At 35.6% G+C, this 52,188-nt stretch overlaps 2 protein-coding genes across 5 annotated transcripts; both read right to left on the minus strand.

Moving 5' to 3' along the window:
- Positions 1 to 2,773: 2,773 nt before the first annotated feature.
- On the minus strand, positions 2,774 to 28,224 carry tapt1b (transmembrane anterior posterior transformation 1b). 2 transcript variants are annotated; one of them, XM_051862881.1, is made up of 15 exons: positions 28,005 to 28,224; positions 21,747 to 21,877; positions 20,658 to 20,776; positions 20,418 to 20,450; positions 16,574 to 16,736; positions 16,350 to 16,485; positions 15,869 to 15,966; positions 15,634 to 15,703; positions 15,459 to 15,539; positions 15,265 to 15,374; positions 9,510 to 9,569; positions 7,574 to 7,642; positions 7,199 to 7,275; positions 5,422 to 5,588; positions 2,774 to 5,322 (listed from the first exon to the last, which is right to left on the minus strand). In XM_051862881.1, exons 1-15 carry the CDS (start codon positions 28,192 to 28,194, stop codon positions 5,090 to 5,092), a joined length of 1,737 nt encoding a protein of 578 aa, XP_051718841.1. In that variant the 5' UTR covers positions 28,195 to 28,224; the 3' UTR covers positions 2,774 to 5,089. The 2 variants fall into 2 exon arrangements, with proteins under 2 accessions (XP_051718841.1, XP_051718940.1); XM_051862980.1 differs by lacking the exon at positions 20,418 to 20,450.
- An 865-nt stretch (positions 28,225 to 29,089) lies between these two features.
- ldb2b (LIM domain binding 2b) lies at positions 29,090 to 42,250 on the minus strand. Of its 3 annotated transcripts, none has more exons than XM_051863401.1 (10): positions 41,949 to 42,249; positions 40,142 to 40,244; positions 38,250 to 38,422; positions 37,018 to 37,140; positions 34,211 to 34,294; positions 33,979 to 34,102; positions 32,959 to 33,012; positions 32,038 to 32,162; positions 30,320 to 30,379; positions 29,679 to 29,844 (listed from the first exon to the last, which is right to left on the minus strand). In XM_051863401.1, exons 1-9 carry the CDS (start codon positions 42,078 to 42,080, stop codon positions 30,320 to 30,322), a joined length of 978 nt encoding a protein of 325 aa, XP_051719361.1. In that variant the 5' UTR covers positions 42,081 to 42,249; the 3' UTR covers positions 29,679 to 29,844. The 3 variants fall into 3 exon arrangements, with proteins under 3 accessions (XP_051719195.1, XP_051719361.1, XP_051719281.1); XM_051863321.1 differs by having other exon boundaries at positions 29,696 to 29,844; positions 30,324 to 30,379; positions 41,949 to 42,250; XM_051863235.1 differs by lacking the exon at positions 30,320 to 30,379 and having other exon boundaries at positions 29,090 to 29,844; positions 41,949 to 42,248.
- Positions 42,251 to 52,188: the final 9,938 nt, after the last annotated feature.

A 52,188-nucleotide genomic window follows, 5' to 3' on the forward strand; every position in this document is an offset into this window, starting at 1 on the left:
AATTCTTACTATTTTTGATGTAAAAAACATTATAAGTGCACCCCAGGAAACATAAAACAATAAAACAATGCAGTTCATGACCCCTTTAATATTTAATAGGCCTGTTTCATACCCTGATGCAAGTCTCTCAAAATTCAACTACAGACACATGAATTCTTCTTAATTGGAACTGACATAAAAATAAAGAATACATGTAAAAATGCATAACACAGTTAGGTTGAGAAAAAAAAAAAAAACAGATTTACATAACCTATGTGCAAGGGGTAATACAATGTGCTGAAGAGGTGAATATGAATAAATAAGACTGATTTTAAATACCTGAAGAAATGTAAAAATAAAAAAAAATGTTTAAAGTTTAAGATACTGTATGTCAAATATATTCAAGATTATGCACCATTTTTAGGTCAGAAAGCCAAATTAATAAGTAAATTTGTGATATTGAGCATGTATACTCATGTGATAGATGTTCCTGCATTGATTGAGTGCAAAATGCTCTTTGGTACAATCTTAAATCATGTTTGAGAACATGATTACCAGATTTTGTTCATTCAAGCAGTGCTTTTGTTATTACAGCAAATGGGGAGCAAACCAAATGCAAAGTAATATAATGAAAAAAGTGAGGACTTTTTTTAAAGACTTAGTTTGAACTCCACATCAACACAGCAATGGAGAGCCTTCTAGAGATTTTGTATAGCCTAAGTATTAGAGATTTCTAATCCAGTTTTAAATAGACTTGCCTCATAGTGGTATTCATTCATTCATTCATTCTGTGATCTAATTTTACACACATTCCAAGTCAAAATCTCAATCGGTTTAGTGTTCAGATCTCTATGGTTTTAGCACAGATCAGTTTAGCGTTACATAATCTTTAGGTGACTATTTTTGGCTCGGGGTCAGAGAGGTTGAGTTTAATCCAGTCCTTGACAACTACATCACCTCTTGCTTTTGCCGCCACTCAAGTCAGAATGTGAGAGACAGTTCTAGTGACTGTTAGGATCATGGCTGCTGCACAAATTTAAACTGAATATTCAGTGGAAAGTAATATTCAATAGAATTGAAAATGCCATTGCTTATTACAAGACATACAGTGAAAAGTGTTCAAGTGAATATTAAGTTGTACAGCTCCAGGTGTCAGTGGGGATGTCCATTTTAATAACTAAAGCTTTGATGAGAAAGCAGTCTGTTGGTATAAGTAGCTTTGCAAACAGTCACTTTATTAAAAATAGGTGCAAAAAATGAGAACTTCATGAGGTATATGTATCTATATCCTTCATATATATATATATATATATATATTTGAGTGATTTAGTTTTTGTGTAGCAAGCAAGGGATTCAATCTCCACCTGAAAAAGAAATAAAGGATATATATATACACACATATACACACACTGATCAGGCATAACATTATGACCACTGACAGGTGAAGTGAATAACACTGATTATCTCTTCATCATGGCACCTGTTAGTGGGTGGGATATATTAGGCAGCAAGTGAACATTTTGTCCTCAAAGTTGATGTGTTAGAAGCAGGAAAAATGGACAAGCATCAGGATTTGAGCAAGTCTGACAAGGGCCAAATTGTGATGGCTAGACGACTGGGTTAAAGCATCTCCAAACCTGCAGCTCTTGTGGAGTGTTCCCAGTCTGCAGTGGTCAGTATCTATCAAAAGTGGTCCAAGGAAGGAACAGTGGTGAACCGGTGACAGGGTCATGGGTGGCCAAGGTTCATTGATGCACGTGGTGAGCGAAGGCTGGTCCGTGTGGTCCAATCCAACAGACGAGCTACTGTAGCTCAAATTGCTCAAGAAGTTAATGCTGGTTCTGATAGAAAGGTGTCAGAATACACAGTGCATCGCAGTTTGTTGTGTATGGGGCTGCACAGCCGCAGACCAGTCAGGGTGTCCATGCTGACCCCTGTCCACCACCAGAAGCGCCAACAGTGGGCACGTGAGTATCAGAACTGGACCACGGAGCAATGGAAGAAGGTGGCCTGGTCTGACGAATCACGTTTTCTTTTACATCACATGGATGGCCGTGTGCGTCACTTACCTTGGGAACACATGGCACCAGGATGCACTATGGGAAGAAGGCAAGCCGACAGAGGCAGTGTGATGCATTGGGCAATGTTTTGCTGGGAAACCTTGGATCCTGCCATCCATGTGGATGTTACTTTGACACGTACCACCTACCTAAGCATTGTTGCAGACCATGTACACCCTTTCATGGAAACGGTATTCCCTGGTGGCTGTGGCCTCTTTCAGCAGGATAATGCGCCCTGCCACAAAGCAAAAATGGTTCAGGAATGGTTTGAGGAGCACAACAACGAGTTTGAGGTGTTGACTTGGCCTCCAAATTCCCCAGATCTCAATCCAATTGAGCATCTGTGGGATGTGCTGAACAAACAAGTCAGATCCATGGAGGCCCCACCTCGCAACTTGCAGGACTTAAAGAATCTGCTGCTAACAACTTGGTGCCAGATACCACAGCACACCTTCAGGGATCTAGTGGAGTCCATGCCTCGATGGGTCAGGGCTGTTTTGGCAGCAAAAGTGGGACCAACACAATATTAGGAAGGTGGTCATAATGTTATACCTGATTGGTATATACACATTACATTAATAAAACCATAAAATTATATATTATATGTAAATATTATGCAATATATGAGCATTGTAACCTTATCTGGTGTCTTATGAAACACTTAATGAAAGTGTCCACTGTAGGGCTCCACACCACACAAACATTTTTAAAAATGACTTTAACAACAACAAAGGTAGAAAACAACAAAACTTTAATTAACACAACGCCCTGATTCCTCTCCCCAATTCCGTCTCTGAAACATCCATACAAGGAGATTTGACATCGTCATTCCTCTTCAGTTTCTACAGGAAACACAAGTTTGTAAGAACCTTAAATGTTGAAGCCAATATGGGTACATAAACACACCGAAAACAACAAGCTGATATTGACCAGTGAGAGAAAACAGTAGTGAAGTCCAGCAGTTTGAAAAGTAATTCCTGTTGTCTTTTTCAGTTATTTCCAAATAAATGGATACGAGTATGTATTACAAAGGTTCAGTCAAGCAAAACCATCCTTTTGAGACCTGATCCAGTCAAACTTCAACCTTATTTCAAAAGTCAAAAGGTGATTTAACCCATGGAAATATACAGGCAATTACGTTGAAAAGCACAACAAAACCAAACATTGCTTATAGTGGTCTCTCTTTCAAAAATAAGCAAAAGTATTTCTAACATCAGTCTTTCAAATGTAAAAACAATGAAAAATGCTCTTTGATATCATTTTGGCAGTTTAAGTCAATGTTTTGAAGTGTTTGCATTAGTTTGATAACTGAGGGTAAACGATTCCTTGGCATATTTGATATTTTCAACTTAATGCAGTTCCTAGATGATAGCTAAATGAAACAGCACCTTACATAATATGACAGCCTTATATGATGACTGCCGACATGCTGACTTGAGTGTAAATTGTCAGTCTGAATTCCACCAAGATATTACAAAGCAAAGCAATTATAGCCACACATTTGTAATACAAGTAATACAAATTCCTAATTTAGTCAAAAAAAACAAACAAAAAAACAAAAAACAAAATGGAAATACAAAACATGTCATTACTGAGAAAAAAAACAAAAAAAAAAAACAACTTAAATTCTGACCTCCAATACTACAAAAAGATATGACATTAGTGGTTCACAAAAAATATAGTTTAAGACAGTGTGGTCTGTTATGCAAAGTAAATGTATAAAACATTATTCTCTATGACGAAAATGTACTCCAATAAGTTCTTTAAGCACTATACATGCATTATTACTGATTACGGGCACTCGACACTGGTTTAGAAGCTGATTATTATGAAACTTTGACTCATTGTTTTTCGCTTACATTACTGGCTTCTGATGCTCATAGCTGTAAAAACTGTTCATTGGGGGTCAGCAGAGGCCTTTCTTTTTTAAATACTCTCAAGATATAACTTTGCTTTGGTCAAGACTCTTACTTTTGGAATGTTGTTAATTGACTATTTAGCATCTGTTCCCAACATCAGCACCAATGTATGATTGTTCATTAGATCTGCTACTCTTGGTACAATAAGATGCACTAAATGGAAAATATTTAATTCCTTCATTTTAGCTGGCGAATCACATTATTCTACTGGACTTTATTCAGTTTTATGTTTCCATGCGACTATCTTGCATTAATCTATGATCCTTTCATTCAGATGCAGACTTATAAAACTCTTATTCTATGGTGTAAATCAATCGGCATATCAAAAGCATGCGTTTTAGCACAGTATCGCATACTCATGATGGCCCTTTAAAAGGTCATTACCTCAAACAATTTTTTTATTTTTTTTTTTGTTGGAAACCCTGTATTCAAACTCAAAGAAAGAACGGTCTTAAAAATATAAATAAATAAAAATCTGATAAGGTGTTTTAGCCTGCTGCCTGCTTTCACTCAAAGACACAAAGAAAATCCGCATAACACATCTGTAATTACAAGACTACACTCCGGTACTGACTGCCAACGAACATTGTGATTTGCCAAATTAAAAGTCTTTAAATTGAAAGTAAGGATTGTAGATTTGAGGGGACACTTCCAAATTCAGAAATTATTAATAAAGAAGAGAATTAAACAAGAATTTTTAAACCCAGTTTTGTCATTTGTTTTGGAGCACTGCAGACACGTGAATCTGTAAATTTAGAATATAATCCATCCCCACTTTTTCTTCAGTCGATACCCCCATGAAAGGAGAGCACAGTGACCATTGAACCAAGATCTCCCCCGCCGTCCAAAGGTAACCTCCGCTGGTGATCTTGAACCTCTTGAAAGCTTTGAAACTTCAATGGGTGGATTCCAAATGGGTAAAACTATGTGTGTGTGTTGATATGATTGTCTGTGTATGAGTGTGTTTAAGTCTTAAATAAATTAGGTGCATCGCTTATTAATAAATATCCTGCAGTTTCTCGCTGTCCCATTCCAACGAGCTCAAGTTCAAACGTCAAACGAATCAAGCTGGCAGAGAGGTCGGGCATTTCAGTGCATACCTGGCATAAAACTTAAGGGTGCGTGTTAATGTCAGTCGATACGGTTACCGCAGATAGTAAAACGGTCAATCTCCAGCAAGTCTTTTTTGGGCGCCCTGTGTTTAAGTTCAGTATCGTCCTGAATAAGGCTTTTATCTTCTGATTCATCTGGTGTAGTAAGGAACTGATCTGATTCGCTGGTGGGGAGCTGAGGGGCGGGGCATTCATCCCTTTGGGTGGGTTGAGTGGTGACTGAAGCAGACATGCCCTCCTCCGCTGGCTCACCTTCAGAGGGAGTGTGGACACAATTAGTCAGTGAGAACAAAACCTTTATAAGACTTTTAAAAACTATTTTCTCTCTGTTTTTAGGGTTTCTTGTGCTACCTGGTGGTTCTCGTGTGTGTTTGGTACGGTTTGCTCTGCTGGACACTCTGCTGGGAGCTGCAGAGGGGGGATTTTGAAACAGCTTCTCCTCCATATTTGCCTCTTTCACATACATACAGGATTTCCCCAACAGCACAATACTATTCAGCACCTTCAGGGTGATCATACTGAATAAACGCACAGAAACACAGACTCAGTGCAATATATGGATTATATACATTACTGTTCAAAGGTTTGCGATCGATCAGAACAATTTTTGGAGAAAAAAAAAAAAATCCTTACGTTCACCAAGGCTGCATTTGGTATCCCTTATCCTACTTAAATCCTACCTAAACTTACTATTAATTACTTTACTTTACTTTTAATTACTTTACCTTACTATTATACCTTACTTAACTATTAATAAGCAGTAATTAGGAGTTTATTGAGGCAAAAGACATAGTTAATAATTAGTTAATAGTGAGAATTGGATCCTAAACTAAAGTGTGACCCAGCATTTATTTGATCAAAAATACAGTAATATTGTGGTTAAACTTTATTTAAAGGGTTAGTTCACCCAAAAGTGAAATTTCTGTCATTAAGTACTCAACCTCTTGTTGTTCCAAACCCGTAAAACCTTCGTTAATTTTCGGAACACAAATTAAGATATTTTTGATGAAATCCGAGGGTATCTGATCCATACATAAGCAGCAACTGGACGTTTTGAAGTCCAGAAAGTTAGTTGAAAACATGGTTAAAATAGTCAATATGACTACAGTGGTTCAACCTTAATGTTATGAAGCAATGAGAATACTGTTTGTGCGCAAAAAAGAAACAAAAATAACGACTTTATTCAACAATTTGTCATACGTAGTGAATTCAGTGCAGGCTAACTTGTTTACGTCCAAACGTCAACTCAGCATTGGCCGAAGCTGAACACGTGAGCAGCACGACGCATGCATGTGAGGATCAGATACCCTCGGATTTCATCAAAAATATCTTAATTTATGTTCCAAAGATGAATTACGATTACGGGTTTGGGACAAAATGAAGAGGAGTAATTAATGACAAAAATTTCATTTTTGGGTGAACTAACCCTTTAAAGGTGATCTTGTTACAGTGTAATTATACATTTAAGTACTGAGTAATAATAATGTACCAGAGTTTGGTTTAGGGTTAGTTGCATGTAATTATGCATAATTTATAGTTATTACAACTGTAACTACATGTAACGTGTAACAAGGACAATGTAAAATAAAGTGTTAACAAACATTATTATAGTTTAAAAGAATTTTAAAATTCTTTTTAAAGAATTAAAATAATTGTTTTCTATTTTAATATATTATGTAATTTTATCCTGTGATGGAAAATCTGAATTTACAGTAGGCATTTCTCCAGTCTCCAGTGTCACATTATACTTCAGAAATCTTTTTAATATGCTGATTTGGTGCTCAAGAAACATTTCTTATTATTATTATTACAGTTGGAAATGGTTGTGCTACTTAATGAAGCGTGGAAATACAGTGTTTCCTTTGAGGAACAGAACGTTTGAAGAATTGTATTTATTTGAAATAGAAATCTTTTGTAACACTATAAATGTCTTTAGTGTCATTTTTAATCAATTTAATGTATCCCTGCTGAATAAAAGTATTAATTTCTTTAAAGAAAAACATATTAATCCCAAATTAAAATGAATACGTTTAGAAATTGTTAAAACAATATTACATGCATCTATTTATTAAAATGTTATTTAATAAAAAACTACTTTTGAACGGTTACAAATAGTGTGAACTCATACCCCAGGTAGAAGAGCACGACACATACAATGGACAGAGAGCCCTGGATCTTCACAGAACTGGTCACCACCCGGATCAACTGTCAATCACATACTACATGAGTATAACTGTAATAACCGTTACTACACATCACAGTACCTTCACTGTAAAAGTATTGAAAAATACAGCTTTGTAAGTAAATGCAGTGCAGTCTACAAGAGTCACTTTAAATGGGTTAAGTTTGTGTTAAAACAACACAACACGGCAAGAGCTAAGCAACAAAATACAAATTTTAAATGAATGCAAATATTGTAAGTATTTATGTTCTTGCTTTTACATTGTACTGTGTGATAGATTTGGTATTGTGATTGTGATGAAATAAGGAAGAGGCAGGTTACCAGTAGAGCAAGAGGAAGAGGAATGAAGCCCATCCTCCTGGACACACTGTCACTGTAGTCTGTGTATGCCTGGAAAACACACATATATCAGTATCTGATTAACAAAGCTGGACGAAATGCTCTTCAGTGTGATCAGAACCATGAACAGAAGGAGACAAGCCACTGAAAAAATGAAGTCATGTCTTTCAAGTAAAATAATCAATCATCTTTGATACATAATTCGACATATTGACATACAGTGCTCAGTGTAAATGAGTACACCCCCTTTGAAAAGTAACATTTTAAACAATATCTCAATGAACACAAAAACAATTTCCAAAATGTTGACAAGACTAAGTTTTATATAACATCTGTTTAACTTATAACATGAAAGAAAGGTTAATAATATAACTTTAAAATTTTCAATTTTACTCAAATTAGAGTGATGCAAAAATGAGTACACCCCACTGAAAGTCTCTGGAGCAAAGATACATTTTAGTCTACAAATGTCTAATTTAACAAGAATTCAACCACAGGTGAGTCTAATTATTCATTACACAGGTATCCAGCAGACAGTTGACTATAAAAGGGTGTTAAAACCCCTTCCCATTTCATGCTGTCAGCAATGGCACCACATGGAAGAGAAATGTCACAAGACCTGAGAAAGAAAATCATTTTTTTACACCAGAAAGGTGAAGGCTACAAGAAGATCAGCAAAGCTTTACTTATCAGTCAGAATACTGTAGCAAAAGTGGTACAAAAATTTAAAAAAGATGGAACTGCAACCATCTCACAATGACGTCCAGGTCCTCCACGGAAGTTAACACCTCGACAGGAGCATCTTCTGATGAGAAGGGTTGAAGAAAATCGGCATGCAAGTTCACTGCAGTTATCTAAAGAAGCAGAAAGCCAAACTGGGGTTTGGCTTTCCCATGACACAATGACACAATACGGCGTACACTGCAAAGGAATAGCATGCATGGGTGCCGTCCACAAAAGAAGCCTCTCCTAAAGCCCAGGCACAAAAAAGACCACCTAGAGTTTGCCAGGGCCCATGCTGACAAAGATGAAGACTACTGGGACTCTATACTCTGGAGTGATGAGACCAAGATAAATGTTTTTGGAACTGATGGTTTTAAAACTGTATGGCGTCACAAAGGTGAGGAATACAAAGAAAAATGCATGGTGCCTACAGTGAAACATTGTGGTGGCAGTGTCCTTATGTGGGGCTGCATGAGTGCTGCTGGTGTCGGGGAGCTGCATTTCATTTATGGCATCATGAATTCACAGATGTACTGCTCTATACAGAAAGAAGATGCTACTATCACTCCGTGCCCTTGGTCGTCATGCACTTTTCCAACATGACAATGATCCTAAACACACATCTAAGGCCACTTTTGGATTTCTGAAGAAGAACAGGGTGAAAGTGATTCAGTGGCTCCTGATCTGAACCCAATCGAACACCTATGGGGAATTCTGAAGAGACAAGTTGAGCATCACTCTCCATCCAGCATCCAGTCTCTAAAAGAGGTCATTCTTGAAGAATGTAAAAGATAGATGTAGCAAAATGTCGCCAACTTGTTCATTCCATTCCTAGAAGACTTGGTGCTGTCATTAAAAATCATGGAGGCTATAAAAATAAATAGATGTAGTAGTTTTTGTTGTGGGGTGTACTCATTTTTGCATCACCCTAATTTGAGTAAAACTGAAAATTTTGTTCTCTAAGTTATATTATTAACCTTACTTTCATGTTATAAGTTAAACAGATATTATATAAAACTTAGTCTTGTCAACATTTTGGAAATTGTTTTTGTGTTCATTGAGATATTGTTTAAAATGTTACTTTTCAAAGGGGGTGTACTCATTTACGCTGAGCACTGTACACTTAGCTAAACATTTGGAAGATTTCAGTCTTGCTTAAAAGTGTCTCTTATATGATAAATGCACATGCACTTACATTTTTCTGTCTGCTGCTGACCAGATCAAAGGCCAAGCTCGCTCTGTATTCACTGTAGACCTGCACAGACACAAGCGTAATTATGACAAAAGTAATTATGACTTGCGATTCAGTAACTAAGTCAAATATTAAATCAGTAAACTAAAAAGATTCAGTATAAGGTAGATTAGAATGATTCCATCAAATAACTCAGGAGTTCAAGAGACTTTTGAATAATTTTTTAAAAAGTCAGTTCACCAATGTTAGATAAACAATCAACGCAAACATCAGATATGGTAAACGGAAGCTCAAGCAAGCTTGCTTGACATTCAGGAACCAATGAGGTTCATTCTCGTGTGTTACACAGCACACCTGAGCTTCCGCAAGAACCAACGAGGTTTGTTCTCACGCGTCAAGCAAGTATGGTTTAGCTTCTGTTTATGTTTGCTGATCAATGTTTATATGTGAATAAAAGCCTAAATTCTAAATCTAAGCAATAAATCAGAATTGAGCACTAAGGCTTCTCGTGTGAATGTTTGAATGATCCACTACTGACAAGGTTAATTACTGTCAGGGGGTCGAGCAGCTTAACATAACCACATTCTAAATAGATTTACAATCCTTTCTTGTCTCATGACTTTTAATAGTCTATTATTTAATCTTTAGTAGCAAAAATGTTTGGTAAGTTTTATTCATTTTTGTGATAACACATTACAATAAGGTTCATTAGTTAACAAGATTTTACTAATACATTATTAAAATCTTGTTAACAAGATTTAATGCGCTGTGAACTAACATGAACAATGAACAACTGTATTTTCATTAACTAACGTTAATGAAGATTAGTAAATACAGTAACAAATGTATTGCTCATGGTTAGTTCATGTTAGTTAATACATTGACTAATGTTTAACTAATAAACCTTATTGTAAAGTGTTACCATTTTTGTCAATCAATTCAAATCAATTGCCCATTTCAGTGAGTCAAATTATAACCATGATTTTATTATTTGTTTGCGTCATTGCTAAAAAAATTGTTTTCATTTTTACAATGGTGCATGCAAATGAAAATGAATAAATATCATTCTTCCTTGTGTTCATTTAATGAAATATTGTCAGTGTGTGCGTGGTTTTGGTTAGGCGAGTTCAGTTTCATTCCCTGTTTAGTCTCGGTTTCCTTAGTTGCCATAGTTTCTCATTTATTAATTGATTAGTACCACCTTTTCCTTGTTTTCTCCCTCATTCAGTCTGTATCTACATATTTCCCTGTTTGGTTGTATAGTTTGATTTGCATTACTGTTAATGCTCCTGAGTGCCTTAGCCTTTGTTTTGTTTAATAAACAAAGCTTGCAAGTAAATCCCTGGCTCAACCCTCTCCTCTTTCCAACCAACCAGTGACAAATATAGTGGGGAAAACATGAAGACCGAAAGATCCGCACTCGCTTGTGTCTTCTTAATGAATTATTCGTTTTTTATTATGCAACAAAGCACATATAGATCAAGATCAAATGTTTCGGCAATCAGCCTTCTTCAATAAAATAATTTAAATGATCAAAAATACAATAAAAACAGTAATATTATAAAAAAATACAATTTAAAATAATTAGTAAATAAATGTAATAACAAATGTATTGCTCATGGTTAGTTCATGTTAGTTAATACATTACAATATGGTTTATTAGTTAAACATTAGTTAAAGTGTTACCATTTTTGTCAATCAATTCAAATCAATTGCCCATTTCAGTGGGTCAAATTATAACCATGATTCTATTATTTGTTTGCGTCATTGCTAAAAAAATTTTTGTTTTCATTTTTACAATGGTGCATGCAAATGAAAATGAATAAATATCATTCTTCCTTGTGTTCATTTAATGAAATATTGTGAAGTGAACTGTTTTCTATTTGTATAAGTTTTAAAATGTTATTAATTTCTACGACAACAAAGCTGAATTTTCATTCTAATATGCTGATCTGGTGCATTTCTCATTATCAAAAATGTTGAAAACAGTTGTGCTGCTCAGTATTTTTGTGGAAATAGTGATACATTTTCGAATAGAAAGAATAGCATTTATATAAAAAAAGAAAACTTTTGTAACATTGTAAATGAGACTCGATCAATTTAATGCACACTTGCTGAATAAAAGTATTAACTTCTCAAAAAACTTTTATTGACACTAAACTTTTGAATGGAAGTGTAATTTGTAACAATTAGAGTTTTGCTGAAATGCTTTTAAAAAAATGATTAAAAAAAAAAATCCATTTGAGCCATTTAATAAAAAAAATACATAAAATGTATATTGAATATACGGTAAAACTGTTGGAAATTATCACCTTTGGGGGGGATAGAAAAGTGTGCATGTGTGTGCTGTGACACTAATCTTCCTGCCTAAACTAAGCAGATCTGTCTCTAATCCCTGCCAGTAACTACACTCCTCTTTCTGTCATTACATATCGCTCTACCCCCTCATCCACAGTGTATTTTGCCTGCTTAACCCCTATTTTCCTCATCTGTTCAATATATTTTTCCTCTTTCAAACACTTGTTTAGGGACAGTTTAGTTATGTAGTGTCACTGATCTTTCATTTGATGAGTAACAGTAGCAGCCCACTTCTGGCTCTGTGTGTGCTGATAGATTTGGGTCAGTAGATCTGTCAGGGTTACCCAAGACACTGAGAGCGGTGCTGATTTTCAGACACACCCCCAAAGGAAATCTGTATCTCTTTGTAAAGGCTTCCTCTTGACTGAGACAGAGGTTTTTGTTTTTTAGACAAGAAAGAACAGTCTAGAATCTGTGCATGGGGGAGCCCTTTTATTGAATTAGGTCATGTCACAGTTCTCACGTTCTGTTTTTCTTTAGTTTATTCTAGATAAAAGTTAGATGTATATGTGTATTGTCATTTCAGTAGCATTAGGTCACATAAAAAAAAAACCCTTCCTTTTACTCTGAGCCCTACTTTTCAAGTTATTGTAGTTAATTTTTAGGTGATCCAATGAAGAGAAGGTGACTACTTCAACATGTTAAAAATAAATATATATTGCAAAATAATTACGAAATAATATTATTTAGTCATTACTATTCAACTGGTAGTCATGTTAGCACCTATTTAAAAAAATAAATAAATAAAAAATAAAAATCAAGATTGTATTTCGTTAATTTTGTGTGTGCGGAGCACCAGACAAATGGGTGTCTATGTAGGTCTGTAAACTTTTGAAACACATGTGACTTGAGGCTGAGCTCTAATTGGCTTGTTTCAGATTGTCCAGACCCTCCCACTTCTGATTATAGTGAATCAATATTGATGCAGTTTAACTTGAGGCAATCATTGGGGTCCAAGCACAAAGGCTTGTGTAGATGATATAGTTATACAAAGGACAGGTCTCTTTTCAAATAAAATATGAGTTTTTAAGTGTCTCAATATGGAAGTATTATTACATTTACAATATTAAAATAGACAAATAATATAGAGTCTCTTCTTCAATTGGACATACATTCAGTCATATCTGTTTATCTGTTAACTTGACAAATATGTTGTCAATATCATTAAAATTAAGATAAAAAAAGTATTTTGGAGATCACAGTGTTTGCAAACTTATTATATTGGGCTTTAATAAACTTTATGAAACCATAATGAATTTATATGCAATTTTTTTTACTACAAGTCAATTTATTGAATAATTTTCACAGTCTGAAATCTTAAAGGATTTGCAATCCTGTGCCCCTCTAGTGGACAATGTTAGTATTATGGCCTTTATCTCTGAATCATATTGATATGGCTGGTAATGTTTTTATTTTTTTGAATGATTACAAATTTTTTAATGATTTATTACTGATAATACATCCACATTAAGTCAAGGGTGGGGAACGTTGATCCTGGAGGGCCATTGTCCTGCAGAGTTTAGCTCCAACCCTGAAAAAAAACACTCACCTGCCTGTAACTTTATTAATCCTGAAGACCTTGATTAGCTTCAGGTGTGTTTAATTAGGATTGGAGCTAAACTCTGCAGGACAATGGCCCTCCAGGATCAACGTTCCCCACCCCTGATTTAAAGGAACACTCCACTTTTTTTGAAAATAGGCTCATTTTCCAACTCCCCTAGAGTTAAACAGTTGAGTTTTACCTTTTTCGAGTCCATTCAGCTGATCTCCGGGTCTGGCGGAACCACTTTTAGCATAGCTTAGCATAGTTCATTGAATCTGATTAGACCATTAGCATCTCGCTCAAAAATGACCAAAGAGTTTGATATTTTTCCTATTTAAAACTTAACTCTTCTGTAGTTACATCATGTACTAAGACATTTTTAAAATGAAAAGTTGCGATTTTCTAGGCCGATATGGCTAGGAACTATATTCTCATTCTGGTGTAATAATCAAGGAACTTTGCTGCCGTACCATGGGTGCAGCAGGCGCAATGATATTACGCAGCGGCTGTGACCCCCTGCTTGCACAGGGAGCGTGCCTTGCAACCATGGAGACATTTGTGAGAGACGCTGCGTAATATCATTGCGCCTGCTGCACCCATGGTACGGCAGCAAAGTTCCTTGATTATTACGCCGGAATGAGAATACAGTTCCTAGCCATATCGGCCTAGAAAATCGCAACTTTTCATTTTCCGTCAGTCTTAGTACACGATGTAACTACAGAAGAGTTAAGTTTTAAATAGGAAAAATATCGAAACTCTTTGGTCATTTTTGAGCGAGATGCTAACGGTCTAATCAGATTCAATGAACTATGCTAAGCTATGCTAAAAGTGGTACCGCCAGACCCGGAGATCGGCTGAATGGATTCGAAAAAGGTAAAACTCAACTGTTTAACTCTAGGGGAGTTGGAAAATGAGCCTATTTTCAAAAAAAGTGGAGTGTTCCTTTAAGTGATTATGTATCATTACTGCTTAGCTAAAAATGGAAGTTGAAAATTCAACTGTTAAAGCATGAAATAAGGTACCACGAATCAGTGAATTTGAGTTTAAATGGTTATTTAACAATTATATTCAGTCCTGCATTAACAGTGATTCAGTTTATTTGCATCCCCCAATTTTTTTTAGCACCAGCCACCACTGATTACTATTTACATATTATTTATTTGTATTTAATACAACACAATTACATCATCATTATTATTATATTTTGGTAAAAATATTAAAAATATACATTATATTAATGCCAAATTAACCTTTTATCTTTTGCAAAGATAACAAGCACATCATCATATTTTAATAATATATGTTTTTATATTTATATTTGTAATATATCTAACATTAATTAACAATTACCATCCCACTTGAATCGCTCTTACAGAGACGTGAGTTGCTTTGGATTTTTATCCTTCAGACTTTATCACATATGGGCATGAATGATGAAGCATTATTTAATGTGATGCTATAGTTTTTTTGTTTTATATATATATATATATTATATATATATATATATATAAAATGTACAATTGTTGATGTAACTTTTGTATATGATGATGTGGAGTTGATGTATTCAGTCATTGAGTGTGACTGGTAATTGATGGATCTTCGCAGTGATTGGTTATGATATCATTTTAAATGTGATTGAGCTTGAACAGTATGTTTGTATATGCCTGATGAAGGTCATGAGACCGAAACGTTGCTAATATATACTTTTGATACTTTTTGCAAGTATTGATAGTGTGCAGGATTTTCTTTTTGTTTTTATATTTTATGTTATATATTTTATGATTACCGTTTAAAGAATGCTTTGGCGCTGCCAGTATTTTGAGGCTGGTATACAGTGCAACAATAATTTGAACTCACATCTGCTGTGATGTCGTTAAACTTGGTGATGAATGCATGTTTGACAACGTCCACTGCAATCTCCGAGGCGATTACCATACAAACATCAGGAAACAACACCCATAGGTGATCTATGAGCAATGATCAATGATTAATACAGACATCAATGTTGCGTATGCACAAACTCTGAGATGAGTCAGTTGTTAACTGGATACCTGGATTCCAGGAGAACTGCTCCATATTTCTGAGACAGACGATTAGTAAGAGTGTGTAGTTTGTAAATCTTTCTTTAATGTCTGAAAAGAGAAAGACAGAAAGGAACACTGAGACAATTCATCAATGACAGTTTGAGAAGACATCTTTTCATTTAGTAAATTTACATGGACTTACCACTATTGGACATCTGGAAAAGGTTGTTTTTCTCAAACTTCTTGAATACACTTCCTTTGATCTCAACAAACTACACAAAGGAAAACACATACATTAATATAAACACTACAAAAGAAGGTGTGAAAGTATGTGCTGCTGTATAATGTAAAATACAGAGTTATCTGTAGTGTATTTAATAAAACAAAACAAAAAAAACATGCATTGTAACTGGCATGCTAGCTGTGCATGTACTCACATTATTAGACATCATGATGGTGAGCAGTGACTTGTTGTGCGAATTGAAAGCCACGTTCAGTGTGGTGGCCTGAACCATAATCAGAATGGCATGTAGAACTGCATTATTAATTAAGGAAAGTTACAACTTATGACGGATTGCAATATGCCAACTATGACACAAAACTTGATTTAAATTAAATGATAAAAAATTAATAAATACAACTGAGCAGTTTCAGTTTAGTTAAATATATTTCGAAAAGAACTTGAAACTGTAGTTGTATTTAGTTCCGTATCTTTGTATGAATTTTTACTATTCATTTTTATGATTACACTATATATTAAATAGTAGAAAAAATAAAAATAAGTTATTATTAAAATCAGTATTAATCATTTAAATTCTTAGTTTGAATATTTAATTATTTAAATCTATATTAAATTATCCTTACTTATATCCAAATATGACTATGCAGCATTTGAAACAAAGCTGGTGTGAAGGATACAGACGTAGAGAACTGCCATGAAGAAATGTGGGATGACTCCTATATGAGCTCTCTTTCTCTCTTTTGGTTCAGTGGCAGTCCAGTACAAAGCATCCAAAATATCCTGACCGAAAGATGAAAACAAGCGATCTGCCACCTAGAGGAGAAACACAGAGTGTGTCCATTCACCTACCGTTAATATAATAGACATATAATAAACAAATGTGAGTGTTGTGATACTGTACCTCCAGCATGTTGTAGATGATGTAGAGTTTTATGACAGACTGACCCCGGATCAGGTGGTACATCATGGAATAATCCACATAATGCATCATGAAATAACACAGAACCATGATAAAACCCTTCAGAACATCACACACCTGAGCGGGCTGCAAGATACGAGATCCACTGCACACACACACACACACACACACACACACACACACACGCATACACAAAACAAAACATTTTCTGGTTAAATTGGTTCCATAGACATCTGGAATTACGAAATGGAAAAGTAGCTGATTAGTTCTTCTGTTGGTAAGATCTTCCACACACAGCCACTGGGTTAGTGATCATGAGTCACACTCTCAGTGGTTCATGCATCATGCTAAAGATTTCACAACACATGACTTGTGGAAGATCAGCAGTGTAAATGTACCCAAACAAATCAAATAAAGCTGTTATAAAACATTTATTAAAGAGCCCCTATTATGGATTTTTTATTGTCTCTCAAAAGCAAGAGTCGACTCTGAATCAATTAAACGAGTCGTTTGTAAAACGAATCCCAAGCCGTTTCGTTGTGACTTCACAACGAAACATTAACATATTGCCCGCCCACTTCTTGTGCGTGCAGACGCCAGGGAAAATTAATTTTTTCAACAATACCACAGCAGTACAATCTTTTGTTGTGTTCCCGTCATTTTACTGACGACTGCTTCTCGGAGTTTATCGCAGGATTCACAAAATGCTTGGTTTTAAAATATGGATCAATGACCAGTTTATTTGGACCAGCTTGCTCCTCTGAATCTTAACCTGTAAGTATGATTAATAATTGATGTTTATATTTTCTAGCGATCGTTAAAAATTCGTAGTTTTGTATGTCATGTTGTGTAACGTACACCCTAGTCTGTATGTCTCCTGCTAACCAGCTAACTCACGTTTCTGTAGTTCTGTTATTCAGATGTGGGTCCAATATTGTCTAAAAATGTTTTGATTAATGCAGCTTGTCTGTCTTATTACTTGGAGTAATGATCAAGGATTGTTTACAAAGTGTAATGCATTATCAGCTATTCACGTTTGTGCTCGGCTAACTCGGGAGTTTACAAAATAACTGTGGGCCCGGTTCCCTTACATAACTGTAAAACAAACTGCTTTTATCCTCTGCATTTTTATTATTACAGCAGTGTGGAGCTCTATCTGTATTGTAATAGGATGTTAAGATGCTAGTCCACGCTAACTAGTTGAAGTATTCTCTCTCTAAACATTGTAATGTCAAACAATGATATAGCCATTTTTCTTTGTTAATAGTTATGACGAAAAAGTCTGTACACATCTGGCCTAAATGTTTATCTTATGTTAGAGGTTTTCAGCTTCGCTTGGCATTCTGATACAGTTCCCACTGGTGCACCTACATAAAGTATAACAGTGACGCTGCTTATAAATAACAAACTAATGTAACACTTACCATATAGAAACGTCCTACTCCAGTTGTGATTGTGAATCAGTTTCTGGTTGATCAACTACTTCAGACGTTTCATCGTCGGACTCGGGCTCGAATTGATACGGTAAAATCGATGCTATCTTTTCTGTCCATACATTGTAAACAATGTCTTGCGAATTGATAGCTGTCATTCAGTTATAGCAATGGGCGCGCGGTGCGCACAGTAGACCAATCACAAAGGATTGGGCCATCTGACCAATCAGAGCAGTGCAGGCTCACGGAAAGAAGGGGTTTAGAGATACTGATACATTGAACTACTTCTAACGAATCGTTTACAAAACATTCAGAACTGAGGTGAAAATAAATGTATATTATGAGAAAACGAAAGTGTTTTTTGACCTTGCATGCATGTAAACCTGTTGTAGGAGACTCAAAACAATATTAGGAACCTTAAAAAAAGGCATAATAGGGGCATTATTCTAAAACATAGCATTAAAAAATTTAGTATTTTTTTCATTAAATAAGTTAATTTATTAATTTTCACTTTAAACTGCTAATGTAACTATAATTTAAATACTTACAAAGACTAAATGTAAATATTTGCTCTAACAACAATTCTATTATGAGTTTTACTAAATGATCTGATGCATCATTAAAGGGATAGTTCACCCAAATATGAAAATTCTGTCATTATTTACCCACCGTCAAGTTGTTCCAAACCTGTATGAATTTCTTTCTTCACAAAAGAAGATATTTTGAAGAATGTTGGTAACCAAACAGTTTGGACTTCCATAGTATTTTTTTTCCCATGCTATGGAAGTCAATGTGGCCCATCAACTGTTTGGTTACCCATATTCTTCAAAATATCTTCTTTTGTGTTCGGCTGAAAAAAAAAAAAAAAAAAAAAATCATACAGGTTTGGAACAACTTGAGGGTGAGTAAATGATGAAAGAATTTTCATTTTTGGGTGAACTATCCCTTTAAATATGAAACTAGTCACAATTTATGATTGATTGTTCAGTATGACTCATAATTATTTATAGAAATATGCTTAAATCATAAATGTAATTAGAGAGACTAATGGTAGGAAACGGGAATCCACTGTAGTGGATTACTGACAAGAACAATATAGCAAGTTTTACATTCACAGGCTCAATAATTGTATTTTAAGTGACTATTTGCTACAGATGTAAATGGCACCTGCACTGGCACATAGAGCAGCTATTTGTTATTTGTCAATAACTAGCAAAAATACAAATTTGATTATGTCAAAGTACCTGGCAGGTACAGCATGTGCTTTGGTATTTTTTTGTGTAAATGACCTGAGCTCTTAAAAAATGCAAATACTATGTTACTATTACACCATTATAATAGTATATAGATGATCGTTCAAAAGTTTGGGATCAGTAAGAATTTTTTTTTTTTTTTTTTTTTTTTCAAGAAATCAATACTTTTATTCAGCCAGGACACTTTAAACTGATGACAGTAAAGGAATTAAAACTGTTACAAAAGATTTCTGGTTTAAATGCTGTTCTTTTGAACTTTCTATTGTCACGGTTTCCACAAAAATATTAATCAACACAACACTGATAATAATAAGAAAATTTCTTGAGCACCAAATCAGCAAGATTTCTGAAGGAACATGTGACACTGAAGACTGAAGTAATGGCTGCTGAAAATACAGCTTTGCCATCACAGGAATAAATTACATTTTAAAATACATTAAAAAAAGAAAACTGTTATTTGAAATTGTAATAATATTTCACAGTACTTACTATATTTATGATCAAATAAATGCATCGCTGGTGAGCATAAGAGTCATTAAAAAAAAAATCCCAAAAACCTCAAACCTTTTAACAACAATACATATTGATATACCATTATAAAAGTTTGTTACAGGACATAATGCACATTATTAGTATTTACAACTATTTACATGTACTGTAAATAGAATCTGCATTCCTTTACACATAATTGGTTTCTGCCAAATATATTTTAAAATTAATTATTAATAATTTTAAAATTAGAAATTAATTGTATTGTAATGCATGCACTGAATGCAACTTACTGAATTTCCATTATCAGATGCATTTTACAATCCTAATAATGACATATAACATTAATCATTTGTTTCTCCTTTATCAGAGCTTTACTTGTTTACTGTGACCACACTGCCATCTTGTGACTGATCATGCAAGTACACCCTAAACACTGAAAGAGGAAAATAATTCTGGGAATGATCCCAGATGATTTTAGTAGTCTAGGGTGAAATCAAAGCACAACAGTGCAAAATTAGACAGCTATGGCAACGAAAGCCTGTGTGAGAAAGAAAGTGTGTGTATGAATGTGTATTCGAACACAGCCGCTGCAATCATACCAGCATGGGTGTGTGTGCTTAAAGCAGCTGCAGTCATTTTTCTGCATACCTGCTCTTTTTGCAGTAGGGGCATATACTAGTTCTGCAGGCAGAAGAATATACAGTGAACAGCAGCTACACCCATATACACAATAATTTTGGGTTTAAGTGTGTTTGTGTGTGTAATAACACTGTGAAAGAAGAGCACAGCTCAGATGTTTCAACCTGTTGGTTTATCAGAATCGTATTAAAGTCCTACTTTTGGGAACATTCCTCTGTGCATATCCTGAGTACAGTGTGTGTGTATTACCTGAGGCCGCAGCAGGGCAGTGTCAGCAGTCTGATCAGGGCCAGCAGCACTCTGAGGGGCAGCAGAGTGAACACGTACAGAAACACATCCAGACACAGGAAAAACCCGAAGATCATCAGCTACAAAGAGAGAGAGAGAGAGAGAGAGAGAGAGAGAGAGAGAGAGAGAGAGAGAGAGAAATCAGTGATAGTCCAAGTTGTGATATAACTTACTTTAAAGGCTAAGTCTGTCAAACACCTAAATGACAAAAAAAGCACCAAAATGTTTCATAAAATACTAGATAAAACTTGTGCACTATATTCCAAGTTTTCTTGTAGCTATTTGAGTAGCTCTGTGTAAAGAACAGATTGAAATTTATATCATTATTTACAGAAAATCTTGTCCTCATCCTATCAAACATATTGCATTTAGATGCAGCATGTCAGGTTTGACAAAAATGTGACATGACAAGTGTGTCACATGACTAATCCGTTCCTTCAATATTAAAAATAATGTCTTGAATAGTGTTAAAATATTTATTTTTATAATTTATACATTAAAAATGTTAAAATGTAGCATCTGTTATTGATACATTTTAACAATATTAATGTACAAATTATAAAACATTATTATCTTTATAATACAATTTATTTATAAAATGAATAAAAAGAATACATTATTATGTTTTAATAAATATAATACTAAATTATGTTTATAAATAAACTTTATAAATAAGATGACATTTTACATTTTAATTGTTTACATTTTTATTTTTTAAGTTAAGCCATATATTGATTTTCACTCATAAAAAAACGTAAATGTAAACACTATGAAACTATCAAAATATTATTCTGTTCATTAGTAACCCTGACACAACAACAATGGAATGAGTTTGGGATACATCTGTTTTTCCAGTGAGGGGAGTGTCCGGAAAATATTCTAACATTAATAATATTATATCATTATAATATATCATTATTGTTGTAATTCTGTTTGGTGGCAGATAAATAAAACAATGTACTATACTGTACTGAAGAGATGAGTGCATTAATTATTTAATAAAATAATTTGTGTATGGATTGTGTAATTTTGTGCAGGTGTGTTTGGTACCTTCTCCAGTTCTTTTGGAATCCGCAGGCAGGTGTAGACCCGCTCTCTCCGCTCGGTGTATTTGGCCTCATTGTGTTCTAGAAAATATCCTCTAGTCAACTCAGCACTAATAAACCTCACCAGAGAGAGATCTGCACACAGACACAGACATACAAATAAACACACACATGAATGTGTAGTCACAGCATCCAGCACAATGAAACCATTTTACTCATTATTTAGCACTATACTGCAGAGTACACACAGAAAAGTGCAAAGGATGGAAGCTCAAAACGTTCCTGTGTGTGAAAGGAGGATGAATAAACAAGTGCACCAGCATAAACCTCTCTCCATCTCTCTCAAATATGTACCATTACAAAAAAGTCCACTTGTGAAAATGCTGTCATGAAAAATTATTGTAGATTTTAGAATTTAGTTTTCCAATATAAGATTTTAGATAGTTAGATAATTTACTAATTAAAATGAATTATTAAATTATCATTTAGTCATCATTTATTTTATATTTTGCTCTATTTTAAAACGTTGTCTGTTGAAAAAATTGTAGGCCTATTTATTTAGTACTGATGTTGTTTGTATTATAACAGCAAAATAATTCAGTGTTTTAATGACAATTGTCTTTAACCATCTGTAACGATGCTGAAAGGTCAAAACAAAAAAAAAACAAGAAGTTGGATGGAAAAAAAAGAAAACTCAGCCCTTCGAGTATTATGCAGTGCATATGTTTTTGCGCATGATTCTTTATTTTACATTTTTTAAAACTCTTAAACTTTGTTAAAGTTTAAAATTAGAATTTAGATCGTAGACTTTCCATATGTGGACACTACAGCTCCACGATTAAATTGTTAAAAGATTGCGATCTCGATTCAAATACCCAAGTGATCTTATACCGAAATGACTACAATTCATCTATGTCTATTAAACCTTTGATAAGTTCAATTACAGCGAACATTCAGATCTGACTGACCCAGAGAGAGCAGTTGTCATGAGTAGGTATGAAACAGCTTCACAAACAGTCTTTTCAACCACACAGTATCATTATTTCTGTTACAATAATTCAAATGATCACAGAAGTACTAGGATAAAAAGTTTATAGTATGGATATAAACACTGATGTCTACGGTAGAGATTTAAAAAAGGCAGCGGCTATTTGCACTAAGTGCAAATAGCAATAGATGCTATTTACACTGAGCATAAATAGCAATTAGATGCTATTTACACTAAGTGAAAATAGCATATTTTCTTAGCGATATGCTATTTACACTAGGTGAAAATAGCGATAGATTCTATTTACACTATGTAAAAAGTATAATTTCTTTGCAATAAGAGTAAATAGTAATTAGATGCTACCTATACTTCATATTGGTAGATACTATTTGCACCTCAGTATTTTTGTTCATTAACAGGATGCACATTATCAGAGTGTAAATGATTATATTTATTAAAATTATTAAATGGATGCTGCCTTATTGGGAGAATAAAAACCCTCCCTACACCTTACACTAACCCTACCCTATAAACACTTAATATTATTAAACACTCGTTTTCAGTTTATTTCAACTTTTAGAACATTATTTTCATTTCAAACCCGTGTCTGGTAAAAGCCAGGTCTGCGAGCCTTAATCGCTACTGTTGCGCCACTGAAGACGTTGAATTCCAAGAGTAAATCAAACCCACGGACCGCTGGCTAAACGTCTGATGCATATGGCACACTTAACTGGAGACACTTCAGGATTTTCGAAGTCGTCATCTGGTTGGTTGAATTCTACAGGATGTCCTGGAGATGTGTGTCGTGTTCTTTAACAGTCCGCCTGGAAACTAATAGTGACGCCAAACTCCCTCGTGGAAGAAGAACGCTGTCGTGTTAAAAACTGTGAGAATGAGCGCTTACCAGGATCAACAAAACGATGGATTTTCAAAAGTATGTGAAGTTTGCGGCTCCACAACGTTCTTGAATGAATAATTTATTAGATGCACATCGGTCTGTTATTGTAGGGACATCGACTTTACATTTTCATGCCCCTAAATATGGCGTGGAACTAAACGAACTGTGATTGGTTGCATTACATGTCAGTCAAACGTCCTCTTGGGCGGTCCTTGGCCAATGAAAGCTGCAATAGAGTCCAGACCTTCTGCCGTTAGTCTGAAGATCTAGCTACGCAAGACTAAAAGTAACTTGACTTTTCAAATAAAGATTACATCAATGACATTGTTACACCAGTAGGTGGCAACAAGTGAGTGTTAAAAATTTATTTGTCATTCAATAATTCATTCAAGAGATCTGTTCAAAAACGCTGATTCATCCATTAATGAAACAAGTGAAGTCTTTATGAGTGAGTCACTGAATCATTCATTCAAACCTTTTTTTTTTTTTAAATAATGAATTCAGAATGTTTAGTAAATGACACATTATTTTGTTTATCTGTCTATTCAGAATAATGGGAGAATCATGATCTCTATTTTCAACAACAACAAAAAAAAAAGTGACTGAATTTATTCAGAATCATGCAGCTCTAGTGGACACTGTGGTCATTGCACAGACTTAAATAGTAAATTTAAGCAATCTTCTAACAAAGCTACAATAAGCAACTTTTCTTTGCATTATGTTATCATATCACAGCAGGTTTTGTGATTTGATTAGGAACATTGTTGACACAGTTGTGGTGTGATGATGGTTCTCTGTTAACACACACTTGATCTACAGCAGAGCAGATCAGTGACATAAAAGTTCTATTTAAGTGGAACAGAAAGTCCTGGACTGTTTTTAGTGCATGTTTATGTTGACCTAAGGCCAAACGTGTTGTGATAAGGGCAAGACACTGTCCTGAGTTGAAAAACACACATTGCAAATGCATTCTGTGGCCAACACACACAGTACTTTCTATTTTTAACAGTAATAGAGAAGGATAAACTTGAGGATGAACACAGTGAATGAAAAAACAAACAGAGTGGAGAGAAAGAGCGAGAGAGAGCCAGAGAGATAACAGCTTCTCCTCTGTGTGTAAGTGTCTTATAACTAAGTTACATGATAAATTTATCATCCAATAAACACCTGTCATCCATTTTGCTATCTGAGCTCATGACACAACCTCTAAAAGCTTTTGACAAGAAGACCACAGCAAAAGAAAAACACAGAAAAGAAGCCCTCAGTTTCATATATTCCATCCATTTAAAAGGTTGGTGAGTTTGTTTGGATGAACTTTGGCTTTCTGCGTTCTGTACTAAATCAGGGATTCACAAACTTTTGCAGCAAAATATTTACTTGAAGTTAAATTAAATTAACTTCAGTTTCTGTCTGATGTTGGTTACATGACATGCAGATAAACAAATTAAATATTTTTAGTAAGTGTTTTATTTTGATAATGTTTTTTTATTATTATTATTATTATTTTAAATCACATTTTTATGATTTATATTTAATAATTAATTATTAGCATTTCATCAACTCGCAACAGTGTGTTCACACTTGTAGTTCTGTTCTCTTGGTTCTTTTGGTCTGGACCAAAACAAGAAAATAATACATTTAGTCCTGGTTCGCTTAGCATTCACATTCGCTTAGCTCAGCATTTAGTCATTTTTAAGACTGAACATAAAGATACAATAAATAAACAAATTAAAAAAAAAAAAAAAAAAAAAAACCTTATTTTGTGACAGAACTTACAGAAAATCCAAAACAACGATGTGTGCCGAGCTAAATGCGCTTGCTGTATGTGCATATGTATGATGGCATTTTGACCAGCTGAAAACTGCTGAAGAGTTTATAAAATGTGTAAAGGAGTCAAAACAGTGGCAGGAATTCCAACGTTGCACACAAACAAAGATCTGCTGCAAGGAGATGACGTTTCTGACGCCTGCACCGAACTGTGATGGGCAACATCGTGACTATGACGAGAAAAAACAGGTATGCTTGACCATTCTGTCCTTTTTAGGGTTGCATCTTGTGACATCACGTCCTGCTTTTGGTTCGTTTAGATGTCTTTGGTCCGTCTTGTGTTTATATTTCTCTCAAATCACACCAGAGTTCGTTCAGAAGCGGACCGCTTGTTTGGTGCGCACGAGGGTTCGGATGGCAGCGTTCACACTTAATCAAATAATAGTTCGTTTTAATCAAACCAAACCTGCCAAGTGTGAACACACCCTAAATGTCTTGTCTGAAGAAAAGCCTCTGCAATTCTAGTAGTATTATCCTTGATCAAGTAACCTCACATAATCAAACACCCACAACTAAAATCCCAGCATTATTGATAACTATATAAAGACTGTTTTTATGAACATGAAGCAATTCATTTCCTTAATAATTTCCATGAATTTTCCAGGCAGGGAAATCACAGTTTGGACCTATTTTATATTATGTCTATATACTAATAGGTAGTAACATTTAAATTAATCAGTTGATACAAAGCACTTATTGTGATACATACATTATGTTTTTACATTGCATTTATTTTTTTTAAAAACACCTGCATGTAATTACATCAGTAATTAATTTCTGTACACTTTTGACCCTTTCCTTACACCCTAAAGGGTCAGTTCACCCAAAAATGAAATTTCTGTCATTAATTACTCAGCCTCATTTCATTCCAAACCCGCAAGACCTTTGTTCATCTTCGGAACACAAATTAAGATATTTTTGATGAAATCCGAGAGCTTTCTGATCCCCCACAGACAGCAACACAATTACCACCTTCAAGGTCCAGAAAGGTAGGAAAGACTACACCACTGTAGTCACATGGACTATTTTAATGATGTCTTTACTACCTTTCTGGGACTTGAAAGTGGTAATTGCGTTGCGTTCTATGGGGGATCAGAAAGCTCTCGGATTTCATCAAAAATATCTTAATTTGTGTTCCGAAGATGAACAAAGGTCTTACGGATTGGAACAACATGAAGGTGAGCAATTAATGACAGAATTTTAATTTTTGGGTGAAAAATTACCCAGCTTTAAACCTACCCATACCGCCAAACCTGTCCCTAACCTTACCAGTATCCACCTCAATAGCAACATAAGTGTTCTGCAATACAACATGAACACTGTACCCAACCTTTTCACATAAGTACTTACAGATGCAATGTGTAAATTTTAGCGACATCTAACTGCAAACAACGGAGCTCACTTCTCACTACGGTGGCCGTCTGGCCGACACAACACAAAGATGTTGTCATCGTCTGAGACAGCAGAGAATACATTAGCCAGTGAAGTAATGAGGTTTCTACTAACTACTACTACTACTACTACTTCGTGCATATTCAATGTAGTGGCGATGCAAGCTGCCTCTAAAGAAGAACAACATAGTGACTAAACGCGCTCTGTAGAGCAGTTTGTCCATTTAGGGCTGCTGTAGAAACATGCCGGCTCAAAATGACGACTTGACATGGAAGGGGGACCCGCGGTGTATGTAGATAGAAATGGCTCATTCTAAGGTAATAACAACATAATGGTTCATTATGTAAGGTCTTTACACACCACTGAAAACATAGTTATGTATATTATATTGCATTTCTGTCAACAGATCCTCCTGAATTTTACACATTGCACCTTTAAAGGCACCTAATAAAAAGTGGGACTTTTAAATTCCCTGCAGAAACCCTGCTTTATAATAACTTCAATGAATAATCTATTAACATATCAGTGATCCTTGTACATGCATATTCATGTAATATGAATCTAAATTGTAAATCAAAGTTATATGGTATTTCTGATAGTGCATGTTACCACTAATTATTGTATTACATGGGCCTAATGTTAATAATAAGAGTTACTGTTCCTAAGCAACCTCGTGTAAACAGATCTATAACAACACACCAGCTTTATTCTCAACACCAACATCGGGTCTTTATTTACATCTTCAGACCTGATCAGCTGTCTTGATCCTCGTGCTTCTAAAGTTAGTCTCATTATGCAAGCGGCTGAAGGTGTCACATGAGCCACACTGGTATGTAAGGCATCTTAAATAAATTGATAGATGCCGAACTATCTGTTTTGTTAAAGGTAAATAAACTCTGGTAACCGATGATGCTTCAGACAGTATTGATGCAATGCATTGTGGCTGTGTGTGTGGCTCTTTCAAAAACTGCCTAACGTTACCAGTGAGCTTCTTACCTAGACAGTATTTTGGCGCGTTGTAACGTTTAAATCTAACATCACTTACCTAGACGTTCGTGACGTGCTTATGATGCCGATACATGCTGTCTATGTAGACAGCTCACTAGGTTAAAAACAATGTGTGTTTAGCGCACAGAGCCGCTGTCTGTCACTCTTACCTGACACATTGCTCTTTCTCTCTTTGCATTTCGCCTTCCTCTCGTAAAACCCCAGAGTTTCTGTAACGTCTGACGCAGCGGCTTGTTTCTCCGTCTTTTTAACGCCGCTGAAGAGTCGTTTCTCCTTCTCTTTATCCTCATTTTCAGTCTCGTTTTCGTCCCCAAGCCCCGCCGCTACTGAGTCCGCCATCTTCACCGCAGACACAACATTCAGGCGTCACGGCATACGTCACCTCACATGACTACAATTCCCATAATGCAGCTGAAAAATTTCATACACGTACAAGCAAACCCTCTAAACCAGCGGTTCTCAACTTTTTTGACCCCAGAGCCCCCATTGTCCACAACTATATTCGAAGGCCACCCTCCCACTCACAAAAACTCACAATTTCTTCCTAATAAAATATTTTAGAGCTTGGCATACCTGTAAAATGATTATTCCTTGTCTTATATCTTGATTTTTAGTTGTTTTAACTTATTGTAATGCTTATTTTGTCTTATTTAAAATCATTTTAAGTCATCTTGAGGCCTGTTTGGAAGTCTGCTGAGGCCCTCTTGTGGGCCTCCGCCCCCCCTGTAGAGAACCACTCCTTCTAAACCAGTGTTTTAATGATTTTATTCTTCTTATATCAGTTATGACAGTTCTTAGGCTCTGTCTACAGTTGGATTAGTATGTGTTCAGAGGTCCAATTCCATATGACTGGGATTATGTAAAAAACAAACAAACAAAAAATGAACAGAATGTTTGTGCACGTTCTTCCCTTTCTCTTGAGCTCAGCTGAACAAAATAGCAAGAGCAGAAAAGAAACTGCTCAATACAATATAATATAATATAATATAATATAATATAATATAATATAATATAATATAATATAGTAACACAAATGTTAAGTGCAGTGCATGTAACTACATTTCTTTAACCACTAGAGGGGGTAATAGATTTAGAGATTACTTCACATTAACATCATAGAATTACTACTCCCAATATTTAAGATTAGTTTCTTTGTAACTTTTTTGGATTATAACAATGAAAATCTCTCTTTTTTTTTTACATTGATATCAATAACCAAACACACAGAATCTGATATCATAACCAAACACATTTTATTAATGCAAATTATTGAAAACCATACATAAAATACACAACTACAGCACAAATCTGCATGTGTTTTACAATATGCATTAAACTTTAGAGCAATAAAGATATCTGCGTTTATGCTCAAAACGCTATAGCGTTCACAATGGGACTTTTTTTCATCAGGTTGTTGTAGCGAAACCAAACAGTACGGTACAGAATGAAGCCGAGACATCCACTGAGCTTTAAAAAAAGGGCTGAAAAGTTCTGATATGAAATGAATTAATATCTGTACAAGGCTTGAAGTGTTTTGTTTTTTGTTTTGTTTTGATTACATAAACTAAATGGTTGAAGCTGTAAGTCTCAAGTATGGAATACCGTGTCACACCAACATAAACGCAAGCATGCACACACACATACACGCACGCGCACACACACACCTTCTCTCCAGCAATGCCTCCTCTACAGTTGAAAATACCCCCATCCCTTGACAGCACCGTTGCCATAGCTACCCACTGTCAGATCACATTACTCCAACTGCTGCGTTGCCATGGTATCAGGCTTACTGTCCTGGTTGCTAGGGTGCTGGCCATTCCAGGAGCTGCCGTTTCCAAGTGTCGGTGAGTTGGCGAAGTCATGGAGACCGTCATCATGGAGACCGTTGACAGGGTCGTATTGTTCATTCTCTAGGCGTGTGATCAAACGCTCGTCCACGTCACCCAACTCCCCTCCCATTAGAGAGGGCTCCCCTACCACCATCACATCCTACAGCGAGAGAGAGAGAGAGAGAGAGAGAGAGAGAGAGAGAGAGAGAGAGAGAGTTGACGTAAACAGAGACGCAGGGGGTCGAGTGAGAGAGAGGGGAGAGAGAATGGCGGGGGTGTAGAAAGAAAGAGAAGCAGAATCATTTATGGCTGTTATTCTTGCAATAGGACTAATGCAAGCATACAGTAAAAAATGTGCACAACTACAAAAAAAAAATGTGTATGATAATGAATATTGATACATACATAGAAGAATGTGGCGTACACACACGCTTTGTTAAATACGCAGTCATACACATACACACACATACACAAACTTGTCTCCAGACACTAGCTCTTTGGTCTTTAATTAGAATTTTTTTCAGATAGAGAACACCTAAATAACAACATATGTGCTAATTAAGCAAATTTGCATTGCTAAGTAGCTCGTTAAGACAGCACATGCTGCGTGATAACTGTCTGCATGTGTCACTCACCTACCTAAGCTCCGCCTCCAGCCACCCGCCACCCCTCGTTTCCCCGGCGACACGTTTAGGCTGGGGACCAGAGACGGACAATACTAATTATCATCAAAATCAATTACAGCTAATTAGTCTCAATTACAAACAAATTAATCAGAATAGACAAATGATTATATATATTCAAAAAAATTACTCTAACATTACAAATTACAACCACACTGGAAACTGATTGTTACTTATTATAAACAATACAAACAATGTAATTCAGGTATTGATTTGTAATATAAATATTTGAATAAATAATACATTGCACAAAATATTACAATATAGAAAAAAATATGATGGGTTAATTTACTAAGCTGCTCTCTCTGTCCTTTCCTTTCTATACTGTTTATTCTTTGTTATTTCTTTACACACACACTCACACACACATATATGTACAGACGTTCTCCATATATTCATTTTAGTATATCTCTCCTATATGATCCATTCAGTGTGGACCGCTGCTTCTCTGCAAGTGTGCATGTGACTGTGGCTATGTTCAGAATGGAATACTTGCTTAATACGTACTGAATATTGTGCAGTATATACTTAATTTAAAAAAATGTTAAGTGAAGCAATAGGCATAATAAATGTTTCAACCAGTAGTACTATGATGCACTACAATTGTCATGTAACCCCTTAAAGTTTAATTCAATTAAAGTTGCTCCAAGTATTGCAGCATATATATATTAAACCGCATCTAACATACAAGTTTGGAAATATATAATATATATGTGTGTGTGTGTGTGTGTGTGTGTGTATATATATATATATATACACACACACACACACACACACACACACACACATACATATATATTTACAAACTTTTATGTTAGATGCGACTACTAGATTTGTCAGCACTAAAAATGCTGGGTTAAAAACAACCCAAGTTGGGTTGAAAATGGACAAACACAGCAATTGGGTTGTTTTAACCCAGCGGTTGGGTTAAATGTTTGTCCAACCTGCTGGGTAGTTTTATTTGACTCAACTTTTGTGTAAAAATTACTGTATTGCTTGTTTAAAATGAACCCAACGTATCTTGGAAATTAAGCTTTATTAATATGTTTAATAAATAATAACTAAACAATTAACATTTCTTAAATAGCTTATTAATACATGTTCATTTTTTTTATTGTTGCCTCTAGTAATTATGTGTCGGATTTTTAATTTCCAACCTATTTTGGGCTCATTTTAAGCCATCCATATAGTCATTTTTAAACAATAGCTGGGTTAAATAAAACTACCCAGCAGTTTGGGCAAACATTTAACCCAATCACTGGGTTTGTCCATTTTCAACCATTTTCATTTTTTTTTTCAGATGCGACTAATTAACTTGACAGCACTAATATATATATATATGTATGGGTATATATATATATATATATATATATATATATGTATATATATATATATATGCGCTGTTTGGATCATCATTGTGGGTTTTTTTAACATTTATAATGCCTGTTTGTTACTTGAAGAGGATTAATAAAGGTTTAAAAAAATCATTCTGTTGTATAGCCCACTGCACATTTTAATATATGTAGTTGGGCCGAGTATTCTGTCGATACAGAAAATTAGCATACTGTCCACAGTATATATACTATATACTGCAATAATCGTAAGGGTAGTATGGTTGTGTGCTATATATACATTCTGAACATAGGCTTAGAGCAAGCTGTGTGATGTACCTGTGAGGGTAGGCTGAAGTTATTGGCTGGGCTGCGCTTCTTGCTGTTTCCTGTGCTGCTATTGGACGCGCTACCAGCTGAGTTCCTCCTCCTCCTTCTCTTTGTTGCTGGTTTGGCTGGCTCTGCTGTCAATCAAAACATAAAAGCGGCATAATGCAAATCGAATCAACATTGCATTTAATAAGTGTTGTAAAAAGTTATGAAAACTGAGTGAACCTGTTTAAAAATGGGTGGTTGGATTAATAGCCAGGTGCAAATACACAGCATACTGTATCTCTGCTTTAAAACACTAATCAGTACTGCAAATGAAATCAACAAAAGAGTGGTGGTGGAGGAATAAACAAAACTCAAGATGATATTCTAATGATATGCTTTACGTTTTATGGAGGAGAACAGAAAAAAAAAACTATATTTGCATTTCCCAAGGGAAATGCCAGTGCTTGCACTGCAACAAAAGAATAGTGTTCATTTTATATTTTAGGCTTCAGTTTTGAGTAAATGAAGCTTGTGACACTGAGTATTTCGTCCCGTTTTTCAGTCCGCTGCACACAGGAATCAACACAAGGGCTGAATTAGGAATAGCATACTATCATAGTACTCTAATTGATACTAGTATGGTATGTCATTTCAATTCTGCCATAGTGCAGTGCATTGCGCAGTGAAAGCGTGGCTTTACTGTGAAATGTATGCAAGAACTGCAAGATCAATCACAATTCAGTATGCAACAGATATAAGAAAGAAGACCAATCTCAATACAGTAGGCAAATATATCATCGTTGCTGTTGGTTACATGTTTAATGCAGAACAAGAGAGAGAGAGAGAGAGAGAGAGAGAGGGAGACAGTTATGAGTGTAGAACAAACCCTAACTAGAATGTTTAAGGAAATGTAAAAAATGAAAGAGCACAGATGAGCATACATACATTTTTTGGAATTAGAGGGAAATATTTCTGTCTTGAAGTTTGGTGAGGGTCCAACTGAAATGAAAGAAATGAATAACAGTCAAACCACAATACTGCAATTCAGAAACAAACATTAACATATAATTTCAGTAAATAATAATGAGGATGCAAAACAGTAAAGAGGAAAAATTGAGGGAGAGTTGCCTGAAAAGAACATTAAGATTATTGTTCAGGCAAAGTGAAGGAAAAATTGTCAAAGAACAGCAGGTGGTAGTTATTTAAAAAAAAAAAAAAAAAGAGCAGTAAAATAACACATAAATAACAACACAAGGTCAAAAGCCTTCATTAATTACTGCAGATCACAAACCCCCTAACAGCCTTGTTCAGTACTTTGAAATGTTAATAAGGAATATGAAATGTGTTTACAATGTATGAAACAAACTACTGTAAATTTAATGACATTCTGTAGCTCTTGAAGAGGAGAACAACAGAAAGAAATGAACGCTGAGGGGGGAAAGAGCAGCTAAACAATGCTGGTGTTACTGTATTAATCTTTCATGACAGACTGTATTTAAGAGAGAAAGTAAGCTAAGAGGAGCCAAGAAACGAGAACTAATGAATTAAAAATGTTGAGAACTAAGAATGTTGGAGCCAGGGTTAATAACTAAAACTAAATCCTAAAAAAGATTTTTGTTACTTGAAATAATATAAATGTTAAGTGAAAAGGCAACATTTCTCATTTTCATTTTCAGCTTAGGTAGTGTATTTGTGTGTGATCTTATGGGGACATTTTTTTTGGTCCCCATGAGGAAAACAGCTTATAAATCATACTAAATGAAGTGTTTTGAAAATCTAAAAATGCAAAAAGTTTTCTGTGATGGGTAGGTTTAGGGGTAAGGGTTAGTGTAGGGGGACAGAATTTAAAGTTTGTACAGTATAAAAATCATTACGTCTATGAGAAGTCCCTATAAAACATGGAAACCTGTATGTGTGTGTGTGTGTGTGTATGTGTGTGTGTGTGTGTGTGTGTGTGTGTTTTACCTGGTGGTGTTGTCATCCTCTGCCACTGGTGAAAGAGGCAGGTCTTCAGACAGTCTCTGGGACTCAGTCCATATGTCTTATGCCTAGACATGAGCTCCTGCATCGGCTCTAGAATCACACACAACTACACACAAACAAAAGAATCTTTTCACTCAGTTGTTTAACACAATTTAATGACCATCCGTAAGAGAGTAAGTGTGTTTAAATGTGTGTATATGTGATTATAACCTACTCTGAGGTAGTTCAGTGTGAGGTTGGTAAGTCCCACTCGACTGATGTTTTTGGACAGTTGTTCCAGAGCTCCAGGGTCTTGTGCCTGACAAAGACACACACACACACACATGGACACACAAGTCCATTTATTCACTCTCTTATTTTGTGCTCCATCCAGATAGAGCTCTAATTCATTACAGGATATGTTTCCATAGCAACATCCTGACAGCTTAGCTAAAAGGTTTGGATGCTTTCACCTTGATTGATAAAAAAAGGGCTGAAATACATTTTGTTGTACCATAAACTGCTACCTGCGAACATGCCAAACAACTGCATGGTTAACATAACATGAAAGGAAATTGGATTATCTAGAATACAACTAGATAGTTTTTGATTATTCTTGAATGAAAGTGCTGTAAAACTTAAAATAGTGTTGTAAATGTTATATATGTAAAATGTTATTTACATTTAAATGTTTAGCTAAAAGCTAAAAGCTAAAAGCTAAAAACGTCATTTTGACGCAACAATATTGCACTCAAATAAGCAGTACTTGGCTCATGTAAAGAGAAACTGACTAGTGAGAATACTATTTAACATACAGTGTCAGAAATAGTAAGGACAGTGTTTTACTCTTGTTAACAATGAGTGAGAGTATGAGTCACATGAATTTCTGATGCAAAGAGAAGCGCATCTGATTAAAAAGTGTTTGTATTTTAAAAAGTAAAAGTATTTGACTTTCACATTTACATTTTGCAAAGGATCTGAAAGACACTTTTATCTAAAATTGCACTCAAGATGTAAAATGAATTATTAACATACACCCTGGGAATCAAACCCATGACCTTGTGGTTGCTAGCTGTTTGAGCTACTGCTTCTCCATTATTTCTCCACTTAATTTTCAGCAATATTATTGATTTGACTGCACTCACACTATTGGATAAGAACTCAACTTAGCTGGATGACGACATGACTGTTTTCTGCAGAGCTGCGTTATAGCTGAATTGAACTCATTTCATAATTTATGTACTTTACACACACTGAAATGAATCAACACTGAACTGAATTCATCTGAATAATAACTGTTTACTATTATCTTTTTAGAGCCGCTTTATAGCAGAACTGAATTCTGTTTGCATCACTGAATCGTTATTTTCCTGTTTATCACTGTAAAGCTGCTTTGAAGCAATCTGTATTGTATAAAGAGTTATATAAATGAAGGTGACTTGACTATTTGAGCTGCTGTCTGAGTTACTACTGTAAAAACTGTATACTGCATATTGTTTTATCGGATGTTAAACAGTGTGCAGCATGAAACAATAAACATTACAAATTGTAGCTTGTTGCCAAATGACCTCACATTTACATCACTGAAAGGAGGCCAGTTATCATCAAAAACAAAAATAATAATTAAATTTACATTTTTAATCTAGTTTGGAATAAAAATATATCCTTATGTCTGGATGTCTAATCAAATCAAAAATCACAAGCATTGAAAAAAAAAAATCAGCTTTGCCATCACAGGTATAAATTGCATTTTAAAAATATTAAAATAGAAAACAATTATTTTAAATTGTAATAATATTTTAAAATATTACTGTTTTCAATGTATTTGTTATCAAATAAATGTAGCCTTGGTAGGAATAAGCAACGTCTTCCAAAAACATTAACAGTACGCATTATGAAACGATAAATATTTTAAACATTAGTATGCTACATTGTAGTGAATGTTTAAAGGGTTAGTTCACCCAAAAATGAAAATAATGTCATTTATTACTCACCCTCATGTCGTTCTACACCCGTAAGACCTTTGTTCATCTTTGGAACACAAATTATGATATTTTTGTTGAAATCCTGCATAGCCAGCAATGACATTTCCTCTCTCAAGATCCATTAATGTACTAAAAACATATTTAAATCAGTTCATGTGAGTACAGTGGTTCAATATTAATATTATAAAGCGACGAGAATATTTTTGGTGCGCCAAAAAAAACAAAATAACGACTTCTATAGTGATGGCCAATTTCAAAACACTGCGTCAGGAAGCTTCGGAGCGTTATGAATCAGCGTGTCGAATCATGATTCGGATCGTGTGTCAAACCGCCAAACTGCTGAAATCACGTGACTTTGGCGCTCCGAACCGCTGATTCGACACGCTGATTCGTAACGCTCCGAAGCTTCATGAAGCAGTGTTTTGAAATTGGCCATCACTATATAAGTCGTTATTTTGTTTTTTTTGGCGCACCAAAAATATTCTCGTTGCTTTATAATGTTAATATTGAACCACTGTACTCACATGAACTGATTTAAATATGTTTTTAGTACATTAATGGATCTTGAGAGAGGAAATGTCATTGCTGGCTGTGGAGGCCTCATTGAGCCATCGGATTTCAACAAAAATATCTTAATTTGCGTTTCGAAGATGAACGAAGGTCTTACGGGTGTGGAACGGCATGAGGGTGAGTAATAAATGACATTATTTTCATTTTTGGGTGAACTAACCCTTTAATTCTTATAAAAAATCAGAGTGGTGTCCCGTTATCATCTCGAAAACAAATCTGGTTTTTGGATTTAAATTTTAAATGTAATTTTATTTCATTTTAATAATCAAGATAGAGCTGATAAATTTGTTGTCACTATTACTTCTGCTTCATTTGCAGTGATGGAAATCAAAGGTCAAGTCTAGCACACTGCATTATGGGATATGGTATTCAGAATAGTGTGCTCTGTTAAAAGCTGCAAATTTTGGCCAATGTAGAAGGTCATCCAGGTCATCTTGTATGAGAAATAATTAGGACGATTAATTGATTCACATGAAAATGAACTCACATTAACAGCCAAGACACTGCGGGGAATGAGCTCACTGTAGTGTGTGATAGTGAAGTGCCATGTTTTGATTCTCATGAGGTCATCAAAGGTGAACACAAGAATCAGACGACCTTCAGTACAGACCTGTGAAAAAAAAAAAAAAAAAAAAGCAGGTAGAGAATCAGGTCTGTGTTGCGCGACTGTCCCTTACACCCTTCGGTTTGCTTGACATTCAATTAACACTTTTGTTTAAAACTTTCAGGATGTAATAAGACAGACACCACACAAAAAACACAGACATAGTCTTCCAGTCATTGTTACACTTAATGTGAATTCTGAAATCATAACACCGACTTGACCGGAGAAAAACATGCGAGAGAATTACATCTAATGACTTTTTGTTTTTCATTAATTTAAAGCAAATCAAATTACACGGTTCTCTCATTAAAGCAGTATTTTCAGCACAAGCAGAATTCTGTGTGGAACTCTGAACCCCAACATTCTGTTGCCGGGGGAACGGAGGGTAGCTGCGAGGTTGGCATAGCAACGGGAGGGATGTAATCCCAGCAGACACGCTCTGATCAATGCCTCCAGTACACACACACACACACACACACACACACTCACACACACTTGGGAACTGTATCTGTATAACTTAGCTACAACATACAGTCTTCCAAATCAATATTTAATTCACAAATGTTCATTTACTAAAAAGCAAAGTTGGACAAAACTCTCTCTCTCTCTCTCTCTAATTGACAACTGAGAGATTCTGCATCCTATAGTGGCGTACCATATGAATATTGCATAGGACACTCGTGAAATCATACGTTACACTGGTCTTATTAACAAGACAGCTTTGGGAACAAAGTATTTGTCATCTGATACAAATTATAGAGGCAAGAGCATATTACGAACAGTATTGTATTATAAGAGAGGTCTCGAAATAGTGTAACTAGCAGACTTTTCTATTAAAATCATCTTAAAATTTTAAAGCATAAACCTATAGGATAGAAAAAAAAGAGAAGCAGTTTTTGTGGATAAGAGAGAGAGGCAGAATGAGGGAGGGAGGGTGAGAGAGAGAGAGAGTGAGGAAGAAGCCGAGAAAGAGCAGGAGCGGGAGGGAGAGGGAAAGAGTGGGGGTTATATTTTCCTTTTTTGTTTTGTGCAGTTCCAGCCCAGAATTCACAATGAGGAATACATTAGTGCTGAAAATGAGGAAGCAAAGACTCAGTGAGCCAGACTTGCAGTACCTTAGTGAATGTAGGTTTGCCATGTTGTGTTGTCATTGTACAGTGATGAGAGTCGACAGTAATAGTTGAGTTGTTGAACGACTCCTTTGTTTGTTTCAGCTCAAAAAACAACTCATAGACTCCTCCTTCGAACAGAGAACTGAAGTAACGAGGGATCAGGGTGCGCCCGATGGCTGGGGAAGAAGGAATGAGAGTGAGAGAAACATATGTGGAGAGGAAAATTTCATTCTGAAGACATCAGTTGCATTCGTTGATTAACAAACATAAGGAGAAGAATGGTATGGACTCCATACCCAAGCAATTATTCATTTATGGCCATATGATGAAAGAAACTCAAAGTTAGGCAGCACACTGGCCGAACACCTGAACTGGAAACCATAAATGTGTGTGCTTGTGTGTCTCTGTGTGTGGTCCCCTAAGAGTTAGAAACAAACAGGCTACTGAATGCCGCAGGCATTAAGTCCAGCAGGCTGTGCGTGCGCACAGAACAGTTAGTGCTCTGGAGCTGTCAATCACTGCAGTAGAGGTGTGTGAAGTCTGCAGGCCCATATTTATTTGAACACCCCAGACCTGTCAATCAAATCTCACCACATACACAGTGAATAAAGAATGAATGAGAATGAGTGAAATCCAGCACAACTGTGTGCCTGTCTAACTCTAAACAGGCTGAAATGAATCTAAATTCAAACTCTACCTTGGAAAGAGAACGAGAGACAGGCAGATAAGAGTGAGCGAAAGATAAAAAGAAAGTGTATACATTTATGCTCAAACACAAATATGCTCACAGATCTTATTCTCATTTATTTGATTATTAATAATTAATTATTACTATGATCAAGTGTACACCATGATTTCATTATGTTTTGATGTTTACAATATTTACTGACAAAAACGTTATTTTAGTGTCCTTGTTACACGTTACATGTAGTTACTATATTAATAACTATAAATTACGCATACTTACATTTAATTAAACCTATTCCTAACCATAACCCTACACTACAGTAAGTACTTGTAGTTAATTAATATTACTCAGTACTTAAATGTAGAATTACACTAACAAGGACACCTTAAAATAAAGTGTAACCAACATATGTGCCAAGTTGTTACTTGGCCATGAATATTCAGTATATTTTTTAGTTTTTGTAAATCTTTTATAACATTTTCAAGAAAAGTTTTACTTTAATTCATTTAAAAATGACAAGTAAAACGTAATAACACATTTAAATCATTATTTTCATACATTTTTAAATATATTTCTCAAGGTAAAAGTTTTTTTATGAATATCCAGAAATTATTAGTTTATAAATATCATAATGTTTTTTGTTTTGCATTTTACAACATGAACAAACCTTGCATGTCATAAAAATGTCAAAAAAGCTGACTTACTGACCTTGACACAAAATCATGACACTCTCTATGATATAATTTCCTGATTTATGATTTTTTTTTCTGCATGTTGTTTGCACCACAAATAATAATAAGCAGCTCAGCAGTTTTGTTAAAATATTTTTCCCAAGAAATAATATTACAATATTATGCTAAAGAATAACGTTCTTTTATTCTTGATATGTGGACAGTTGTATGACCCTGACATTTTTATTTCATGGCTATCAAAAATATCAACATTTTAAATCAGAAAATTAAAAATACATTAGTCATCGAATGTATGTACTGCATTTTTTAATGTATTTTTTAAATAAATTAATAAATACAAAAACAAAAAACAAGCATCATGGACTGACTCAACCAAATGTTAAATATTTAGGGGGGCTAAACGTAAAAGTTGAAGAATCTACCATAGAAACCTGTATTTCAAACACTTATAATATGAATTTTGTGGCAGGTGGTCGGGGTGGGGGTTCCCAGCCTATGGCTCTGCATACACTTACTGTATGTCTTGGGTCCCTCCTCCAGGCAAAATGAGAGAGTTAGTGTGGCATCTTCTTCAAAAAACTCAGTGCAGAATGCATCCCACCACAGAATATCACAGTCCTATGGGATCATACATTAACACACATTTAACACTGAGTGAGACAGAAGAGAGGCACAGAAGTACTTGGCCCCTAAATGACCCAAAATGACCATAATTAGGCCTGGCACAGTGATTATCATTTCAAAGCTTACTGTTTATTATAAACACACACCCAAGTTGATTCGCCCCATTAAGGGCAGCAATTTACACCACAAATCCAGCCAACTACCACTGGCTTGCTACTGACATTCATTTGATTGTACTGGACATGATTATACCAGCCCATAAAGCCACAATAAACTGTATTGTGACAGCTCTTGCACTTCAGTCTTTGTGTGTTATAAACGTGTAAGAGAAATATTAGACTGTGAGAAAGGGGTGTTTCTATAGGTCATTATTCCAATAGTTCAGTCTCTCTTAGTGCTATCTGTCAAATTATTATGTGCTGAATAGCATTTTATACACATTTTATTTCCCCCCATTTATTCACATTGCTTTTTCTGAGTGTAGGCAATATTCTAAAAGTACAAATTATTGTGGATTATTTTTGTATACACACCGACGGCATCAGCAGAAGCAAATATTAACAGCTTGCACTGCAGTTTAAATTGGGACCTACTGAGGAATTATGTTCTTTTTTAAATATACGTCATACACATGGTACAGCAATACTGGTCACATTGCACTGTTTGTCTGTTCTCGTCTTATAGTAAGTTCTATAATAAATCACACTGCCACATAAACATCACCTTGCTGTTTGTGTTTCTGAAAAAAAAAAAAAAAAAAAAAAACACTATAAAATCAATAGTGCATTTGGTATTTTACCAAACCAGTGCAAAGGACTAATGCGTTTTGTGTTCAAATCATATTCAGTGAAAGCCCTTGAATAAGTTCAGTTTGTAACAGAATAGTGGGGTCACACTGTGGTAATGCAAGAGGAATAAATTAATTTGTTAGGGTAATTTTTTTCCATTAGGGGACCTTTGGCTACTTGAAATATTCAAAAAAATGAAACTTATTGAAATTATTTTTCATCTATTTTAAGACGTGTAATAAAGATCTGATCATGGGTTTTGCATGGGTTGTGATGTTTGGATTTTTGTGATTTTGAAATTTTGTGATCAACAATAATGATGTTTGAAGACATTTATTTCAGTTTTAGAGATAAGTAGTAGTCAATTGATGTATTTATTTAATGTACTTTTGTGAATTTTACAAATAACCTATAAAAAAAAATAAAATAAAATTGATTTGAATTTTAATCTTCTGCTAAATGCTAGTCTGCTATCCTACCAGAGATATGCTTCACTGTTCACTTTTTATTTCCATCATATCCAAATTGTAACATATTTTTAAAACTGTTCTCCAAAACGTTATAGAAATGACAGCAGTATTTGAAACAGAATGTTATGACATTAAACACATAAATACATGAATTGATTTAAGTCCTTTTTGGAAAAGTGGAAATTAAAAAATCCGATTTTAACACTTTTTTTAATCATTTTATCATAAAGTAATTTTGTAGGAAAAATGTTCCCCTTTAAAATCATCTTAGTGGACAGAAAAGTTCTCCATATAGATTGCGTGATGAATCTATTGATCAATAATCTATTAGCTTACCTAAAATTAATGTTTAGAGGTTGTAAGATTTACTTTATACTTTATGAAGAAAAATGCTAAATGCAAAGTCCTAATCTATTGTTTTATTTTTGGTGATCACTCACCTCAGGCCGGGACTGGAGCCGTTTGTTGAGCTCGTGCATCCGGTACTCCGGCTGCACCGGGTAGGGCGCGTGTCTCCGGTAAAACGGACCGAAAGGAGAGGAGTAGAAGGGGTCTCGCGGCGCGCCGGTCATGGTTTCTGTTACCGACAGCGCGCGAGGAGCGCATCCACACGCCGCACGTGGAGCACGACGATCGTAAACATACACACACACGCGCGCTCGCGGACACACGGAGAGATGCGACTGTCAAATCACACGCGCGCTCTGCTGTGAGAGGAGAGGAGAGCAGGAGAGAAGGAGAGGGGGAGGGAGGACTTCACGAAGGGAAGGGGGAGAGACGAGGGAGGGGGTGGAGGAAAGGAGAGAGGCTTCTGTAAATTGGAAGGTCTTTCCTTACTGTACAGTCTGACAAGTTGGCCAATTAGAGCAAAATTCAATGGAATGCAATCACTGTTTGCTTTTATTATGTTTGCTCGGACAAAATCCCCGATACATGTCATCAATAACTATAGCAGAATGTGCTACTGTAGGTTACTGTAGATAATATAGTTTGCTAATGTGTAAATAAACTGCGCACAGCATAGCACATATTTAATGCAGAACTGCAACTACAGCGTGTGTATGTGTGTGCGCGCGCTTCTCTACTTGTATTTTTCCATCTCTCTTTCTTTATGACTCACACAAGAGACTTGCTCTCCCACATACATACAGACACACATTCTCTCTCTGATTTTCCCTTTCTCACTCTCTCTCATTGTTTGGAGATATATGCAGATTTTTTTTTTTTTTAACAATTTACTCTTTCTTTTCATTTTCCATTCATTTTCAGTAAAAATTCTCTTATGTAATGAGAGAAAGCGAGACAGATAAGACAGACATGTAGAGGGAGAGAGTGAGTCCATATGGATTCTATTACCCTCTTGTTTTAGGGGGGAAGCAGGGCCCCAAAAGTTCACCTCCTTTACTTCACTTTCTTTTTCCCTCTCGGTCTCTCTTTCTCATGCCCAAAATCAAGACACTCCCTCTTTTTACAAAGCAGTGTAAAGTAACACACATGCACACATATACACAGTGCTTGTTGCTTCATTTTTGATTGATAGTTCAATGCTCAAGTGGCCTCACAATGCAAACCATAAGTATACTAGTAAAGAGGATCAGAGATACACACGCACACACACGCACGCGCGCGCACACACACACACACACACACACACACACACGCACACACACACACCCCTCCCCCTTCAGGTCAGTTAATAAGAGTGGTTGCTGGGCTCTTTGTGTGCGTTGTGTCTCATGGGGAAAGGCGAGGAGGGAGAGGGGGGTCTAAAGGAATGAAATTTACCCACTCCACTGCTGTATAAATGGAGAGAGAGAGAGTGAGCAGGATAATGAGAGGACTCTCTATCCATATCTTTGTGTTTATCAATTTTCCTCCCATCTCTATGGCGACTTGATCAAAGATGACCACAAGATGTCACTCTCTGATTTCTGTTTAGTTAATATCAAACGGCAGAAGGATTGAGAATAGCAGAACTGTTGGGAAGGCCTAAGACTGTTCCTTGAACAGGAAAGCATTTTATTTTATTTCATTTTATTAATTTTTTTACAGTTAAATGTCTGAGGCCACATTAAAACTAAGTGGTTCAAAATCTAAATTTAACCTGGAAATAAACAACGTTTTAAGATTAAAATATTATGATGTAAAACACAATATTTAAGGCTCCACACAAATTCTATGTCTTGCTTTATTTCCTTCCACACAAAACACTATTTGAGAGATTCTAAAATCATGCTGACAGCATGATCATTAGGATTTGTATGAATTCTTGCAGCTTGAGTGCTGCTTGCAACTTGAGTGCTATGCAACGTATAAAAAATAGCAGATTTTTTAAAATACAGAAACCAACCCCCACACTAGATTTTTAATATATGAAATACCACAAATTTTATGTTAGTTTTTCTATTCAATGTTTCAGTCTGATTTTATTATGATAATATAATGTGTAATAAAAATGTTATAGAACAAAGTGGTAAACACAAATGCTTGAAATGAAATATGTATTATATGTGAGGGCCTCATTAAGAAAAAATAAATAAAATAGAAACATAATATAGGTAAATTCAGTGAGACGAAGATCATAATGAATGTCAAAAGATGTTGTTCATCATTTAGAGTAGACATGTGCTCTCTGACCCTGCACAAGCAATTCCACTAAGTAGCATGTGTGAGTGCGTGTTTTCTTGTGCAATTACTGCATGCCTACCCCCAACACACACATATGCATCTATACTGTCTGTACGCATATTCAAAGAGAAAGAAAAATGGAGTCAGAAAGTGAGAGAGATCCACACAGATTTTATTGTTGAATCCTTTGATTAAATATTAATGGAACCCCAGATTCTCTAAAAATAATCCACAGACTACAATATATAGGAGACACACACACACACACACACACACACACACACACACACACACACAGGATCTAGTGAAACCCATACTCATAAGAGCTCCAACTGTTTCTCCCCATCTTACAAACTGAAGCAATCCACTCAACCTGCTGCAAAAATCGTATTCTTAACCAATATATTTGTCTTGCTTTACAGTATCAGTTTTTAAAACATGATGATTTTACCAGAGAAACAAACTGTACAACATATGAAGACTTGTTAGAGGTTTGTTTGTTCCACGGCATGGAACATGTTTTTTGTATATGGAAACCAAGCACCACTTTTTTTTTTTTGCAGATGCCAAACTATATATATATATATATATATATATATATATACTGTATATATACTGTATATATATATATATATATATATATATATATACATATACACACACACACACACACACACCGATCAGGCATAACATTATGACCACTACTGACACCATCACGAATGTACAGAGTGCAGGTTCAGGCTCCGGGATGAACAATAACTCAGGCTCTAGCTCCTGGGTGGAACTTGGGACTGGCTCACACACCTGATCAGACTTTGGGTCCTTGGTGGGCACAGGCACTGGCTAGATTCTGTCATGGTGCAGGCAAGGGAAGAATAGCAGAGGATCTATATTGCAGCAGTATTTATTTTATTTACAAAAACAAAGACAAAAAAGGCAATCCAGAAGGCAAGAATCAACATAACAGCATCACGCATGTAAAGACGATATAGGACAAAGGGAAACTCTAAACTGAGCGCTTAAATACACAGCTAAATAAGGAACCAAACAAGACACAGGTGAACATAATCAATTAACCAATGAGCAACCATAGAAACAAACTAGCAATGGGAACAAAGGAAACAGGAACTAAACATAGGAAAGAAACACAGAAACCAAAGGAAACACAACATAATATACATGTATATGTGTGTGTATATATACAGTATATATATACAGCGCCCTCCACTAATATTGGCACCCTTAGTAAATATGAGCAAAGGTGGCTGTAGAAATAAATCTGCATTGTATCCTTTTGATCTTTCATTCAAAAAATTCACAAAATTCTAACATTTCATCGAAGTAAAGCCATTGAAAGTGGGGGGAAACTCACATTATGAAATAAATATTGTTCTCCAATACATGTTGGTCACAATTATTGGCACACCTAGAATTTTTTATGAGTAAAATATCTGTGAAGTATATTCCCATTCATATTTACATTTTTTAGCACACCAGGGTGACTAGGAGCATGAAATTGTCCAGCCATGACTTCCTGTTCCACAGGAGTACAAATATGTATAAACACAAAGGCCAAATTCCCTTAATCATTCATTACAATGAGAAAAACCAAAGAATATAGTTCTGATGTGCAGCAAAAGATTGTTGAGCTTCACAAAATAGAAAATGCTATAAGAAAAAAGTTAATGCATTGAAAATCATCATTTCTACCATCAGGGCAATAATTAAGAAGTTCCAATCAACTAAAGATGTTACAAATCTGCCTGGAAGAGGACTGTCTGTAGCGTCCTAATGCACAGTAAGGAGGAGAGTTTGAGTGGCCAAAGACTCTCCAAGGATCACACAGAAATTAGTTGAGTCTTGGGGTCAGAAAGCCTAAAAAAATTACCAAACAGCACCTACATCACCAAAAGTTGATTCGGAGGGTTTCAAGAAAAATCCTCCTCGCTCATCCAAAAACAAACTCCAGCATATTCAGTTGTCAGACAAGACTGGAACTTCAAACGGGACCAGCTTCTATGGTCAGATGAAACTAAAAAAAAAAAAGAGCTTTTTGGCAGCAAACTCACAGATGGATAAAAAGTACCCCATGCCCACTATTAAATATCCTGCTGAATCTTTAATACTGTGGGCCTATTTGTCCTGGACATCTTGTTCAGATACATGGCATCATGGATTCTATCAAATACTAACAGATAAAAAATCAAAACCTGACCGCTTCTGCTAGAAATCCAATAATGGGCCGTGGTTGGATCTTCCATCACGATAATGATCTAAAACAAATATCAAAATCAACACAAAAATGTGTCACTGAGCACAAAATGAAGCTTCTGCCATGGTCGTCCTAGTTCTCTGACCTGAACCCTAAAGAAAATGAGTGGAGTGAACTGAAGAGAAGCAGCACCAACATGGAGCTGGGAATCTGAAGGATCTGTAGAGATTCTGCATGAAGGAATGGTCTCTGATCTCTTGTCAGGTATTCTCCAAACTCATCAGGCATTATAGAAGAAGACTCAGAGCTGTTATATTGGGAAAAGGACGTTGCAATAATTGGGTGCCAATAACTGTGGCCAATGTGAACTAGAGAAAAACATTTATTTCATAATGAGCTTTTTCCACCATTTTCAGTTGTTTTATTAAATGAAAGGTTAGAATTTTGTGATTTTTTTTTTATGAAAGATCAAAAGGATAAACAATGCAGATTTATTTTCACAGCCACCTTTGCTCATATTTACCAAGGGTGCCAATATTAGTGGAGGGCACTGTGTGTGTGTGTGTGTGTGTGTATATATATATATATATATATATATATACACACACACACATATATATACATGTATGTATATATATATATATATATATATATATATATACACATATATAGAGTGGCAAGAAAAAGTATGTGAACCACTTGCAGAATCTGTGAAAATGTGCAAAATTTTAACAAAATAAGAGAGATCATACAAAATGCATGTTATTTTTTATTTAGTACTGTCCTGAGTAAGATATTTTACATAAAAGATGTTTACATATAATCCATAAGACAAAAAAATAGCTGTATTTATTAAAATGACCCAGTTCAAAAGTTTGTGAACCATTGATTCTTAATACTGTGTGTGGTTACCTGGATGATCTACGACTGTTTTTTTGTTGTGTGATGGTTGTTCATGAGTCTCTTGTTTGTCCTGAGCAGTTAAACTGAGCTCTGTTCTTCAGAAAAAATCTCCAGGTCCCAAAAATTCTTCAGTTTTCCACCATCTTTTGCATATTTGAACCCTTTACAACAGTGACTGAATGATTTTGAGATCCATCTTTTCACATGGAGGACAACTGAGGGACTCAAACACAACTATTAAAAAAGGTTCAAACATTCACTGATGCTTCAGAAGGAAATACGATGCATTAAGAGTCGGGGGGTGAAAACTTTTGAACAGGATGAAGAGGTCCGAATTTTTCTTATTTCGCTTGAATATCTTTTTTTTTTTTAATTTAGCACTGCCCTTCGGAAGCAACAGAAAATACTTGCATGTTTCCCGGAAGACAAATTAAATACAGTTAAATACAATTTACCTTGATCTTCAAATTACAAATGTTTACACCCCCCATCTATTAATGCATCATGTTTTTTTCTGGAGCATCAGTGAATGTTTGAACCTTTTTTAGTTGTGTTTGAGTCCCTCAATTGTCCTCAGTGTGAAAAGATGGATCTCAAAATCATTCAGTCACTGCTGTAAAGGGTTCAAATATACAAAAGATGGTGGAAAACTGAAGAATCTGCAGGACCTGGAGGATTTTTCTGAAGAACAGAGCTCAGTTTAACTGCTCAGGACAAACAAGAGACTCATGAACAACCATCACACAACAAAAAAACAGTCGTAGATCATCCAGGTAACCACACACAGTATTAAGAATCAATGGTTCACATACTTATGAATGGGGTTATTTTAATAAATTCAGCTATTTTTTTGTCTTGTGGATTATATGTAAACATCTTTTATGTAAAATATCTTACTCAGGACAGTACTAAATAAAAAATAACATGCATTTTGTATTATCTCCCTTATTTTGTTAAAATTATTAACATTTTCACAGATTCTGCAAGTGGTTCACATACTTTTTCTTGCCAATGTATATATATATATATATATATATATATAAGCTTCATTTTGTGCTCAGTGACACATTTTTGTGTTGATTTTGATATTTGTTTTAGATCATTGTCGTGATGGAAGATCCAACCACGGCCCATTATTGGATTTCTAGCAGAAGCGGTCAGGTTTTGATTTTTTATCTGTTAGTATTTGATAGAATCCATGATGCCATGTATCTGAACAAGATGTCCAGGACCTCCATATATATACAGTGGGTACGGAAAGTATTCAGACCCCCTTAAATTTTTCACTCTTTGTTATATTGCAGCCATTTGCTAAAATCATTTAAGTTCATTTTTTTTCCTCATTAATGTACACACAGCACCCCATATTGACAGAAAAACACAGAATTGTTGACATTTTTGCAGATTTATTAAAAAAGAAAAACTGAAATATCACATGGTCCTAAGTATTCAGACCCTTTGCTGTGACACTCATATATTTAACTCAGGTGCTGTCCATTTCTTCTGATCATCCTTGAGATGGTTCTACACCTTCATTTGAGTCCAGCTGTGTTTGATTATACTGATTGGACTTGATTAGGAAAGCCACACACCTGTCTATATAAGACCTTACAGCTCACAGTGCATGTCAGAGCAAATGAGAATCATGAGGTCAAAGGGACTGCCTGAAGAGCTCAGAGACAGAATTGTGGCAAGGCACAGATCTGGCCAAGGTTACAAAAAAATTTCTGCTGCACTTAAGGTTCCTAAGAGCACAGTGGCCTCCATAATCCTTAAATGGAAGACGTCTGGGACGACCAGAACCCTTCCTAGAGCTGGCCGTCCGGCCAAACTGAGCTATCGGGGGAGAAGAGCCTTGGTGAGAGAGGTAAAGAAGAACCCAAAGATCACTGTGGCTGAGCTCCAGAGATGCAGTCGGGAGATGGGAGAAAGTTGTAGAAAGTCAACCATCACTGCAGCCCTCCACCAGTCGCGGCTTTATGGCAGAGTGGCCCGACGGAAGCCTCTCCTCAGTGCAAGACACATGAAAGCCTGCATGGAGTTTGCTAAAGATGGTGAGAAATAAGATTCTCTGGTCTGATGAGACCAAGATAGAACTTCTTGGCCTTAATTCTAAGCGGTATGTGTGGAGAAAACCAGGCACTGCTTATCACCTGTCCAATACAGTCCCAACAGTGAAGCATGGTGGTGGCAGCATCATGCTGTGGGGGTGTTTTTCAGCTGCAGGGACAGGACGACTGGTTGCAATCGAGGGAAAGATGAATGCGGCCAAGTACAGGGATATCCTGGACGGAAACCTTCTCCAGAGTGCTCAGGACCTCAGACTGGGCCGAAGGTTTACCTTCCAACAAGACAATGACCCTAAGCACACAGCTAAAATAACGAAGGAGTGGCTTCACAACAACTCCGTGACTGTTCTTGAATGGCCCAGCCAGAGCCCTGACTTAAACCCAATTGAACATCTCTGGAGAGACCTAAAAATGGCTGTCCACCAACATTTACCATCCAACCTGACATAACTGGAGAGGATCTGCAAGGAGGAATGGCAGAGGATCCCCAAATCCAGCTGTGAAAAACTTGTTGCATCTTCCTCAAAAAGACTCATGGCTGTATTAGATCAAAAGGGTGCTTCTACTAAATACTGAGCAAAGGGTCTGAATACTTAGGACCATGTGATATTTCAGTTTTTCTTTTTTAATAAATCTGCAAAAATGTCAACAATTCTGTGTTTTTCTGTCAATATGGGGTGCTGTGTGTACATTAATGAGGAAAAAAAAAAAAGAACTTAAATGATTTTAGCAAATGGCTGCAATATAACAAAGAGTGAAAAATTTAAGGGGGTCTGAATACTTTCCGTACCCACTGTATATATATATATATATATATACATACACACTGCCCGGCCAAAAAAAAGTCGCTGTTTGGCTTTTATTAGGCAAATACTTAAGAAACTATGAATGGATCATTATTACAGTGATTATTATGTTTCTAGCATGTTATATGTTTGGCAACGGTTCTTTTAACCCTAAAAGATGGAGGGTGTAGCTTTTCGTTTCTTAAACAACCATGTATTAAGGTGTATCATGGACATATTCCAAGATGACAATGTCAAGATTCACCAGGGTTAAAATTGTGAAAGAATGGTTCAGAGAGCATGAAGAATCATTTTCACACATGAATTGGAACTTCTGAGTCCAGACCTTAATTTCATTGAAAGTCTTTGGGATGTGCTGGAGAAGACTTTACAGAGTGCTCACCTCTTGCATTGTCAATACAAGATCTAGACCAAAAATTGATGGACCAATTGATGGAAATAACATCACAACATTTATTTCCATCGAGAGGTGCATCATTTTTTGGTCAAGATCTTGTATTGACAATGGAAGAGGTAAGCACTCTCCTCCAGCACATCCCTAAAACTTACACTGAGGTTAAGGTCAGTGCCAATTCATGTGTGAAAATGATTCTTCATGCTCCCTCCCAACAATTCTTTCACAATTTGAGCCTGATGAATCTTGACATTGTCATCCTGGAATATGTCCATGATACACCTTAATACATGGTTGTTTAAGAAACGAAAAGCTACACACTCCATCTTTTAGGGTTAAAAGAACCGTTGCCAAACATATAACATGCTAAAAAATAATACTCACTGTAATAATGATCCATCCATAGATTCTTAAGTATTTGCCTATTAAAATCCAAACAGCGATTTTTTTTTGGCCAGGCAGTGTATATATGTAATATATGTATATATATATATATATAATTAGGGTGTGAAGAGAGACCTTACAATATTAAAACATGACGATATTTTAAATCGAGGAAAAAAGCTGTCTTGAAATATCAGCATGATAGAGTTGAATTTGTGGCAATGCCTTTTACAGTGCTTGCATTACATTGTTCTGTCTGTTATTGCATATATGAGGAATCAAACTCAGAAACGGCGCAAAATGGAGTGGAACGCAGAAAATTAAGTACAGGAGGGTTGGACTTGAGCTTTGAATGTTTAAATATAGTTTAAGTGGAGCAAACTGTAACACTCCTAATGCACAAGTTTTATTTTTTTTTAATTATTCTATTTTGTACTTTTATAACACAAGATGCTTTTCAGTTTTGTAGCTGATTGTGTACCTTTTATATTTTATCAGCCCTGCAAAAAAATATGACCTATGCAAGAGTGCATTCTGTTTACTGCTTAGTGCTTATTACACTAAAGGAGGTTGTACTGCCAACTACCAACTAGGGGACTAAATGCCGCAAGGTGGAACAAACTGTGATTTGCACAACTGTGTGTTCAAAATAAATGAAAAGACACCTAGCATTGTGGATTTATTCTTTTGTCTGGTAACACTTTAGTTTAGGGTCCAGTTCTCAATAGGAACTAGTTGCTCATTAGCACGCATATAACAACTACCTTACTAATTATTAATAAGCAAGTTATATATATATACACACTGTATATTCTAGTCCCTAACCCTACCCCTAAGACAAATCACAGAAAACTTTCTGCATTTTTACATTTTCAACAAACATCACTTAGTATGATTTATAAGCTGTTCCTCATGGGGACCAAAATAACGTCCCCATAAGGTCAAAATTTACTCGTATTACTATCATTTAAAAAATGGTACTCACAAGCATACACACAAAAGAATTATCATTAAGAGTTAATAACAACTAATTAGCAGCCACGATTCTAACCAACAGTCAGGTTATTTAAAAGTGTATAGAAAAGAAGAGTAAACAGTGATAAAGAAAGAACGAATAACGGCAGCATTTCATCCACTCTGGAGTAACACAAACACAACTTCAGCTTTGCTTGCTGGATGCTCCTACCATTCACTATTCTTTAGATGTGATGTTGCCATAGCAACCTCAACTCAGTGACCTCGTTCTTTCAGCTCTGAAATTATGGGCTGCCCAGCCTGATAACA

This window comes from Ctenopharyngodon idella, chromosome 1 (assembly GCF_019924925.1).
Source record: "Ctenopharyngodon idella isolate HZGC_01 chromosome 1, HZGC01, whole genome shotgun sequence".
Taxonomy (NCBI): Eukaryota; Metazoa; Chordata; class Actinopteri; order Cypriniformes; family Xenocyprididae; genus Ctenopharyngodon; species Ctenopharyngodon idella.

Excerpts from the sequence above, each read along its gene's own strand:
- tapt1b (XM_051862881.1), bottom strand. The coding sequence starts at position 28,194 with ATGGCGGACTCAGTAGCGGCGGGGCTTGGGGACGAAAACGAGACTGAA. Across the intron at positions 21,878-28,004 it reads GAGAAAGAGCAATGTGTCAG|ATCTCTCTCTGGTGAGGTTT; the intron begins GTAAGAGTGACA and ends GTCTGTGTGCAG. Across the intron at positions 5,589-7,198 it reads GTCGTGCTCTTCTACCTGGG|TATGATCACCCTGAAGGTGC; the intron begins GTATGAGTTCAC and ends GCGTTTATTCAG.
- ldb2b (XM_051863235.1), bottom strand. The coding sequence starts at position 42,080 with ATGACCGGCGCGCCGCGAGACCCCTTCTACTCCTCTCCTTTCGGTCCG. Across the intron at positions 33,013-33,978 it reads GAGGATGACAACACCACCAG|TTGGACCCTCACCAAACTTC; the intron begins GTAAAACACACA and ends CTTTCATTTCAG. Across the intron at positions 29,845-32,037 it reads ACTTCAGCCTACCCTCACAG|GATGTGATGGTGGTAGGGGA; the intron begins GTACATCACACA and ends CTCTCGCTGTAG.